Genomic DNA, 72,089 nt, shown 5'->3' on the forward strand with positions numbered 1-72,089 from the left:
ACAGGCTCCACCGCTCATGATTGAGCTGCTGTGCAGCAGACTTCTCCGCCAGAAACAATTTTATGGTGCTTTGCCTCTAATGGAATTACAGAAGCTGAACCCATCATAACTTTCTGTCGTATGAAGTTTACAGCCGTGTTGTGTGCATGTTCTAAATACTCAGTTTGCTTGTTTTTCTAACCCGTGCATAAATGTTGGAGCTTTGTACCAAAATTCCGCTGAGGCTGCATCTGTGAAGCCTTGTCATAAAAATCCTACATTCAGGTTTTAACTTAAAAGTAAACATTTTTAAGGGTTAAGCGGGAAAACATTTTTCAAGTGTGAAATATAAAAAGACTCTTTGAAACTGATTTTTGGGGAGTTTTTAGGTATTAAGATGAGTAAGTCAGACAGACACAACATTTTGTTTTGTTTGTGTTTGTTGCTATTGTAGATGTAAAGTAGCTAGCAGCTTAATCTAAAGGTGAAATAATTTGTCAGTTTGATCGAATTAATTGGCGACTACTTTGATAACTGGTTGAGTCACTTTTCAAGCAAAGTGTTACATTTGCTTCTGATAACTTGTTTTCTGCATTGTTTTATTGTGGGATTAATAACTTGGGGTTTTGAACTGTTCATCAACAATATAACAATTGGATATCATTTGCTGATATGATATGATACAGGCAGTAGCAGTATTATTACCTACTAAGTAGTTTTACAAAGTATCTCGGATGCCATCGTATCTTGATAATCGTCTCTGGCATATACAATTTCAGACGTCACTTCCTTCTTCAAGCTCATGACCAGAAATGGTCCGACGGTGGAGGTGGGTCCGAGCTTGGAGCTCTGCCGCTAGATCACCTTGGATTCTTTGGGCACCCAGGGTTGGAATAACTGCATAGCAAACTTGAAAAAAAACACTGACTCAAAGATATCACTTTATCACTTGGAAACCAAACCTATATCCTTGACAGCACTTTTACTTCACTCATTTTACCTACTTCACAGGTCTAAAATCTATAATCTCCTGACTTCCAGAGTAACACCACTATTATCCCTTTGTCTCTCTTCAGACTGGGTGTTTGGCTCTCGTCGAGTTACTAACTGCAACAATACTGCAATCAACTGCATCTCCAACAACATGAACGAGATGAGTGAGTCGGGCGAGAGGCCCCGGCTGGTGGAAATGAGCTACATATCCCTGAACCACACCAACTGCCTGAGCTCCAACAGACCTGAGGACACAGTAGTCACCATAGATGAGACTTTACAGCAGCAACCTCCGGACACCCACTCTGGGACTTAACCTGTGACCTTCCCACCTATCTTGAGAGAAATAAAGCAGCGTGTTTGCTTGCATTGCTTGTTCAAGTGGATTTTCAAGTCTGTCATGAATTGAAGCTCTATCCAATGTTTTATCAGGTGGGCCGTTAATACCTATGTAATGTTGGGCCAGAGTGGACTTTGAATTGTCAGCCTGTGCTGGAACATTAGAGGAATCGGATGATGATGTTTGTATCTGATCGGACTCTTTTCTGTGGAGATTACTAGATAGGTCGGCTTCAGCTGTTTTTGGACACCAGGCAAAGAAACAAGAGATTTTTGTTTTGTTTTTTCTCATTGTACGGACCCCTTGTGAAAATACCACTCTATTAATGTGACACACGCAGTTCACAGTAACCACAAACAGTAAGTAATCACTCTGAATATACAATACACGCGGGTTAGTGCTTACTGTAATATTGCTGCTAGTATAGTTAAACACTTCACCTTCATAAAAACAATCACATCAACAACTTTTTATTTTCCTGGATGCTGTGAGACTATAAGTGTTTTTTGTAATTATTGTAAAATTTGTATCAAGCTCCTCCAGTTACACAGGAAGGCTACAAATGTTAATACCCGCTCCTTTTTGTGTAATAACCCTGCAATTACTGCGGGCAAAACACTTATTACAAGATGATTAAATGAAAGCATTTTGTAGTCTCATGTTATTAGCTTGATGTGAACAAGTGCTGAATAACCTTTAAGAGCTCTGGTAACACCTGATTGCAAAAAATTAAAACATAAAAGTATCGAAGCCATTTAAAAAAAAAAAAAAAAGGAAAAAGACTAATTTCCGTTGTGAAGATTTATGATGTCTCCACCTTTCTGGTTAAATGTCTGAACATAGCATCACCTTTGAAGCAAAAAGTGTTCATCTTTAATGTTTAATATTTCATGTGAAACGGCGTAATGTCAAAGCCTTTGTTTACCTTTCTTACCTCACTGTTAAGGGCTATGTACTGCTGCTGATGAGTTTGTGACATCACTCAAAGCTACAACAAATGTGTTTTATTAGTCTGTGCATGCTGTGATCATTATACTCTGCACACACTTCTTCTGTAAACTGTGTGTTTGGGAAGATATACTGAACTGCTTTTGAGAGTGGACAGGATAGATAACACTCTTTAGGGCAAATGGAAGCAGAATAGAATCACAACTTTAACAGACATTGGGAGCCTGTTCTATGTTACTAATGAACTAAATTTTTGTCTCGGATTTACACATTCACATATTTGGGGTGAAACCGAGTTAAGTGATACTTGAATAGAGACCTATTTTAAGTGTAATATAATACATTTATGTTTAAATCTGCAGCAGAGCTCATTTCCCAGATGTTTCAAATGGCATTTTTGTTCACTTTGATGCGGTCAATCACTTTTAAGTAATCTAATAAATAGTCCTTGGCAAGGGTGTTTTAAATTGTTTATTTATTATTTTCATTTCAGATAATGACTTTGTCCTCTTGGTTTGTGCACATGCTAGTAATAAATGAGTGTAGACACTGAAGAAAATCAAACTCCACGAGAATTTCAGCTTTCATAGAAAGATCCATCAACTTCACACTTAGGTCTCCATGACGATTGAACATACTTTGTTTAGAAACACAACAAGATACTGGTTGAAAACTTCAGTAAAGCTAAGTAGGCCTTGAGTTGAGTTTTTTTCTGTCAAACCATTAAGAAGTGCTCTACTTTGAGCAAACAATCAGACACATTCATTGATTAAATCACATTTTTACATTTATAAGGTATTCATTTATTTCCCAATATATGCTGTTAGATTATTATTTACCTGTATATTGAGTAACAATTCTGTGTAATAACTACATAAGTTTGCAGATTTAACTTTTTAGTTCCAAAGTAAACACATTTTAAATTGAAATCAGTAAAACTGTTGAACTGAGAAATCTGTATTGATTAATTAGCTATTAGTAATCATTATCAGACTTTGTTTATGCTTTTCTTCACTTGAATCAAAATCACAGTGAAAGGCAGTCTTAAATGTCAATGCAAGGTCAAAGAGACAAAAGTATAAAAATGTTATTTCAGTGGTGGCCTCCAGTAAAGCATTAAATAATACCCTATATTACAGAACAGAGGAGAAAATCACTGATGCACAGCTTGCACCGTTTATTATAAAACCATAAAACCCATAGATGGAACTTGACCTTGAAGATGCATGCTGCAGTATGTTCTTCCTCCCTTCCAGTCTCAGATGTTCTTCAATGCAGCGACCAACTGCTGTGAGGATGCAGTGGAAATACTAATGAGCATGGCACATTGCTCACATGTGTTATACAATATCATAGGCCATGTGTGTCATAGAATTCTACTTAAGGCTCCACACATCTCTGCCCAACCCTGGTGGGATTCCACTAAAGTTTCAGCCTTGCTGGTGGCATAATGTTGGTAATGGTTTCCAGAGTGTCACCTCTCTGGTGTCTGCCGCTGCAGACACACCTGCATCTTCTTCTCAGAGTTAAAGTTATCTTTATGTTATCCAAAGGGTTGGGGATATCTTGTAAAATTTCTTGAAGAATAACAATACTTTTGCTAGAGTAAAGTTTTCTATGACCGTTTCCAACCCTGCATTTAGCTCAGAGCACTGCTGTATAAGTACAGCCTCACAGAGCTGCTAGCATTGCAGTAGACTCTAGTTTTGTTATTATTTTTATCTGAATTATACATATCTGGTAATTATATTACCATCTGAAAGACATGATTTTTCACTTTAGTGCACAGCTTTTGAAACATTTAAAACTGGAATATTAACAATCAGTTTCTGACTGAACCTTTCTGGAAAATCAACGTCTCAGCATGATTTCATTATTCACCTTCACATTATCAAAACAAGCAGAAAAAACTGACTCCAAAGGAAAACATTAGGAAGACGATGTATTCAATTTGACATCACACAACAAACCCTAGTCTAAATTTTTCATCACCTTAAATCACCTCAGTCTGAAGTATTTCTGCATGCCTGCTTCTGAGGACAAACTCCAGCGTGTTACCCATACCTCTGTTGTTACCTGTCGGCTGCCCTTACCGTTAAAGAGGCGGATGACACCGGAGCTAATGAAAGAGCAGCAAGGATTGCCATCAACCCTGCCCACCAGGTAACCATCTGTTCCAAAAAACCTTCCCCTCGCTCTCTTAGTGGGACCTCCTGTCACCTCAGCAGCTTGGTCCCAAGAGCTGTCACCTTGCTTGACTAGTCCTGCTACTCACTGCAGCCTCTACAATTACCAGAAATGAACTCAGCATCCAGCAGGCTCATTCTTTACATGCCTACAGTTTTATCATACCCAAGCAGCACTTTGTGTAAAGTTGCACTTTTTTTTAACAAAAAGGCCAGGGTTGATTTCAAGCTTATTCACCAGGCATATTTTATTAGATTGTGAAGATTGGTGGTTTTAGGGGGCTCAATATTTATTAATTATACAGTTTGGAGGACATTGGTTTTAAAAGCCCTTTACTGAACTTTGATTCAAATGATCCCCAAATGATGCAGAAAATCTATTATTTTCTATTGTATTATAATCCTTTATAGCCTCATGAAATCCTCATTGTTCTCACTTGACTTTGAGGAGAGCTTTAATTAAACAGACATTTGTATCTGTGACAGCAGATCCTCCTTATTGTTTGTGCTGAAAGAAAGCAAAGCACACTAAATTATTGATTGTTTGAAAATGTCACAAAGGCTTGAATACTAGCGGGGCATGAGTGTTACTGCGAGTGGAAAAGTTTGATTCTACTAACTCTCTGAAATTCAAATGAAGTAAATGTCATAACTTTCAATTTTCATTATAGGACCAAGATATACATGAGCGAGCTTCACTCCAGTAGTTGGTGTGAAGCATTTTGAGTCACACCCAATAAATCTGTCTTTTACTCTGCTGTAGCTTTATTTTGTGACCTCCAGAGTGAACATATCCAAACTGAGTTTTAATTATACTGCTGAGGGTAAAATCACAAGTTAAGGTATCTTTATTAATGTTGCAGTTTAGTATAGCTGATAATTTCTCAACTAGTCCTCATGAATTGTCATTTTAATTAATGTATTGAACCCCAAAATATTCCCGACATTTCCCAAACTTTTATAGCAATTGTGAAATTTCAAATATGTTCAGAGTATGTATAAACAACTCTTAGTGTTTAGAGGAGCACAATGTGATATTTACTTGAAAGGGTAAAAGTGCCCCCAAGTGGCCAAACAACATTAAAACTTGCAGAGAGCACCTTGATGTGTAGGAAACGAAATGTGTGATATACTCAAAAGCAGTGATCATTTGTTTTATTAAATTTGAGTTAATTGAAGTGCCATCATTAGGAAATTGATTTGGTAAATTTGTAGCTTCTCATGTGTAACCATGTGTAAATCTATTTGTCACCAACATACTCTTGCATACAACATATACGATTTCATTGCCATCTTCACATTTCTTTGGCATTAGTGAGTTTTCCAAGGCAAATGTCTGAGGCAATTTTGAACGTAGGACTTTTTTCTTGTAATGTTAAATTCTAAAATTGTGTTATTTCTATATTTGAATCACTGCTATTGACCAGAAGAAGAAATACATATACATAATGATGGGTAAGGTACATTTAGAAATATAAAAGATAAAATTCTACTTTAAAAAATCGAAATATACTTGATATAAAGTAGATTTAATAATAATAAAGGTTCAACACTGTATACAAACGGACATTGTTTTGTTTTGCAATGGCAACTTGAAACATGTGGAGCAGTAACCTCTGTCCGACAGCAACACTGTACAGAAAGACAGAATGACATCAGATCATTTCATTGTGTCCATACCATCCTTAAGCAATGTAGTTGTGTCCGATCGCATGGAACTAAAATAAATGTAATCAGGATGAATTAGTAGACAATAATGCTTTGTAAGTTTGGAAAAGATTTCTGAGAAAATGGTGTCATTGTGAGGAAGGAAACAGGCAAGAATGATGTGATAATCATCCAGCCAGACACTGAGGACTAAAATTAAAAAGGCATGTGAGATTCTGGGCTGTCCAGGACTTTAGGAAGGCCAGACCTCAGTAATATTAAGGGGCTCTCCTATTATTAAGGTACATTGTGAGGGTTTTTTCAACTAGTAAATTCTTGAACAAGCACAAAACAAATTCAAGCAGTAATCATCCAGCAAATTATCTGGGAGTGTGTGCTGTGTACGGACAGATTTGTAAGCAAGTAACATGTTTTAGTACAAAAATGTAATTAAAAGGCAGTTGTATCTGTAGACAACTGAGAAAGTCATACAACTTGACGATTCTCTGTGACCTGGATCCAGCCTGCATTGTTCCCAGATGGAAATAAGATAAGTACTTGCTTGGACTGGATGTTTTGGGACCATGCATTTACATAGAGTATATTCAACTTTTATTTCAGACACATGGGTCCATACAAAACAGATAAAACAACAACAATGTGTAGCCTACATATACAACGATTTTTACTTAAATGTCTTTTCATTTATTCAATGTGGCAAACTTGTTAACATAAATAGACTTATGGCTCACAACAAGAACAACAAAGCTGAACATATATTAATAATTATTTAAATCTACACTATATACAGTATACATACTGTGTGGATAAAACAACATGAAATTTGTAAACAGTAAGACAATAGCGCATAAATATAGAATGATTAATGTAACAGCTTGCTTTATATACATGTGGTACAGTAGTAGGATATGACAGTATACATCGTGCTTGGATTTGACAGTGATGAAATGTACATCTTAAAGAGACTGTACTATAAAGATACTGTACATTGGATGTTTAGTGTTCCAAGGTTATTGCACAGGTTCCTGTCACTATGTGACTGATGTCAAATGTGAGAGTCTGTCGGGGGAAAAAAAGATATACAAGGTTGGAAGGTTGTATGGTTAATGTATTGGCCCCAACACATGGCTGCACAGTGTGTAAACTGTAGCCCATTCACTGTGTTCTTCGTGATTTTAATATATACATATATAATTATAACCATATATATGGAAAACTCTCTGCCTTTTAAAGGGAATACTGAGCAATAAATACATTATGTAGAGTGTCCCATCATCTCTCCTTTTTGGAGTATCTGCAGAGCATTTTTCCTTTAGGTGGCGTTTTATGACTGAACTGGACAAACACACTAACTCTTCCTTTGTATTGGGGAAACGAAAAACAAATTGCGAGGGGACTCAAAGTCATTATAAAGCAGCGCCTAAATATATAACAAAATGAAGTTATAATCTTTTATAGTCATGTTTTCCGTTTTTAGGAGGTGGAGCTTCTAATCTTTTCGGAGCCCCACACACCAGCCACAGCCCGGTCGGTGCCATAGCAACCAGCCGCGGAGTAAGGGGACGCCTGGGGCCACTTGTTATTGGTCAGATTAGGCTGTCATTCATCCCTGATCCTCCACTTGATTTGTCACATCTACTGTCACTCTCACAAGCTGCAACGTGATTGGCTATATGTTTCATTTGCGGCCCGCCTCGGCGAATAAGCTCTTGCAGCTGCACACAAGAAAAAAAGAGAGCGGAGGAGGTGCTAGCATAATGCAATGAGTTGAAGCTGGGTTGTTTTGAGGACTTAAAAGTTGTTCATTTAACTCTTTTGTTGGCTGTCCATTGAGGATTTATGTTCACTTGAAATTGTACAAAGTTGGAAGAAATGTAGGGACTTTTTGACCGCCTATGTCGTTGCCTCACGATGGAGGAACCTGCTGCAAGGCAAGTGGGAAAACCGCGACCCGCTAGCTAACTTAACTTACTGTTTAAGTGAAACATGTTTGGCCTGGTACTGATTATTCTTCATCGTTAAAAGTTGATAGTTTTGTTCAACATACGGGGAAATATGAATCAAGTAAGTTAAGTCTAACTAGGGACACGTTTGCGTTACATGGTATTGACATCAACGTTACTTTGCACAGAGCGCTGGAGATGTCCCTGTCAGACGGTACCGTCCCCTCGGACGACGATATGCCCTTAACGTTACCCACAGAGGGCAGCCTCAGTGGAAGCATCCGAAAGGTGAGGCACCTTGACACACACACACACACACACACACACACACACACACACACACACACACACACACACACACACACACACACACACACACACACTCAGGCACGTAACGTTATGCAAATACACACACAGTTTGGGTTTGTGGTAAACACGAGTAAAGGGTCTGATAGGGTCTTTGAGATCCCCATAGGTCCTGGGTGGATCCATAAAATCAATAGCAACGTTAAGGTTACTGTAAACTGTGGACATTTGAACTCCTGTTAACATTTTGTAGTATCATCATCTTTTGTTATCTTCATTGATAATAAGTTTAAATTAAATAAACAATAAAACAATCTGTCACATGGATCCTAAGGGCGTCTATAAAAATCCTGTCACCTCTTTATTAAAAGCAAAACAAAACAAAACAAAACATGTTCTGTCACTTACTAATGGTGTCTCAATATGCTCTTATTATCAGCTGTATTTAAGTGTTGAGACACCAGCCCCTGAAACCACTACCACCATCTCAGTACAGTGGAGTTAAATGCAATTTAATTGCTGAGATAAAAAAAAAATTGCAAAACATAACAGGGAAGTGTCTTTCAAGAAACGATCGTGTGCTTCCTCTGGATAATAAAAAAGCACAAACCACACTGTTAACTGTTTTTCATTGAGACTATTTGATCAGGAAATATTTCCATTGAAAAATGTTGACAGTGAAGTCTGTAGAGTACATAAGTTACAGGGAAAGTGTATTGGAAGTGTACATTATAGCTGAAATGTTAAATGTCATTTAACAATGTTTTTAACGCCAGGAATATAATTTTGATCACCTCCTTTGTATTAAGGTGGCATCAAAAATTGCAGAGATGGAGATATCGCAACTTGTGCAGTTACATCTTAAATGATACTGTTGGTGTGTTTTACAGTGAAACCTGTGTTGCACCTAATTTGTTCTAAACCTGATATATTGAATCTCTGGTTTGAATGGGGAAAACATTGTTGAGTAAAATCAATGATTACATACAAGGTGCCCTTAAACAAACCACTCCCCCTTCTGCCGCGTGAGTGTGTAGAAGACTATGCTTCAAGTAGCTACTTACACATTTACATATCTGTGTAGCTGAAAAACAATATGTGCCTAGAGAAAGTCACCTGGATATAGAAGGTTTTTTGACACTGTTTTTTAGACTTTGTCTGCACTGATGTTGAGCAGCCTCCATCCTGCTGCCCTCCTGGATGGTTGAGCAGAGGTGGGAGCTCGGCCAGGATCTTAATCCACACGGGAACTCTGAGGATTACTTAACTTGCGCATGGTAAACAAACACCTTAACTGGGTGAGAGGGAACGAGAAAGATAAAGGGGGAAAGAGTGTGAGAAAATGAGAAATGTCCGTATACTGTACAAGTTGTCTGAAAAAGGGTGATGGAAGAAGGCACAAGGATAAAGAAAGGGAGTATTCAGTATGCTGACAGTACAGCTGCTCCATCTGTCATATTGCTGTACATCTGTTTACCTTTTAAGTTTGAAACAGTGGTGCATTGTCTGATAGATTGCTATTTTAGTGCGCAGACATGTAACAATCAGCTGTTCTGGTGTTGTTGGCAAAATGCCTGTTGAAGTGAGACTTAAGAGGCCTTTAAATCTTCAGACAGATACACAGCTCTGATATATTACCAGATCCTTTTTCTGTTGAACATATTATCCTTCTGGGAAGAAGGTTCTACTCCTGCCTTACCATGCCAAGTTATTACCATGTATAGCATCCACAAGGCTCTCCCCTGCTGAGCTCCCTCCTCTCTGACACGCCCTTTGACACACCCATCATCTCTGGCACACTGTGCTATCCAGCCTCTCAGTCAGCTTTCTCTCCATTAGGTGTACTGTATTGCCACCATATAAGCTTTACAAATAAAATGCTATAGTTTACTTATGGTTAAAGTGAGTGTTAAGACCACGTTGTTGCCTTTTCATTTATTCCTGTTTATGTTCAGAGTGTGTGCTGAAACATGTCGACATAAAAAAGCAGAAGACTTCCCCATTGCCAGTGATGAATGTATACGTTGCCAGTAGACGAGTATGCTTTTCTGTGTTTTTTGAAGTGTCATGTTTTAAGTAACAAACGTGCCATGAAAATGAAAGAGTGGTTACTTCTTTCATCTGTTACTCACTTAGTAACTCACTTCAAACTCTCAAACCTGACTTGGTGAATGGAACAGTGGAAAGAGTCACATAAATGGTTTTGATGAGTTTGATTTTATTTCTGTTCAGTTTTAATGAAGTGTGTTTTACAATGACAAGTGAGGTAAAATTACTGTTTCTGTCAATGGAGTGCTGTAGCTTTGAGGAGTGCTTATAACTCTGGGAATTAAGGGTTTATTTCTAACAAACCAGAATTTGTGATTGTTGGTACAGTGAAAAGACTACTAAAGATGTTTTTTATGATTTTTATTTTGTTTCTGTCTGGTATGAATGAAGCATGTCTCGATGATAAGAAAGGTAAAACTACTGTTGCCTTACTGGAACCTGCTAACTTTGAGGAGAGCATATCCATTGGGTGTTTTATATGTTAATAAATTATAGTAATTGTCCAAATCCCTGTTGAATTTATTTAATATATTTTCACCACAACACACACAAGATTATTGAGCATTGTGCCGGAAAAGTGGCGAAAATGACTGTGTCCACCTGTGAGTTCTGTTTCCATCACTGCAATTTGGACCTGGAGCTGATAAATACTCGTGCCTGCTGCAGAGTCATTTGTCCCAGGAATTAATGCTGATTGTACCGTTTCTCAAAAAAGACAAAAGCCAGGTGTTAGAGGGTATTAGTTATGTTTTTGTCCGGTGGGAAAAGGGTTTGTCAGGTAATGAATGGTGGGTTTATTTAACAGACTAACTGGTTATTTGAAACTGTGAACTTGTGCTGAATGCAATCCCTAAAAGATATATTAGAAACAGACATCACCTCTTTAAGGCCTAAAATATTCAGACCTGTTGCTGTTATTCATCATTCGTCAATTTATCAGTACATCACTTCTCTTGACTGCTATACTTATTTTCCCTGCAGGGATGTGATCCTTTTGCCCAGACTCAGCGCAGTAAACTGCAGCACCGGCGAGCTCGCATCAACCAGCAGATCAACAAGGAGATGCGAATGAGAGCTGGAGCAGAGAACTTATTCAGGTGAGGTCCTCTTTTTTCTTAAAATATTCTGTGAAGTCAAAGTTAGTTTCATAGTAGTTTCATCTATTGAGGGACTTTTCCTGCATGGAAGATTTTGAAAATAAGGTCCTTCAAGTTAGTGTCAAGACAATGTCATCTAATTAATTCAAGTAAGTTAAATGATGTTGGAAAGATTAGTGATGGTGTTGGTATGTGTTTCTCACTTGTTTAGTTTGCCTGCTTCATTAGTTGTTTCAAAGTATTTATTGTTGGACACATTGTACATGGCATTTGTTTTTATTTGAAAGGGCAAACTTTCTCCTACATCAGCTTTTCCTCTCTAAGATGTGATGATAAATGTTATTCTTAGTTAGTCTCCTCTGTGTTGGGGGCTCTTTTGTTAGCTTGTTGGCTCTGTCACATTTGTGGTGGTGTCCTGTGATGGGAAAAGGTCAGAGATCACTCCCCTCCCGAACACACACACACACACACACACACACACACACACACACACACACACACACACACACACACACACACACACACACACACACACACACACACACACACACACACACACAAGCAACACCCAGTTTTATGACTGTTTGTGTTCACTGTGTCTGTCTGCTTGTGTGTCCTCTCTAACCACGTTGCATATGTTTGTGTCTCCTCTCCCCTTTTTTTCCTACAAATATTTCATTTTACAATACTTTTCAGCTCAAACACCAACGAGGCTTATCACCCAACTGAACTGTGCTGTGTATCTTTCACACAGCGCACAAGAATTTTATTGGTGAAGAAATGAGGGAAATGAAAAAAAAAACGGTGGCGGAACATCAAAGTATTCTATCCAAGAACATTAGCGTCATTTTTATCCCCTCCAGCTTCTGTCAGTGTCTCGCTGCCTTTGCTTTCTCCTTCTGACTATTTCTCAGGCTCTGCATTTTTGTCATCCACTTGGAGGTAGATTACTACAGAGGCTTAGAGTAAACATTACATTTATGTGCATACATTTGGTCTGCACTTTTGTTGTGGTGGTTTTAAAAACATTTACTGCATGATTAGTCCACTGTGCAAAACTCTCTGAAAACACACTCCTTTACTTATTAAGATTCATTTTGGGAGGAGGAGGAGGAGGGGAGGAGGAGGAGGAGGAGGAGGAGGAGGAGGAGGAGCCACTTAATTAAAGCAAGGAGCTACTTTCTTCCTCCTTAGTGGTGCCATGTCAGAATCTAATAAGATCAACACAGAAAACAACAGTGTCTTTGATTAAAAGACAACCAAGGTTACCTCTTAATATTATCCCAGGACTTGTTCGGCTAAAACTAATTAAGTTTCACGAAATATCTTTTTCAGGGATAGATTGGATGTTAGTTAGCAGGGCTACCACTTATAATTATTTTCATTACTGTTTAATCTACATACTTTTCCAAGGTAGCGTCTTCATATCGGTTCTTTTACCTGACTAACTATGATTAGTTGATTCATTGATCAGTCTAGCAATGGCAAATTAGTTTTCTATAATCGGGTAAGGCACCACTTTTCTTGGTCTTATGTGATAGTAAATTTAATATATTCAGATATGAACTACTGCTTAGACAGACTTAATGTACAAGGCCAGGTTACCCATGTACAAATGTATAAGTAAAATACCTATAACCTTAGGTCCAATAACAAAAAATGAGGTCTATTTTTTATGGCCCTTGTTCCTAGAATAATGTTCACGCTAAACTTATATTAGAGTCCCTCTTCTTGTTAGCCAAAACAAAAGTCATCACAAGTTTTAGCCACAAACAGTTCTTGCAACAATGCATGACTGTGTATGTATGTATGAAATGGACGTGCATTTGATGTTTCACTTTGCTGCACTTCTCAGTGGATCTTATCTGGTTTGATAAAGGTTAAATAAATAAAAAGGATTACTCAGTTATCAAAGTTATTTAATTTCAATTATTCAGCACTAACAGGCAGATTGCAGTTATTGTGTAATGGGTAGTGATCTCTTTTTCTTTGGAATTTTTCTCCCCAACTTTTTGACTGGAATCAGGCTGTTATCCTAAAAGGTGATGACTCAGTTTAGGGGAAATAAAACAAGCTCTCCTGCCCTTTCTATTAGGACGATGGGTCACAGAGACAAAGAGGACCCCCCCACACAGCCTGCCAGCCTGTAATCAGCCGGCTTTGTGTCCGCCTCCCGTCCTGTGCTCATGCAGAGCTTCCCAACGGAGCCCCGGCAAGCTCATCCCCCACTTATTTGTCTGGCACTGTCAGACCTTTTTTTTCCATCCTCCCCCTTTCCGGTCAACTGGAATAGTTGACACACACACAAAACGTCTCTCTTTCACTTCACACACTCTGAAACTGTTGTGGAACTGGTTTGTGGCACGAGTGCTTGTGGGTGGGAGGTGATTGGGAGTGGGGGTGCTAATTACAGATGAGAGAGGGGTACTAACTCTTCAGGGTTTTTGATTGGCTGATGAAGATGTCCTGTAGTGCTGCAGGCTGTGTTTCTCTGGGAATTCAGAAGAGGGACAGTTACTAGTTTAATCCTGGTCTTCTTATCAGTTAGTTTGGGTTTTAGAAAAATACCACGAGTTACTGAAAACACTTTGTGTCTTTCAGTTCATACACTCAAAGAAAGAGTTATTTTTTTCACCTTAAAAGCTGCAGTATGTTGTGCGTGCAAGTAGGTGTGTGTGTGAATGGGATATTTGGCAGCCCATTTAAAGCTGACTAATCAGATTGCCTTTGGCTTCATCCTAGTTATAGGTGTGTGTGTGTGTGTGTGTGTGTGTGTGTGTGTGTGTGTGTGTGTGTGTGTGTGTGTGTGTGTGTGTGTGTGTGTGTGTGTGTGTGTGTGTGTGTGTGTGTGTGTGTGTGTGTGTGTGTGTGTGTGTGTGTGTGTGTGTGTGTGACTGAGCGAGGGAGTGACAGGTGAAGATAGATGAGGGTAGAGTGGTCTTACTGGACAGATACAATTATTTACAGAAACTCAAAAGAGAACGCCAGCTGTGGATTTGAACCGAGTTTAATCATGTGTTAAAGATTCACAGCTCTCTCCACCAGTCACTGACTGTCATGACAAAAGCAAACAATAACAAAAATGTTATCCAGAAAATCTAAAATACTGTTTTGGAACATCTGCCTCATAAGATAAGATGCTGTGATGAATTATAAATAAAGGTGCAAGTATAAAAAAAAAAATTAAAAAAGCAGAAAATCCCCAAACTCAGAAATATACAACTTGCCAAAAATATAGATAAGCTAAACTTTAAGTACATTAGGTTGCTCAAATCTCAGGTTGCTATGAAGTCTGTACAATTTGTCATGTCTGATTCTATTTACTGTACAAACATATGTACCCTTTTCTCTTAAATCAATGCAATTAAAATGTCTAAATTTGATAATGTTAACACATTGGTTACATCCTGGAAAGGCCTGATTCAGTAAAAAGATGTGTTTAATCTTTTTACTTCAATGAACCAGTCATGTCAAAAAATGCAGCACTATCCATTTTGTTGTTTTTGGAAAGGTCTTACTTTGGCTTCCATTTTTTTGTAGAAGTAGTTAAAGGTTTAAATTAAAAATCAATTAAGTGATGACACTAATTTAATGGAATAGTTGGCCACAAGTTATATTTTGTCTGCTCATCTTCAGGTCAGTTGAGACACACGTGAATTTTGAGTGAAAAGAATGCAGGAGGTTATGATGCAAATATGTGCCCAAAGATTTTGAGGAAAAAAAAGAGAGAATTGGAATTAACAGGAAGGGGTTTTTATGTGAAAAGCAAAGACTTTGTAATCAAGAAGTTGGATAAGTGTACAAATTCATCCTTAGCCCTTAAGTGTATTATTTGTCTATGACCTAAAACATAACCACACTTTGCAATTTATTCTGCCTTTGACAGCTTAATCTTCTACCTGATGATGCATCTATTGACTCATTCAGCACAGAGACTTCAAATCTTTCTTTTACCAGATAAAACTAAGAGACTGAAATGAGGAAAACTTTTTTTTTTGGGCTGCCCTTCCTAAAACATTGATTTGTGTCTCTTCTCTTTATTTATTGTTTCCACCCTCTTGAAACTGTAAATTTTGTGAAAAGTCATTTTGTTAGTCTGTTAATGCTTGGTATCAGTTAGCACGGCAACCTAGTAATGCCTCAGACTTCTAGGAACATTGTGTGTTGTTGACCTCAGAGCCAGGATTAATGCTAAATAGGTTTTCACATACAAGACATTTGTCTTAGTCTTTGGTGCATAACAATAATCATTTTAGGTCTAAGATAAGATAAGATAATCCTTTATTAGTCCCGCAGCGGGGAAATTTGCAGGTCTGCAACTACTACTGATTGTATTATCCATTAATTTGTTGAATTGACCTCCTCAAATCTTTTGTTGGACCAACAGTCGATGATTATGGAACGTATATATTTGAGGTTAAAGTGTCCGTGATGTTGGTGGCTGAACCTTCACCTGCTCTATGGCAAGGACTAAGATTTGCCCGTTGTAGTATTTTGCATGTTGACATGAAGTGAAGTCAAAATAACTCAAAATCTCTCATCTCTCAAATGCAAGTCTTTTATAGTTTGTTTTATGTTGGTGTTAATAAAGGATGTGAACTGATGTGTGTGTTCATTTATTCAGGGCAACAACCAACAACAAGGTGAAGGAGACAGTGGCTCTGGAGCTCAGCTTTGTCAACTCCAACCTACAGCTTCTCAAAGAGGAGCTGGAGGAGCTCAACAGCAACATGGAGGTCTACCAGACAGACAGGTAGAAAACTCTGACACACACAAACACACACACACACCATAGTTTCCCACAGGATTTTGTAAGACATTGGACCTAGGGGGTCCGGGGGACATGCTCCCCTGGAAGAAAATGTTATCATTTTAAAGGTAAATGCATTGATCTGGTGCACTTAAACGGCAAAATATAGCCCTTATCTCACTGGATTAAGTATTAACTAATAATAAAATAATATAAGATATTAAATAATAAAATAATAGTATAATATTTGTAATATTAACAAATGTTATGAAGAACCTTAACATCATACCCGTGGGATAATGTCAGTAAATTCGAGTAAAACATGTAAAAAATTGTAAAACAATGTGTTCTAAATTACATGAAGTCCCTGGTAATATTAGTTCAGAACAGTCTGGCTTAAGAGATGGAATCTAACAAAGTACATTAGGCTACTCAAGTGCTGTACTATACAATTTTGAGGTATTTGTACATTTACTTTATACCTCTACTCCACTACATACTAGAGGGAAATATTGTTCTCTTTACTTCACTAGATTTATTTAAGAATATTAGATACAATTTAGGCTACTTTTTACATTCAGATTCTCAATAATATTGTATTTTTACACTGTGGTATTACTTTACTTTCCACCACTGTGCTCTAGTAAACATTTTAATCATAAACACATTGGTTGTATAGGTATAAATGGTGTTGGTACATCAAAAAGTCACACCCGCAAAGCATGGCAACCAACAAAGGGTCTGTTTTTCAAGACGGGTGTGCTGCCGACATCTCTGCAGACCCCTGACACCCTGAAAACAATTTGCCCTGGTTGACTGTCACACCGGGGACAGGGGGACCTGTCACTGCCCACAGGGAGAAAGAGGGGACAATGAGCACAGGCCCGGGAAGCCTCGAGGGGGGGCTCTAAAGCTGACACGATGGAGCCGCGAGACACTTTCAGCCTGGGCCTTTTTAAGCCAAGCTGTGTGTATAGATACTTTGGTTCATTGTGAAATTGTGGCGGGATGAAATAGACTATGGTGGGCTGCCACAGTCTTGGTAATTAATGGGAAACACTGCACGCACATTCACACACACACAAAATCATGGCCTATTTAAAATCCATGTCCCAATTATTATTTGCCCCATAAATTCCAGGTCACTCTCATTAGTCTAATGAGAATTATAATTGGTGAAAACAAACATTCATTACTTGTTTGTATTCACTCTGTGCATTGTGTGTATCTGGTCTATGTCTATGTCTGTCTTTGTGGGGACCAATTTATGTTAAGCTTTTAGAGGAAGGATGTTTTTGTTGATTTAGGATATTTGTTGTGGTTTTCAATTCCTCAAAAGGGCAGTTTATAGGATAAGATTTAGTTTAGGATAGAATAAGTTTCAGTCAAGCTTAAGTTAAGGGGCTAGGGAATTACAAGTTTATAAGTACAAATGTGTGTGTGTGCGCAGGCCTTCACAGCCAGGAGATTTTTCCCTCTGCAGTCCAGGGTCACGGGAAGGATAAATCCCCTGATTAGTGTGTCATTAATGGCCCCGTGGCGTGTGTGCGTGTTTCCGTTCAATGTGAATGGGAGGGGGTGACTTTGGGGGGTGTTAGGGCCATAAGGGTTAATACTTGGCTTTAGCTTTGTCTATTAGCAGGATGAAGCACTGAGCAGTGAGCCTGCTGTGTTTGAAGACTAGCAGATGGCAGTACTGACATAACTGTGCCCATAACCTGCCCTGTGTATAATGTTGGTGTTTACACAATGATGTTCACATGTTAGTGTTTACATGGTTTAACCTGTGAAAGATTACACACATACAATACACATGCTCTAATTACTTTTCACAGTGAGGCTATCAACGTTCCCATGATCCCACTCGGATTAAAAGAAACCAAAGAGGTTGACTTCACAGTTTCTATCCAGGTGAAGATGACCTTTCATATTTCACCCACTTGATTTATTATCAAATTTCCTTTTCACTGAGAGAAAAAAAAAAATCTGAGTAGAACATCGAAGGTTGTATTTAGAATATAAAAACAAGATAGAGGATGAACATTGTTATCCTTATTTTACAAGCTGTGTTTCAGCTTTGACGTTTTAAACGGAAAACAACATACATGAAGTAGTCTGTTTTCTTTATTGTGACAAATACTGAATTGCCCCCACACCACATGTAAAAAAAGATTTAAACTAGTGTGAATATTCTACAATAAATACACAGGCAATGATTTCTAGTGAAACATTTTTTCTAATTTCTTTTGTTTTATATATTTTTTTGAAAGGCTGCAGATGGGCACCGAGAGCTCAGTCAAATCCTCTGCAATTTGTCTGAATATTAGAGAATACCTCAGCTGTGAAATTGATTTGTTTTTATGTAACGGTCTGTCTCCCCTCACAGGACTTCATCTGTGAGCACTATGGAGAGGACAGCTCTCTCTACGACAAGGAGATCAAAGAGCTTATGGAGCTCAGACAGGTTAATAAATTCACTCATACAACTAAGTACAAAACAAATTTTGATCTTGTTCAATATTAAATCTGTTTTTTCCTAAGGATGGTTGAAAATCAGTGCAAAACTGTGGGAAAAGAAATAAAAAATGAAAGATCTTGAAAGGTCTGACATGCACATGTGGGAAACTTGTCCTTGAATGTATGTGCCTATGACAATAGATGTATGTCTATGTGTGTTGTTGTTTGAATCAGGCCATGCGTACACCCAGTCGTAACCAGGCCGGTCTGGAGCTACTGATGGAGTACTACAACCAGCTGTACTACCTGGATCAGCGCTTCTTTCCCCTACATAGGAACCTGGGCGTGCACTTCCACTGGTAGGACATGAGCACTTTTTAATGTAAAAGCCTAGAGGTTATTGAGTCCTGCATTACAAGTACTGAGGCCATGTTGTTTAGAGAGAAGATAACCAGTGGATGTTTATTCCTCAGTTTTATTTCTTAGAAAAAGTCATAGATTAGTATGTTGAAAAAGTGATAAAAAAAAATCATGGAATTGTATTTTGAAAAAAATCATTAGTCATATTATAGTAGGTTGAAAAAAGTCATAAAGAAGTCATATTATAGTAAATCAAAAAATGTCATTGTATAGTTATTAAAAAAGACACTATAAAGTCATATTATAGTATGTAAACGAAAGTCTTAAAAAAGTCATGGTATAGTATGTAGGAAAACAGTCAGGGTATAGTATGCCGGAAAATAAGTAATTAAAAAAATTGTAATATAGTATGTTGAAATAAGTCTGTCAAAGAAGTAATAAAGACATTATTATATTAAATGGAAAAAGGTCATATTATAGTACGTCAAAGAAAATCATAAAAAGTGATTGTATAGCATGTCGTAAATAGTATAGTATGGTATAGTATGATAAAAAAAATCATAAAAAAGTCATAGTATAGTATGTCTAAAAATGACATAATAAAGTCATAGTATAGTATGTCTAAAAATGTCGGAAAATGTCATAATAAAGTCATAGTATAGTATTTCAGAAAAGTTATTAAAAAGTCTTGTATGTTGAAAAACATGATAAGAAAATCATAGTATTGTATGTTGAAAAAAATAATTAAAAAGTCATATTATAGTAGGTTGAAAAAAGTCATAAAGTAATAATATAATAGTAAAATAATATTATAGTAAATCAAAAAATGTCATTGTATTGTTATCGAAAAAGACACTATAACGTCATTATAGTACGTAAAAAAAGTCATGGTATAGTATGTAGAAAAAAGTCATAAAATAGTTATGGTATTGTATGATTAAAAAACTCATACTATAGTATGTCGTAAAAGTACATAGTAGAGTCATAGTATAGTATGTCAAAAAAGTCATAGTATAGTTTATTGCAAAAAAGTCCAAAAAAGTCATAGTATAGTATATAAAACATTTCATAAAGACATTATTTAATTTGAAAAATGTCATTGTATAGTATATTGTAAAAGACATAATAAAGTCATATTATAGTACGTCAAAATAAAATCAGAAAAAAGTCATAGTATAGTATGTCGAATATAGTTATAGAATGCTATGTCGAATATAGTTATAGAATAGTCTTTCGAAAAAAGTAATAAAAAAGGTCATAGTATAGTATGTCGAAAAAATCATAAAAAAGTGATATTGTCGTATGTCATTTTTTTTTATATAAAAGTCATAGTAATGTATGTCAAAAAAGTCATAGTGTATTGTGTTGAAAAAAAATCTTAAAAAAATTCATAGTATAGTATGTCGAAAAAATCATTCAAAAGTCATAGTATAGTATGTAGAAAAAAAGTCATAAAGAAGTCGTATTATAGTAAATCAAAAAATGTCATAATATAGTATGTTGAAAAAGTCATTATAAACTCATATTAAAGTACATCCAAAAAAGTCATAGTATGTCGGAAAAAGTCATATGTAGCATCTTGGAAACAAAAAAAAGTCTAAAATAAGTTATACTATAGTATCTCGAAAAATTTCCATTGTATAGTATGTTGAAAAATAAGTCATAGTATAGTATGCCGAAAAAATGTCGTAGTATAGTATTTCGAAAAAAGTCATGGTGAAGTATGACAAAAAAATCATTAAAAAGTCATACTATATAGTATGTCATAAAAAAGTTCTGGTATAGTATGTCGAAAAAACCCCGGGAAAAAGTCATAGATTAGTATGTTGAAAAAGTGATTAAAAAAATCATGGAATTGTATTTTGAAAAAAATCATTAGTCATATTATAGTAGGTTGAAAAAAGTCATAAAGAAGTCATATTATAGTAAATCAAAAAATGTCATTGTATAGTTATTGAAAAAGACACTATAAAGTCATATTATAGTACGTAAACCAAAGTCTTAAAAAAGTCATGGTATAGTATGTAGGAAAACAGTCAAGGTATAGTATGCCGGGAAAAAAGTAATAAAATAAATTGTAATATAGTATGTTGAAATAAGTCATAGTATAGTATATCCAAAAATGTCATAATAAAATAATGGTATAGTATGTTGAAAAAAATCAGAAAAAAGTCATAGTATAGTGTGTCAAAAAAGTCATAGCATGCTATGTCGAATATAGTTATAGAATAGTCTTTCGAAAAAAGTTTAAAAAAAGTCATAGTATAGTATGTCGAAAAAAGTCATAATAATGTCATGGTATAGTATGTCGAAAAAAGTCATGAAAAAAGTCATAGTAATGTATGCCGAAAAAAATCATATTATAGTAAATTGAAAAATGGCATTGTATTGTATGTAGTAAAGTCATAAAGAAGTCGTATTATAGTACATTGAAAAAAGTCATAAAAAAAAATCATAGAAAATTCATAATAAAGTATTTCTTAAAAAAATCTTTAAAAGTTATAGAATAGTATGTTAAAAAACGCATAGTACAGTATATTGGAAAAAGTTTTACAAAAGTCATGATATAATACATTCAAAAATGTCATATTTTAGTAAGTTAAAAAATGTACAAATAAGTCTATATATTATGTTAAAGAAATATCTTTAAGAAATATTGTTCATTGTCTCATTTAAAGCCATATTATAGTAAGCATTTAAAATGGCATAAAATGTTTTATTAAAGAGAAAAGGCCAGATTGAAGTTTATTTATTCAGCACATTTAACCAACAAGGTAATATAAAGCTCTTTACATGAAACAACACAAGCATGAAAACAAAGTGCAAAAGAAACACATCGTGCAAGGACATTTGAAATCATTAAGTCATTAAAGCTAATAAAATAATAAAAATAAAACAAGCTTAAATAAGACAGGTATAAAATGCAAGAATAATAGTTACAATGCATTATGTGCTGTGCATAGTATAGTCATGGCAAAAGCCAATACAGTTTGTAAAAAACTCCCATCATTTATAAGTCAAAAACATCATAAAAAAACATTGTGCAGTATTGCAATTAAGGTCATAGTATATAATGTCAAAAAAGTAAATAAAAGCGTAGTTAAATTTGTTTGAAAAGTCAGAGTATAGTTCAACGTAAAAAAAGGTTAAAAAGTCATGGTGAGTCTTGTCGACAAAAACATAGTCATTGTAAAGTATGTTGAAAAAAGTAATTGTATATCATGTCAAAAAAAGTCAGTATGTTATGTCGAAAAGGTCGAAGTAGAGTATGGGGAAAAAATCATAGTACAGAATATCATAGTTTTTTATGTTGAAATAAAACTGAATTTAATTAGTAAGAAGTTAAGTCAAACTGTAGTATGTCTTCAAAACTCATGAAAAGGTCATATTATAGTATGTTAAAAAATGTCATAAAAAGTCGTATTATAGTAGTTCAAAAATAGTCATAATAAAGTGAGTCAAGGTATAGTATGTCAAAAAACTCATGAAAAATTCTTAGTATAGTATTTCGAAATTAGTTGTGAAAAAGTCATAGTATAGGATGCTGTAAAGTCATATTATAGTATGTTGAAAAATGTCATAAAACATCATAGTATAGTATTTCTTAACGTAATGAAAAAGTCATAATAAAGTATGTCGTCAAAAAAAGTGAAAAAGTCATAGAATAGTATGTTGAAAAAAGTGATAAAAGTCCCAAAACATCTTGAAAAAGTCATAGTATACTTTGTCGAAGAAAGCCAAAAATAGTAGTATATAGTATAGTATGACGAAAAAATCATAGTATAGTATGTTGCAAAAAAGTCATGAAAAAGTCATAGTATATAACATTGAAAAAATCTTAGTACAGTATGTCAAAAAAATGTCATGAGAACTACATAGTATAGTATGTTGTTAAGTCATTAAAAAGTAATATTATATTGTCGTGAAAAAGTCATAAAAACTCATAGTGTGGTAAAAAGTAAATAAAGTCATAGTGAAGTAAGTTAAAAAGAAATTACAGTATGTATAATATGTCGAAAAAAGTCTTAAAAATAGTAATCGTAAAGTCGAAAAAAACTATAGTGAAAAAAGTTGGTTGTAAAATTATCAGTATATCTAAATTCATACTATAGCTTTTTTTCCCCACAAAATCTTATAAAAAAGTCAGCACATTATGTCCCAAAAGTTATAGTCTTGGCTTTCAATATCATCCAAGAGTCCAAGGTTATAATGTCAAAAAAGTTATAACAAAATCACAACAAAAAAAGTTGTAGTATTTAAAAAAGTCATAACAAAGTAATTGGATAGTATGTCAGAAAATACTCCTAACATGATCATGATCTAACATTACAAACATTTTTAGAAGTATATAAACCCTAAAAATGTAAATAAAAAATCAAAATAAATGCAAAATAAAGTTACAATCAAGGTCATTGCAATGCAGTAAGTACATTTACTCCTCCCTCTCTGTCTATAGGTACGACTCCCTGACAGGTGTCCCGTCGTCTCAGCGTACGTTGGCCTTTGAAAAAGGAAGTGTGTTGTTCAACATCGGTGCCCTGTACACACAGATTGGAGCACGGCAAGACCGCTCTGCAACAGCTGGCATAGACCGAGCAATAGATGCCTTTCAGAGAGCTGCAGGTAATGAAAAAGCATATACTTTGGGTTTATTCGGGACTCTAAAGTTAGGTTGTCCGAAAACACAAGAATCATTGCATTTGCATAAAAACAGATAAGTCTGTTCAAGTTATCTGCTGAAATATTTAAATTGTTTTACTCAGCAAGGGCAGTAACTATTTGTTTTCCTCACCATTTAATATATCCATTATCTTTTTCAATTAATAGATTATATGTTCTATTCAATGTTAAAAAAACTAATAATAATTAGTTCCGGCTATTGTTAGAGCCCATGTGACATCTTCAAACTGCATTTTTTGCCTGACCAAAAGATCAAAACATAAAGATGTTCAATATCTAATGATATAGCACTGAGAAATGCATCAAATCCTCAAATATCAGGAGCAGAGATCAGCGAAGGTTTGACATGTTTTCTTGATAAATGCCTGTCAATTGAGAAATTGATGACTATACTAACAAGATATGTGTTTTTCTTTCTTTTTGTGTTCTTTTTAGGGGCATTTAATTACCTTAAAGAGAATTTCTCCAACGCTCCCAGTTTGGACATGAGTGGTCCGTCGCTCTGCATGCTGGTGCGTCTGATGGTTTCCCAGGTGCAGGAGTGTGTGTTTGAGCGAGTCACACTCACCACTCAGGACACACGCTTCACTTCGCAACTCCGCCTGGCACAAGAGGCTGCACGGGTGAGTCAACACGTCTCTGGTTGTGTTGTAACTGCTTGTGTTGTTACTGATTCTCACCCTGTGTGTACACTTGTGTGTCCTGTAGGTGTCAGATGTCTATTTGTTAGTGCAGCAGACCATGACTCAGCCTCTGATGAAGGACTACGTGCCGTTTTCTTGGGCCTCCATGGTTCAAGTCAAATCAGAACACTTCCGTGCCCTCTCACACTACTACGCTGCTGTTGCACTCTGTGATCACACGTGTAAGCCACACCAAACTACGCAGAACATTTAATTTGATATTTTTAGTGGGTGTTCACATTATTGATAACTGTGCAGGCACATTCAATTGTTTTAATTTGAGTGGTCCTTACTTGCAAAATCACAAGAATGAAGGGGTGGCAAACTGAGGCCGTATGCAAAGAGTCATCCTTAAAACTGAAAGCAAGATGAACAAATTACATTAAATATAAATAAAGATGGACAGAAAGATAATATGGATCAGCTGTTGTAGTGCAGACATTGCCCAGTTCAGTAGGTGATCATTTACAAAGACTGATGTGGCTAATGGCGCAAGTATTAGCTGCCTCTGCAGTGTTAATGAGACAAAGTAACTTTAGAAATTGTAGGGTAGGTTTAGATTTATATTTATTTATTTTCATTTAGGATTCCTTTTGTTATCCTTACCCAAAAACAAACATTTGTGTACTCTATCTACACATGTTAACATGAAATGTCTTGTTCTGTAGTGTCTGCTGAGGAGGAGTGTGATGAGGAGTCAGAGAAGGCTTTCCTCCAGTTCTATATCAGCAGTCCTGCAGGGCCACCACTCAGCCAGGTTTTACAAGACCCTGAAAAAAGAAGAAAGCTTGGTGAGTTCATGGAATACGTTTATATTTAGTCCAGATGTACAGCAGAGTAAAGCTAATATGTGAAACAGAAAGAGAGACAGACGGACATAGATGCAGTGGCTTTCAGAAAGTTTACAGCAGAGGAGTCTTTCTGTCATTATAAAGAAAAAAAGTTCAAATTTGTAAAAACGTCAGGGTTCTTTTTCAAAGATTTGGTTAATTTTATCTAGCTCGTATGCCAATAGGTAAAAGTAGTATCCACACGTATTAAAAGACAATGTCTGCCTACATGTACATGGATGCAGGTAAAGCTCACCTGCGACGGGCAGTAATCAGACATGAGGAAGCCATGCGTGTCCACAGTCTGTGTAAGATCTTGAGGAAGATGGACATCCTGCAGGACGTGCTGTCGCTCACACACAAACGCTCTCTGGACAAGTACTCTGAGCTGGACAGAGAAGACGATTTTGATGAAACTGCAGAGGCCCCAGAGATACAGTGTAAGCATCAGTTTTACGTCACATCAATAATATGATTCACTACTTAAACAACAGTAAGTGATTGTGATTTGTTCTGTTTTTCTACAGCTCAAACCCATCAGAAACCAGACATCACTCCAACCAACTTCTCTACAGTCCAAGTTACTGATATCTTCCAAAGACTGGTAAGACGTATTCATTGGAGTAACAGTCGGCTATTAGGAAAGCCATTGAAAAAGCTTCAGCACCAGCTGGTACCTGAGTTGAAGATGACTCTTTTCTGTGCTGCAGGGGCCTCTATCGGTGTTTTGTGCACGGGCTCGCTGGGGTCCAGTACGTGTGATCTGTCTGCAGAGGGGAGAGGGTGGGCTGGGTCTCACGCTCAGAGGAGACTCACCCGTCCTGGTGGCTGGAGTGGTGCCTGGAGGCTGTGCAGCGGTAAGAGGGACTCCACTATTATGTTCATCAGTTACAGCAGAACTGCTAATGTCTTCCACATTCTGTTAAATACGAGATGGTTAGAACCAGTTACAGAAGGTAAGATTCTCATTCACAACTACTATATGACTGTAATGTAGTTAGTATACATCAGATTTTTAAGGGAAAAAAGCAATGCGTCTACGCCGTCTCTCAAGCTTCAAATGTCTTTTTTTGTGATTAATCCATAATTTGCAACTCATTTGAAAGTTCTTACTATTTGTTATTGCTAGAAAAATAATTTTAAACTGAATTAAATAAAAAAATATATATTTGTTGTTTTCCTAAAAAAAATTGAAACAATGATCCTTATGTTGAATCTATCTTATAACCAGCATCTTAACAATTTCAGTTATTAATGCTCATTAAAAGGTACAACAAATTAATTTCTGACCACTAAAGGATATAAAGGAGACACAAATAAATGTCAATAAAAACTCATGTAAGGCTTTTAACAGTGCACCCTGAGTGAAGAGGAGGTGCCAGTCTAGTAGGAGCTTCACCATACATTTTAACAGTAGTTGGTGTGCATGTGTGGATGGTTATTGGTTGCAGAATTTGAAATTGAAAGTGTATTGCTCATTTCTCAAACCTGTTTGCGGTTCATTAAAGACTTTTACTCGTCTCGTAATGTTCCTGTATCTCACAGGAGGCCGGACTAAGGGAAGGAGACTACATAGTAGCCGTGGACGGAGAGGACTGTAAATGGGCCAAACATGGCGAGGTGGTTCAGATGCTAAAGAGCTGTAGCGACAGAGGCGTGGAGCTCAGTGTGGTCACATTACACTCACATGATACACAGGTAAGTACGTGGGAGTGCATGTGTGTGTTTGGAATGTCCGTATCTGCTGTTTCAATGTATGCATGCTTACTAGTGCAGTGAACAAGACATTATGTGTGTGTGTGTTAACAGCTGGAGAGGAGAGCCATCTTGCTGTCCCACAGCAGCGGTAAGGAAAACACTCGGCAGCGCTTGCTGGCTGGAGCTAAGGGGCAGAGCTCCGCCTCCTTGTTGAACTGGAACAGGAAGAAGACGAGGGAAGGTGGCGGGGTCACTAAGAGACTAGGAAGCACCTTCAGTTTGTCGTTTGGAAGCATCCGAGACACTGAGGCCATGTACTGAGACATGATTGCAGAGGAACCACTCAGGGAATCACAGCAGTGGAGGACAAGGTACGATCAGAACCGCATTCAGAGTGACCGTAGTGCTGCACCGCGAAACATCAGCAGGAGACAAAACCTAAAAAAAGAACACGGTTTGACCAGTAAAATTGTTCCTGATGTCTTTTTTTTGTTCCCGCACAGTCCAATGTCTCTCTTTGTTGGCTAAGCAAATATGTGGAAGCAAACATACCAGGTAATACCTTCTAACATGAACATTTTTAAGAGTTGAACAATCCTACGTCCGAGGAGTAAGCTGTACTCCTCACTGCAGTGCTATGTGCTGCCTTGGAGACAAAAGGTGCATTGAGACAGAACACAAGGAAGATTTTATATGTAGGACATTATGAAATCAAAAAAAAAATATATAGTGCAGTTATTTTACTGACAAAATGTAAAAATGCACATTTGATTTTTGATGCACATCTATCACCACTTGGAGTTCTCTGTGAGACAGGAAGCCACAGACATACAAAGAATAATTTTGAGTATTACTGAACTTCATTGAAGTTTTTTCAGCAAACTACTGAGACAAACATTAAAAAAGAATTGCAAACAGCTGGTGGCTAGTAAATATGTCAATCAACCCAGGGCTAACAGCAAATTAGGATTCACACTTGAAAGCAAACCTAAGGTTTAGGTCTTGACAATGCAACCAGCATGTGAGTGTTGTAAACTGACGGAACAGCCGGCAAAATCGTACTGAAAACTCCTTTACTTAATTATTTTAACATCCTCTCCAGAAAAACAAAACAAAAGCAAGTTTCATATTTTTTGTGTCTTATATTTTTCTTAAGTGGTCTCTGAGGTTACAGAATACTGTAACACTCCTGTTTAACCACTGAAGTGCTCCAGATTTGGATCAGTCATCCACTGATACTTTACATTGTACGCCTACTATAATGATTATGATAATGGGTGTTCTTGGAGAAATGTTTTTGTTGTTTTAGTTATTTTTAGATGATTATACGCACTTCAGAGGTTTTGATCCATTGTTTTGTAGTTTTGGTACTTTCATGCACTGTGAATATTTAAAAGGACAAATCTGTTGATAATAATGTAGTTCTGACTTGATGTCTCAATAATGAACATGTGAGAGGTTGTTAGTTTTTTTTAATGAAATGTGATATGTGAGACCCTGCAGGAAAAGCATGTGGTGTCTAAACGTTGTGTTTTTCTAAGGAGTTTTGAATTGTCTTGTATCTATTGTGTCCTTAATGGTTTCCGAGAACGGTCCAGCCACTGTACTGTATGTTACAGTAAGCCAATATTAGAAAACACTAGATGAAGATGTTTGTTTTTCTTTTTAGAATTAACATTGATTGAACTGTTTGTAAAATTCAGATTAAACTAGAAATGTGAGAATACTAGGACAATACTGTTGTATTGTAAAATGAATGCTGTGGTTTTTTTCCCTGTACAATGTGTGTGCCATGGTGATCCATTGTGGCGAGTACCAAAAGCCAGAGGGGACAAACACAATTTTCTGATGTTTTGTTTTCACACAATCACAACATAATTGTTCTGTGATGTAATTTGTTTTTTCTGCATTCATGAAAAGTTTAGCAATTCCAAACAGATTGCAAAGGAGTGGGATCTTTTTATTCTCATAATCATAAAATTCATTTTTGATTTCAAGGAAACAAGTTTGTCATGTTGTGATCACAAAGTAACTTTCTGGTAGTCAAGGAAAAAATGGTTCAATCTTTCCTCCTCAGCTTTTAGGTTCATGTATTTGTGTGAGTGAGTAAATGTTTGTCAAGACTGTTGTAAAGAGGAATAATTTTTCTTTCTATTTGTGTTTTTGACTGAATAACTGACCATTCCTTAATGACTGCATTTGAGGATTTGCACAGTATTTTTTTCCAAGTATAAATACAATAAAAATAAATAATGAGCTACTATCAGCTGCATCAGTTTGACTCTGTCCTCTCAATAGGAACTACCTCAACATTATAGTATACATAGTTAATGTCTCTATTACACACATAAATATAATTTATTAGAATTTTTTTTTTTTCTTCATAATACCACGTTACTAGCAGTAATGGTTAGCTGCTATTCATTTTTTTTAAGCTGACCATTAAGATATTACTGTGTTTGCATATAAAAATATTTCTCAGGTTTTCATAATAGCAGTCCTGTTCTGTGAATGTATTACTGAAACGCAGCACAGCTTTTCACCACCTGTATACGTCTAGCACTACATGAGGAGGTTCCCACATTCATTTAGTCTCCACCAGCAAGCTATGTTGATCCATCTGTTGTACCATATGAACTCTCTGCTGTAGAATCACATTTACCAGAAGCTAATCCGAGAACTGTGTAGGGGTGGTGCACTATGATTTATGACCACTAGAGGGCATTAAAACATCAGCGCAAGCAGACAGATACACAGGTCCAACTGTCACCTTATCCAGAAAAAACATCTCTAGTGTTCAGTCGGATTTACTGTAATGCACTTTCTGAGAATCTGGGTAATACTTATGTGTATTTGAATGCATTCTTACCTTTTGAGTGAAGCTTGTGGACCGTATTTGTTATGAAGTAATGTTACTGGTTTCCTTGGATAAGACCCACCTCACTGTCTGCAGCCCCCCACATCCTCAGCTGGGCACTGAGGATGCTTTTACACTTACGAGACACTGCTGCAGGCTGAACACTACAGGGCTCTCCTACTATTGCCACTATTGTGTAGAATGTGCAGATAATCAACTTTGATGCCCCCACTGGTAGCATCAATAAGACACCTTGGGTTATAGTGGAGATCTGTACAGCAGCATCGCTACTAAACAATATCGGTGGAGCAAGAAACAAGATGAGCAGACAGGTTCCCACATTTTAGCAATTGATTGGCTAAAGAGTCAAATTAGCTGTATAACTGAGTTGTAATAAACAGGGAATTATACTTGATAGAGATGTCTAGATTACAGAATAAACCCACAGGACACAGGCACCGGAGCTGTGCTTTTACCAAAAGGCCACCTGCAAAAATATCTATTTTTAACTGACAATTTTACAAAAGATAACACAGTCCATCACCTGTCCTATTTTTCAAAAGGCAGGTGACAAACAGTAAATGTTGATTGGGACTAAATTGATTTTCATTCAGTTTTGCGCGGTATCTCTCTCTCACTTTGGGAATTACGTGCAGGGTCGGTTACAATTATTTGCTTTAATTATGCATGAAAAGAAACTGGTCTGCTTATGCCCCCCTACAATTACGTACTTCATAACAACCAAAACTGGAGTACTTAACACCGTCTTGTGTTGGCTTGAGATCTTTGTATAAAAGACACACCAAAGGCTTTTTTCAAGCACAAGACGTAAAGTGTGGCAATATTTCAGCATGAAAGCGGTCAGATACAAAGATTTTGGGTTTGGAATATGATTTATTAAACGTCTAATGGGTTTTCAGGGATAGGTACTGGGGCAATGAAGTCCTTCTGGTCCAGTCTAACATGAGGGTAGGACACAGTGGGATATATATTTATCATAGAACTGATGAATACCACATCATTATCCTATGGTTAGGGATAATGTATGTACAATGAAGGTGTGTATCTGATGTCAGATGATCCCAGACAGAGTTCAAAAGACACTGATGATCTTCCTTTAAATAATTTTTTTGCCTGAATCATAGCCGCTGCTATCCAGTATGAAGAATACGTGTATCCTTATGGCAAGTGCTGAGCAAAGAAGCACATTTCACTCTGTCACTTTAAATTAAGTGACAATCCGACTGTAGGAGAGATGGTTGGACTCATCTACGATCCCCCGGAGGCCTCCGCCGACCCCAAGCCGCTCTGTTCCAGCTCCGCTATCACCAACATGTGTTTGAAGTCTGCCGGTTGGCGGTTAAATGTCTCGACCAATCGGTATGTCTCCTCCCTCTGCGTGCCGTAGAACAGCTGCACCTGATTGGCCAAGCACTGAGCCTGGTGGACGGTCTGGGAAGAAGAGGTCTAAACAGGTTAACATGTGCCCAATATTTGAGTCTTGCATAATGGTCAATAGTATGTAGACACTTTAACATTACATAACATTAATCCTGTATCTGATTGTTAAACAAGTTATTCAAAAACCATGAATATCAAACTGCTGCTACAGCTGCCCTCACAAGGCTTTCCACAAAATGATGGCATCATGTGGGCAGACCATTTAGTGTATGTTGACTGTAAATTATGGGAAAAGACTTGCAAAAATACCATTAAGGTCCAATAATTAGTACGTAGCCTTAAGCCACGCGAGTCCAAACAGTTAAAGGACTTACTATGAACTTGGGGTCGAGCTCGGCAGTCATGAGGACCACACCCTTTTCATCCTTCAGGTCCGGGTAGTGGTAGAGGATCAGCTGACTGGGAGCGTGTTCGCCTATCGTCTAGACACCAACAGGGAGAGAAAAACTGCAATTAACACCTCCAGTTATCATGAGCTAGGAGTCTTCATAATAAATACAGTTATTTTACACGTCTATTTATAAATCGACAATTTTGGTGTTTAATTAAGGGGATCTTTATGAGTTTTTCCAGTGGTTTTGTTTGACATTCTAGTCCATAGTCAGTGTATTACCTACAGTACATGACAGTCGGCACACTCCCAGTTTGAGGGAAGCACACACACATAGGAGAACCAGCACAGAAGCTGGCAATGAACTGCTGTGGCCGTGCCAGAAGCAAAACATATTTTAGCCAATAGTAGTGAATACATTAACTATGGACCTCATAAACACCACTTAAAAAAATCCAAACTATAATGTTTATCTCTGAATAATTAGAGTTGATTGCCTCTGCATCTACACTTGTCCTTCATTTTTCAAGGTTTTGTGCCGTTTTCAAACTCATCAAGACCTGGTCATTACCCTTTCGTTTTTATATTTTAAAAAAAAGTCTTTCAAGAAATGTGTTTGATATGTTAGTCACTGTCTGATCTCTCTTCACTGTATTCCAGACTTTAAAATACATAAACAGACACATGTACTTCCAAACCTAAAGTGCAGTGTCTGCAAAAGAAAAAAAAATCCTGGAGTTGTCAGATTGATACTTAATACAGCATATCAGGGCATTAAAAACAAATTAGTTTTATTTTGTAGAATTTAAATATTTTGTATTGTAAATTTGTCATAGATTCGTGTATGACAAATACATTGTTTTTGGAATATTATCACCCTATCTGGGCTCTGTAATTATTATTTTTTAAACCTTCAATGACCCCAAAAAAGCTTTTGCGGATAAGAATTAAGGAGAAAAGACTTCGTTAACCAGGTAACACTGCAGTTATCATGCATCTATCAGGTACATAAAATATATGATTTGTGTTCATAACTTTGCACATTCAAGCTATAGCAAAGATGAAAAAGCATCTTTTGTTGCATTTGTGAAGTTGTTTCAACTCATTGTTGCTGGTGTAAAGTGAAAATGTTGTCAACTGGGATAAAGTTAGCATATGAGAGCAGAGCTGCTAGAAGCCCAAATGGTGTCAGACTTTCCCAGCAGCATGTGAAGGTGCAGTTTGAAGTGGTTCACCTGGACGTTGATGAGGGAGGTGAAGTGGAGCTCGTGTCCGGACCACTGACCCAAGAAGAACTCATAACCCTCCCGCTGAGGCAAAGCGTAGAGGAACTGAGGACACGGAAACCACAGAAAGAGAAATTGTGTCTTGTGCCGCAGAAAAGGTGAGAGCTCACAAAATAACCCTTGTTTGTGGTTAGAATGAGAAACTAATAATCCCATTTCTCCAGTTAAGTTTTTGCTGCTTTTCATCATGTTTCAGTGTGAGCAGCAGTGATCTTACCATCTTGCACGACTCTGATCTGCTCAAAATCACCTCGTACAACCGTGTCTGCAATACAGAGAAGACAGGATATTAGCTCCATAGTTCAACATGTGACAGAGTGTGTTCATGGATCGATCTAAAAAACTGTCTATCACAGTTCAGGAGAAACAGCATAAAGACAATTCTATTTAGGGGTGTGCTATTGGATCTGGTTTAGCACCAGATACTAATCACTTGTTTCATACTTGTTAACAATAATATTGTCCACCATAACTAACAAGCTAACAAGTAGAAACAAATTTTACCAGAGTAAAAAACTAAACTACTCTTCTGAAACAAGAGGTACATGTCAGAAGAAATAAACAAAATGAAATTACTTATTGTTCAAGAAAATAACCTAATTTTGTGAATCCAAGCCAAGCATGGGAAAGGTACATATTAGATGACATCGTTAAATGTCAAATGTTGAGAGACTCTGTGCTGTGTCAGCATGTTCTCTGGTGTTACACTCACCGGGATGACGGCGCTGATTGTGTCTTTGGTTGAATAATATTTCATCCAAAGCTGAGAGAAGAAAACAAAAAGGTCAAAACAAAGAACAGTTCTAAATGGCTTTGACTGGTTTTAACTACCACAGAAAACAATGTGACTGAAGTGCACTGCTAGAGACTGAGGCTGACCTCCACTGACTCACCTCAGCAATCTCCTCGGCTTTCATGTCCCTGATCTTCTCCAGGTCGAGGATGGAGCCCAGTGTCTGAAGAACAACACATTACAAAGTATGTTACCAAAACAAACTTCATCATCAATAATGAAAACATTTCATTTGACATTTTGTTTATTCTGTAAAAGCCTCATGGAAAACAGTTCAAACGCTGAGCTAAATAAAAACTAAACTGTTTCACAAGGGAAAGTTTGGTTTGCGGACAAGATTCCATGGAACGGGATGAAAGAATTACAAAAAAATCTACGAAAGTCGTGACAAAACAATCAATTGGTCAATTAGTCAATTTAAATGTGCCAGTTCTGATATCGAATTAATTATTTGAGTAAAAAAAGTTTGCTGGTTTCAGCTTTGCAAAATATGAAAATGTTGTCCATCATCATCAATTAAATACTTAAGTGGTGTTTTTTTTAAAACCATTAGTCAGAAAATTTGCTTTTAAAGGACATCATTTCTGACTTGATGAACTGTGCCAAGGCTTTTGTGATTACTTTGAGATATAATTGGTATCATTTATAATAAAAAAAATGGATGAGTCCTGAATATAGCCATAAAACACAAGAAATGTAAAATATAATGTAAAATTAAGGCTGATTAATCTGCTCACCTTGTTCTTTGTGAAACCTCCTGATGCTCCATCACTGGCAGCCATCTTTTCCTTTTTCTCCAACTGCAAAGATTCCCACAACAGAAGTGCCATCACATTCATAACTCTGTGCTCAAGAGCCGTCACACGTATATGAAGAAATTAGTATTGTTTTGTCCAAAAGTATAACGACTTTCATTGGTTCAGTGATCTCACAATCTATCCGAAAATGCACAAAAAACAACCGAAGTGCTTAAAAACTTGTTTTAATTTGTTAGATACTTCTGGACTTTTAGAATATTGTCATGGTGTTCTCTGCTCTGTATTGAGCCTGGTTCGTACCGCACCTCCTGCTCCATGAGCCTGACGAACTCCGCCTGCTTTGAGTGTCCCAGCACATCCTTCTTGGCCTCATGCCGGTTCTCGATTTTGGCTTTGTACTCCTGTGGTTTGGCGCTGAGAACAAGTCAGAAATCAGATCAGTGAAACACCAGCATCTTTCAAAAGGATAAATCCCTTTTCATTTTCATGAGGTGAAATGCAGCAATAACTTACAGTTTTAGAAAAACCTGCCTATAATACTTCTACTTCAGTAAATTACTCCCAACATTCCTCATAATGCTTTAAAACCTTCTCAGAGAAGAGTCCTCAGCTTGGTGAAGCATCATTCTACTGGTTTGTCATGTTTTACCGACCATTATTTTAAGAAAACTCATTACCTTGCAAAATGATTTTCAATCAGGTTTAAATAGATATAATTAATCTTGTATAAATGTCGTACATTCAACTTGTGATTTTTTTCATTGCTTATTTCTAACTTTGCATCAAGTTTAAGGGTTTCCTAAAAAGGCAGGAAAAATGTGGTTTTTCAACAGCTAAAGGGGCAAAACCTGGTCTATGTTTAAACGAAGGAAACATTGAGGTGCATCAGTTTTTAATTTAGAAATGCCAAACTATTATTACCTCTGCCAAGGAGTTTATGTTGTTTTCAGTATGGTTTGTTTGTCTGTTTGTAAGCGGGACCATGAAAAATGAATGGTCCGACTTTAATCAAACTTGTTTGAAGGGTGAAGCAAGGGCCAAGGTAGAACCAATTCAATTTTGGAAATGATTGGCTTTGCCGGAGGTCTGCGCTCTCCGAGTATCCTGCTAGCTGTTGAACAATAGTTCAGTGGTGAACAGGGGCCATTTTGAAAATTCTAATTCTCAGCTGCTTAAAAGCATTCATATCTATATATACAAAAACCACGGTGCTGAAATATTCAGGCCAAAGGGGAAATCGATTAAAAAAACCTAGATAGCAGGAAAGTGATCATGTAATTATTGCTGTTGGTGTTCAGAAGCTGACTCTCAAATCTCAGTTACACACAACCAGGTGAGTTCTTAAAAAGTTCCTGCCTTTAAATAATTTAATTGTTTAAGTCGTTTATTGGGCAAAAATCTATACCTTTTCTGTTCCAATCTTCTCAAATGTGATGATTTAGTCACTCTCTCTGCTTTGAATCACTGGGAATACAATATTTTTGGGTTGGGTTGAGTTTTGTTTGGTCAGAAACAAGGTACTTGACCTACATTTTTCCACTTATTACTGGTATTTTTGAGCAACTAATGAATAATCAAGGCAATAATCCAAAGATTTAGTTATAGCAAAAAGCCTAATTGGCAAAGTAGTTTAACCCTATCACTTGTCTGTTTAAAAAGGGAAACACCAACTAAACTAAGTATTATTTTTATGGCCTTTAAGTTTAATTGATATTCGGGAAAGTGAGCAACTTACTCGCAATGCCAAAAACCAAAGAGTCTCCACCTTGTGATCTCATCTAGTATTAAGTCTGGAGCCGCTCAATAGTCAATGAGTGGGAGACTGATTTTGTTGAACCACAGAATGATTTTGGGTTTTTTTATATCCAAATGAGTAGTTGTAGAAGTAGTTTTCTCAGTTCTGAAACAAAAAAAATGTACCCATACTTTAACATTCCTCTGGATGCTCTGTGTAAACTATAACACATTTCCCAATTAATTGTCTATGGAGTTGCTTCACATTTAAAACTCGATGACATAACAAATGTGAGTTTTAGCACTCTAGTTTCTGGATTTGGCAGAAAGAGTTCATGTTTAATAACATGAACATATTTAGACCGTCTTTGACCACAGATATCATTTTGAAAAGTAATTCACCAACTCACAGATTAGGTGGACATGTCAAGGGGAGGGGCCTAATCAAATAGTCAAAATAGATACTTCAAAAATAACCCCTCCATCCTCTCATAGACCTGTGAATCAAAGGGGTCTAGTGTTAAATACGGGGTACAATTGACGTTCCAATTAATCCATAAACTTCCACAGAAGGTGCAATGTTTGTGAAACCTTACAAATAAAACTAATGAGAGAATACAGGCGAGTCAGATGTTAATGTTATTATTTAATGAGCATACACACTGCTTGATGGTTTAAATGTTAGCCGGAAATGTCATAATCTCATTGGAATTTCTATGAAATCATTTCGGATAGCCTTACTAGTATTTACACCTGTCAATAATCGAATTACTTTTAAATGTAAGATTTGTCTAAAGGAGATTGGGATAGAGCAGGGGTTATGCTGTGTGGCTAGTAGCTAGCTACTGACCTGCGAAGCTTCTGGATCTTGTCCTGGTACTTGCTGAAGTACGGGTTCTCCTCCAGTTCCGGCTCCTTCCGCAGCGAGAAGGCTCGGAATTGCGACGGGACCAGCCCGGGGATCATCGTTCTAATGCCAGTGGCCCTGACCGCTAACATCCCCCGGTACAAACATGCCATTTGCACCACGGCCGCCGCCATCTTTCCATCGCCTCCGTCCTGCATCTATAGTGCTCCGGCGGGTAACGGCTTTCAAACATTGGTTCCGACGAAGGCGACACAGCATTTAATTATGCTTTTACTGTTACGCCACGTTTGAAATGGGTTTTTTTTCTCGTTAAAACAAAACATAATGAGCCTACAATGGACTGAAGGATTCTGATGAGCAAAGATAAGATAGAAGGTACACCGTCTTTATTTACCCATAGGGAACCAGGAAAAACAGACCAAGAACAAAAGCACACAAAACACACATGTACACATTCTTAATGACACTTTCGGTGATTTCAGAATATATTTCACAAAAAACAAGATATAAAAGTGAATAATTAACAACTTAAAATATGCCACAGCTGTTTCAATGTTGTCTTGATATGTTGAGACCACTGGAGGTCACTATGACTCTTCATTGAGAACTGTCTGAATATTTACACATGCATGAAAGCTGCTCCTCACTGATATCTGAACACTGTGAATCACTGCAGCAATCTACCTCCACAAACACAGCTCCGATTGACAAATAAATAAATGAGCAGATAAGTAGGCTACAGTAAACAATCTGCTCCAACTCTCCAGAGTCACTTACTGATGCACTCATCTTTTCAGCCGTCTGTATGCATATGTGTGTGTGTGTGTGTGTGTGTGTGTGTGTGTGTGTGTGTGTGTGTGTGTGTGTGCTCTAACAGATACCACACTGGCTATACATTTTATGACATGTGTTTCCCTGATGACCGTCTGAGTGCTTCTGTGTTTACTTTCCACAGCCAATCATTATCAATAACCAAAGCAGCTGGGAGCTGTTCACCCTACATCTGGTTCCCAGCAGATGATGATGGTGGCTGATGTGCATGTGTTTATGTGTGCATACATGGCAGCTGTTCTACAACTCAGCACAGATAATATAATTGAATGTGTTACACAAAGATACAATTTGAACAGCAATATTTTTTCCCGCTGTCTTTTTTATTGTTTTGTTATTCAATGTATGCTCAATGTAAGTTTCTAATTCCAATGATGTAGCTCCATGTTAGATTTTTCTGTAATTATGGAACTGCAGAATCCCCACATTATGATGGTTGGTTTTTATACCAAAAGTAATTCAAAAACGTGTGGATCAGGACAAAAATATCTAAATGTAGGCCTAGATCGTAACTGGGATTCTTTACTAAAGTCCAGATGACAAGCACATCACATTGACATGATGGTCAGCACAGAATGACTGTGAGTGCGTGTGTATGGACTTAACTTAAGGTTCACATGATGACAGGAGACGACCGCCCTGCCTTTTTAATCATCATCCCATGTATCGGGTGAGTTTCTGTCCCTGATACACGTTGACCTGCTGGTGAAAACAGTGTACCAACAGTATTTTGCAAGAGGTGGTTGTTTTAGGAAAGTGTTACCACATTTAAGTTGGTGTACCAGTTAAATGACCACAATCTTTGTTTTAAGGAAGCGTTTTTTATTTTTTTGCTTCCATCCAACAATCTCCACCAGGGATTATGCGTTCGATTGTGTACAAGTGTGTATATCTGTTTGTCCGCAGCTAATTTTGGCGCACTACTGGACCCATCAGCTTTTCCTTTCTTGTGCTCATATATGGATGTGTGCTCAAATACCTCAAATGGTGTTGGTGATTCACAACTTTTGAAAAAACAATTTTATTGACTGTTTTATACCCTCATTGACTGCTGACTTCTCTTAACCGGCTGGTATGGGCCCACAAGTGATCAACATAATGATTTGCAAATGACAAATATAACTGATTGCTGACTGCAACGGGCGCCTATTCTCATGCTGTGACTATTATCACTGAAAAGAGAGCTACCAAGCTGTTAGCAGCCGTGTCCTGTGGTAGTGTAACCTATATATTCTCTCCCTTTTATTCCACGACTGTCATGCATACACGCTGCACACACAGCCTGTCCTGCATTCCCTGTTCCCGCCCATATGTCCCCAGACTGACCTGGCAGAGATCTGCACTCTGCTGAGTTCATGTTTATGGTTTGTTTCTGTAAACACTTAAATAGTTATACTGTAAGAATAACTGGTTACCTTTCTATTGTATCCATAAAAGCAACATTCAGGTGTCAGGACTTGAGTATTTAAAAAAATCTTGACTGAATTTTTGTCTGAATGAGACGCTCTCACTGTCCTCAGGATGTCAGCTGTACCTGTACAGGAGTGCATACAAACACAAAGGGAGTAACAAATGGTAGGTCAGTTTTAGGGCGGCTGTGGCTCAGTGGAGAGCAGGGTCGTCCCCCAATCAGAGGATCGGCGGTTCGATCCCTGGCTCCGGCAGTCCATGTCGATGTGTCCTTCGGCAAGACACTTAACCCCAAATTGCTCCCGCAGGCTGTTCCTGCGGTGTATGAATGTGTATGAATGTTAGTTAGGGTCCTGATGGTCAGGTGGCATGGTAGCTCCTGTCATCAGTGTATGAATGGGTGTGAATGGGTGAATGATTAGTAATGTAAAAGCGCTTTGAGTGGTCGGAAGACTAGAAAAGCGCTATACAAGTACAGTCCATTTACCATTACCATTTATGTTAGACTCCATAGCAAACAGATGTCACTCCTTAAAATGATCCAGTGGCCTTTCCTTGATTTAACATATTTTAGACCTGAGCTCTGATGCTGTAATCTTTTCATTTCAATTAAAATTCTCAGAGTGACTTTTATGTTGGTAACACAGTCATTTCTCCACTGTTATTGATCTGTCAATCTGAACTACAGATGTCTCCTAAACTAAGAACAATATTCTTAATTTTTATTTTGGTAAACTTAACATGATAAAATAATTGTTTTGTAAGAATTTGACTTTAGATTTGACTTTAATAACTGCATAAAACAAAGCAGAATCTACACATTTATACCCAGAATAATAATGGTTGATTTAAGAAATAAAATCAAGATAAATTCTTACCAAACAAACAACTACTATGGGAGAATGTCACTAGAATTAATTCACGTTGTTGTTGTTTTGTGTATTGTATATATTGAACTATAAACACATCTCCAGACACTGACAGCTTTCTTAAATCTACTCTCTGCTTCTGTTTTTTTCATTTCCTCTCACTGACCAGCTGCCCTCCTCCTCCTCCTTCTCCTCCTCGTCCACCCTATCTCTCTCTCTCTCTCTCTCTCTCTCTCTCTCTCTCTCTCTCTCTTTGTCATGGGGGTCCTGCATGGAGGATGTATATTTTATGTGCGGCTCTGGAGGCTTTTACCATTAATTATAGAAAAACACTAAGCTCTCCATTTGCCGGACAGATGTTATTTTTTACTTAAGGAGAGAAAGGGGACTGTTCCATAATTCAGAGGTAATCCCGCTCACCAGAGAACAAATAAATAAATGAATAAATAAATAAAGCAAAAGCAAAAACCACAAACATTTGGTACACTGCCCCTACGTTCTCAGACATGTAACACAACAGCCGACACACACGCACAGATTTCCTGTGTTCAGCCTTTAAGTGCCTTCCATGTAATAAATATGGAACAGCTGCTTTATCATTTCATTTTTTATTTAATCTGCTTCCCCCAAAGTATTTTAAAAAATCACACACACACACACACACACACACACACACACACACACACACACACACACACACACACACACACACACACACACACACACACACAGACACACAATGCAACCTTGTTTTGCTTCAGAACAATAGATGTGAAAATCTGATTTTCAAAGCTGAAATATTTGGTGCAAATCTTGATAATAATAATTAAAGGAAGTTAACCAAATACAGATCAGAAATGAACACACTGGACCTTTTAAGGTATGAGTATATCATCACAAACTGAGCTGAAATGATGGAAAATTAATAAACAACATTTTTGAGAATTTTTTTAAATTGAATTGATTAATTGAACATTATCTGGTTCCAGGTAATACCACGGAAACTGCACAAAGGTTGGTTGGTAGCTTGTCAAAAATGTATTAAGGGTGTTTTAGTTGGGAAAAGTTGGACTCATAACCTCAATATTTCAATTTTACTACTGTTATTTTTATTATGTTGGCAATTTTATGTATATGAAATGATTGACTGATTATTCAAGAAAAAATTGATAACTTGATAAAGAGCATGGCCCCTACAGCTTTTGTTTCTTTAGATCTACAAAGAAAGTCTCCAACTATTAAAAAACAACTAAGTCATGTTGAGCAGTAAAACTTCAAATCCTCAAACTTTATTTCAAGTTCCAGTACAGATTCCACAAAGACACCAAATATGTCAAGCTCAATTATAAAGAAAAGGAAACAAAACAAATAAGCTATTCATCAAAAAGGTGTTTCATGCGCATTGTTGACTTTCAGTTAGTACGTAGAAGCAGTTACAGAATATAGGTAGTGTTGCCTGTGTAGAAACAAGAAGATTTTTCGGATCTTAAAGAAAGCTACATGGGGTTATCAGGAGTTTAGGAGGTAAAAAAGTAAATTATATCAGAATAGCAAGGATGTATTGTGCAGCCTAGGAAGCAGATATTAATATCCAGATTAAATACATGACTTCTGACATTTTTTGGTTAACCTCCTAAATCTTCATATTCACCTTAGAATCTGTCAACGTTGTGCAAACTGAAAAATGTTAAACTCAAAAAGCTTGCAGCAACTGTGAATTTATTCCCTTTTTATACTGAGAAAAAATAAAATTTACATCACATCCACATCAACATGACAGCTTGGCAAACTCCATCTGCCGATGAAGCTCATATGTAATGATAGGAAGTGCTAAAATGTGCATTATTGTATAAAATAATTCCCCAAAATTTAGCCTGACATATTTGGGATTTTTACTGGGATTTAAAATAAAGTTATTTGGGTTTTGACAATGTTTATAGCTGCAGAAGCATCTGTAATGACAGAACCTCCAGCTGATCAGTGGGGTTTAACCGAGGCTGTATTAATGTGAAACGGCTCAAAATGCATGTTTTTTTCACCAAGTTTAAAAAACTATTCTGCTGTGTGTAATAGCAGCTCAGTGATATTTTCATGTGCAGTCTCAGTCTTGCATGTTGGCATCGGTTTGAGTGTGGAACGTGTGTTATGAGGTTTGATTTCAAGCCTTGGGGTCTTTCGGGGTCTTGGGACCACTCACTTACCCTCCCTCCGGCAAGCTGAAATCGCACCCCTGGGCCAGTGGATGACCCTTTTCCACACCTCCTGCACACACACAAACACACACACACATTCATACACACGGATAAGCACTCACTCACATACACACTCAGTGAAAAAGGGTTGAGCTTGGCAGAGGAATCCCATCGTTTTAGAGAGGGATCCCATTAAAAGTGCATGAGTGTGTCTGTCTAGGAATCAAGACACCCACTCTGCTGCTCAGCCGATAGCTCTGTATGTATGTGTGTGTATATGTATGTGTGTGTTATTTATTCATGCACAGAGTTATTAAGGCATCCTGTGACGGGCATCACTCACTTTATGCTGAACACTTTGACGAGCTTAGAAGGTTGAATGAAATCTGAACATTTTGCAGTTTTATCTCCAGGTTTCAGGTCTTCATGTTGATAATTAACTCAACCTCTGACCCTGCATTACACAATGATCATGCAAACACACAATCTCTACATCTTTAAATCATTATGAGATCCCCAAAACATAAATGACACACCCAGGATATAAGGAGTATTTGAGGTGAGGGGCTTATGCGCTTGATTTTTATGGCACTTATCAATCTTCTCTATCTGGCATGACTACAGAAGCTTCTTTTCTGGCTCAGAACAAATTCATCTTTTTGCGTTTACGTTAAAAAAAGATTCAAACACTGAACCAGCAGCACACAGAGAACCATAGAGAACAGTACAGATGCTGGATGATTCTAAGCAGAAAGCAAGATTATGGAAAAAGAGAAGAAGTCTGCTGCACACTGAATTTGCGAGACTCAAATTATTTATTTTATTTTTTTCAAGTGGTGAAACATTTCCTCTATGAAGGTCTTTGTCAGTTCAAAACATTATTTTTCTTTGTGTGATATTTTGGTCCTGCACCTGGTCTTTACCAAACCTAGGTTGGACGTGGACGCTATCCACCTATTTGCTTTAAAATGAGATTAAACATCAAGTCTTATTTTAGCCCCCCCAAAATCTGAAAAAACTAAATACTCAGACTGAGGTTGTAAATTAAGTTGCCTACAGCTTCAGTTGGATCTCAATTCACTCGTCAGATTTAAAGTTTTCAAAATTCAAATTAAATGACATCTTTAAAAACTATTATTATTGAAATACATAAACACTGTAATAACGTACTAATGGACCATATTTCTAAGTTTTTATGTGTTTTTAAATTTAGCAACAGGTCAAGTTAAATCCTAATCAATTACTAGAGTTAATATTATTAAAATATGACAAAAATAATTTACAAAATGTAGTCTTTAGGATTTACTGATCTTACATACACGTGAATCAGAATCAGAATCACACACTAGAATATCTAACTATATGACACGCAAATTAAAAATGTTATAGATGAGAACGTAATGTCCCATCAGCTGCATAAACAGCAGTTATGCGTGTGTTTCTTAAACCACAAAGACCAAACAAGTTTGATTTATGTTTTCTTCGATTTATTTTTTTCAAACTCACGCACACTTTTTTTTTTTTTCAAGCTCACGAAGATAGAAAATAAACAAATAAAAAAAATATTCAAACCCAAAGATAAAGCTGACGTTCACAGTAAATAAGCAGTCACAGTTCGTTTGTTTGTCTCACCTAAACAGTTTTGCTTTTCTCCTCGTTCCTCCGCGCTCGGTGGAAACGGACCGGTGTGATGTCCACTGGTGAGCCCCGACCAGAGACACAGAGCACTGCGGCAGACTGCCGGTGCTGCCGCTGGGCTGCAGCTCTTCCTCCGACCAGAAGGCGACGCTGCTCGCATACAAACCCCGGCGGGGCTCTGAGGGGCCACGGAGGGGCCATGGCAGACCAGCAGGTTCACATAACAACAGCCTGACACCACAGAGAGGTCACAACTGTCCTGAAAAACAGAACAAACACATCTTACGGTTATTTTTGCTTAACAAAGTATTGATAAGTGGTAACTTGCTTCTACGCCCCTAATCCTTAATATTTTCCCAAAATGTGGATAAAAAAAGGTTCAGTGTCACTGTGTTGTCACTTTTTAATTTCACTCTTGTTTCATCTTGCTTTAAGTCTTTCCTTTCTCGCCTTTCCTTGTTTCCTCCACTCTTTCATATCTTCTCCTTTATTTCTTCTTTTTCTTTGCCTACTTTTCTCCTCTTTTATCTCCTTGCTCTCTCTCCTTGCTTCCTCCACTAATGTATGTATCTGTCCTTGTCCTTTCCTGCTTCCTCCTCCTCGCTTGCATCTTACTTTTCTCTCCTCATCTCTCGTTTTTCTTTTCTCTTCTCTCTTTCTTCTCTTTTTTTCTCAACTCCCCTTTCCCTCTGTATTCTCCTCTAAATTTCTTCTTTCTCTTTCTTCTTTTAATCCTATCCCTGTTTCCTTTCCTCACACCTCCTTTTTGTCTCCTTTCCTCACTTCCATTCTTTCTTTTATTTTCTCTTCACCTCTTCTTCCTTTACTTTCCTCTTCCTTAAAATCGAATTTTCTCCAGTGTGTTCTCTTGCCTTTCTTCCCTACTTTCCTATGTTTTCTTTCTTTCTTATCATTATTTTATTTTCTTGTTTCCTCCTTCCTTCTCTTTTCGCCTTTTCTGATTTCCTTTCCTTAGATCTTGTTTTCTCTTCTTTTGTTTCCACTTCTCTCCTTTTATTACAAATCCTTGTCTTTTTCTGCTCATCGTTCTTCTAGTCTACTCAATCTTGTTTCCTAACATCTCTTTGTTTTTTCCTCCCCTCTCCTCTCACCTCTCCTCTCCTTCGTCCTGGCCACGTTCCAAGGACGGATGGAGGGGGAGCATCTGGAGCGCGCTCAGTGGCGCTGACAGCTGTCACTTTGGCTGGTGCTAATGCAGACGGGCTAACCTGAAATGAGCAGGGACAGGCCTGAAGCTCAGCGCGTCACTAACCGCCTCCCTCCTCCTCCTCCTCCTCCTCTTCCTCCATGGGGAGAGGTAGCAGCGTAGTATGTGGTGAGGGCTGAGGTGCAGGGTGCTGTGGTGGGTTGGTGGAGATAAGGCAGCGGATATAAGAGGGGTCAGCAGGGTCACAGTGTGGTTAGCACTGACAGCAGGGTTCTGAAAGCGATACAGCAGGAGCGCTAACAGAGAGGCAGAAAACAAGACTGGGCGAGAAGGAGGAAAATGATGGAGGAAGGAGAGAGGATGAGGAGCAGTGATGGAGTAAGAGAGTTTATATGGAGGATGGGAACCATTAGAACACAGGCTCACAACATTTAAGTGGTATAGACAGCCATTTTAATGTTTAGTTTTTTAGATGTCAATAAGTACAAATGCACACCTACTCTACAAGAAAAATACATAAAGCTTTTTTATGAAGGTATAAGTAAAAAAAAACACCACAATTTCTTATCTCAAACTTCAAGCTAACATCAACAAAAAGTCCTTAAAGTGCCAGAAAAAAAGCAAACATTTTACTAGTGGTTCAAAAATAATTTACAGGTTCAACACACTAATTCAATTTGATTTTAAAGGCTAAATGTATTCTATTTCTATTTTAAATAGACGGCATGTTGATGTACACGTATACCCTATGATGATGAAATTTATGTCAATCGGACCCCAGCCAACCTTTGTATACTTTTTGACGTGGATAGTTTGGTCTCATGGATACACACAATGTGTTTTGGTGAGAAACATTGAATGTGAACTTACCTTTGTTTGGTTTCTAAGAAAAAGTGACATTTTTACACATTTAATCATCTTATGACCCTCTCACAATTATTGTGTGTAGGCCCCCCAATCCAATGTTGGGCCCCCCTGCATTAGAGAGAGGAGATAGGATGAGAGCGAGACATAACAGAGGAGAGTGAAGTGGAAAAAAACAATGGAGGGATGAGGATGAAGTGACAGTTGTGTCTGTAAAGGGACTCCTGCTCATTATAACGCCTGGTGTCAGTCCTCGCCTTCCTCCTGTATCTCTAAGAATGTCAGATGTATGCTCACTTTAACTCTCTCTGTGTGTGTTAAAATGTGTGTGTGTGTGTGTGTGTGTGTGTGTGTGTGTGTGTGCGTGTGTGTGTGTTTGTGTGTGCGTGTGTGTGTGTGAGTGTCCCACTCTGTGCATATCCTCAGTGCATGCTGATTCAGCTCGTTATCTGATGGAGCCGTAGACAGAATGAGTTTAAATCTCAGCATTGCCGCAAGCTCTCAGACTGCTTCATCTACTGTTTGCACTCTCTCTTATTCACACACACACACACACACACACACACACACACACACACACACACACACACACACACACACACACACACACACACACACACACACACACACACACACACACACACACACACACAAACACACTGTGCACTGCACACATTAGGGCTTCAGCGGTTACACAAGAAAGAAAGACAAGATATTTTACAGAAGTTTTTTATGAGTTTAGAAAGGGAATATACTGGACACCAATTACTCCCATCTGAACATCCAAATTCAACACCATGGGCATTAATGTGCCGCTGTAACATCCTTCTCACAACTAATTTAAGAACCTGGCTGCAGGGATTTGCACCCATTCAGACAAAAGAACAGTTGGACGTGGTTGAAGTCTGGTTCTGGTAAAGTTCTTCCACACCAGACTGAGAAAACCATTTCTTAATGGAGCTTGCTTTGTGAACAGGGACATTGTTGTGTTAAAGGGATTAACATAAACTGTTGACATATAGCTGGAAGCACACTATTGTCTTAGATGTAATTGCATGCTGTAGCTTTAAGGTTCCCCTTCATTGCCATTAAAAGGTGTTTGTGGATGGGGATGTCTGCATGTGTTGACACAGAGTGAATATAACTGTAGCCAAAAGTAAACCACAGTAACAGCAATGTATTAAAAGCCCATAGGGACTGGCTTTGCAAGCCTGCTTAGGATAAATAGGGATAATAATGATAATATCTTGTCATGCAGTAATTTATAGGTATTAAATCTTTAAAATTAGCCCTATGAAAATAAAAGAATATTAAAGCTTTATATTAGTAAAATGAAATAAGTAAAAATTGACCATCACCATAAAATTTTCCTGAATAAAAGAGAATCTATGACAAGCATCATTTTAATTTTACAAGTTAACTCTTAGGCTATATTGATTTAACAGCAAAAACACACAATGATCAGCAAAGCTATCCAAATGGTGGCCACAGATATTAAACAAAGATGGTAACTAGTTATCTTAAGTATGGAAAGGATGCAAAATTTACTTGGTGTTGGAGTCTCCAAGACTGGCATGAATGTTGGCAAAGACCCAGGACAGCTTCAGAATAAGCACTAAGAACGGTGGCTGTGAAAATAACAACCTCCCAGTGTCCAATGTGACGTCTTGAATTGATTTTCAACTACTCATCTCAGATCAATTCAAATGACTAAAAAATAAAAGTGTGGCACAGCAGACAGTGAACAAATCCAGTGCAGGTTGTACTGGATAATGACTCTCATTTAGGGATTATCCCAAAGTAAAAACTGACAAATTTTTAAACCAACCCTTCTTTGTAATTGAAGCTCAGGGCCTTTTGAGCCTGTACTGGTGTTATAATCAGGATAATCTGCCTGTAATAGCTGGATTACAGCAGGTTAAGGACACTGTACTCTTAGTCAGAGACCTCCTCTGGATCTAAACTCTAATTCATTAATCTAATACATTAATACTAATGCCCATTCAAGGCTTACTTAGAGACACAGAGGGACTCAGCTGAGCTCTGAGAGAAGGAGCTTCTACCCAACGCTGCGTCATTACACAGACAAGCATTGGGCATTAGGGGCGGCTGTGGCTCAGTGGAGAGCAGGGTCATCCTCCAATCAGAGGATCGGCGGTTCGATCCCTGGCTCCGGCAGTCCATGTCGATGTGTCCTTGGGCAAGACACTTAACCCTGAGTTGCTCCCAAAGGCTGTGCCATCGGTGTATGAATGGGTGTGAATGATTAGAGAGACCCTGATGGGCAGGTGGCACCTTGCATGGTAGCCCCTGTCATCAGTGTATGAATGGGTATGAAAGGGTGAATGATTAGTAATGTAAAAGCGCTTTGAGTGGTCGGAAGACTAGAAAAGCGCTATACAAGTACAGTCCATTTACCATTTACCATTTTACCATTGTTCAAACACACAAAATGTTATCTTAAAGGGTAAAGCTGTATTTATTCTTTATTTTACAATTGTCAACAAATCCAAGAAAAGGCCAAAATCAAGTAAGTCTGTGTCTTGCTTCCTGTCTCTGGCCACTGTAGCTCTCAGCTCCAACGTCCCAAAAAAACGTAAAAAAAAATACTGCCGTTATGTTCGTAGATACGTTACGTATCAAGCTTATTTATTCCAAGCCAAACCATGAAGTGTTTTCTAATCCTAACTAAGTGTTTTTTTTTGCCCAAACCTATCCTTCACCATTTCACAACGCTAACCATGTGCTCCAACGTTGACCGCCACCGTTTTAACATCGTTAACGTTGTGCCAACCTTCTGCATCAAGACACTATACAAACGGCTGGAGGCCCAAGTGGTGAGATGACGTTGATCTGCATGTCTTGCAGTCACACTTGATTAATATTTAATATTAGGATTGTGTTATGTTTGTGTATATTCTTCAACAAGTGAAACCAGATATAAACAAATAGTGTATGGCTCCTTTTGTTAAATTGATTCTATTACAGTTAAAATTGCAAATGCTGTTAGCTGTTTGTTGATGCTCCTGTAGGTCTTTTCAACCATTGGGAGAAACATCTGATATCAGATTTACAAGTCAAAGGCTGACAACAATGTGTTGTTTGCCGCTCAGCTGCTTTACGGTCTTGACAATATTGAGTGGATGCGGCATAAACATCACATAGTCCAGCTGAGGAGTTGAACCAAGCTAGAATAGACGAATGCCGCCATATTGCAAAACAATGCTGAACAAATGTGTAACCTTTAAACGACACAAGGAGAAAGTGAAGAGGAAAATCAAGATTTAACAAGTTCAAGAAACATTGTTATCTGTAGCTGCATAAATCAGGATGACTGCTTGTGGTCATGACTATGAATCTCACAATACCAAACATGAATCTGAACATGAACATGAACTCAATCTTTGACTCTCCTCCTCCCCCTCACGTATAGCCGCTCGGCCCCTCCGTGGGGCCACAGGTCTGGTGTGAAGCGCACGCAAACATTTAAATATTTCAGACAGTACTCTTGCTCACCAACCAACCTCCAACCAGCCAACACAAAGAGAGAGAGAGAGAGAGAGAGAGAGAGAGAGAGAGAGAGAGAGGAGAGAGAGAGAGGGAGGGAGACGGCGGCGACAGCTTCATAAATAGTCCATGAGGAACCAACGGCCCCTCCTCACCACAACCTGTCAAAGGCCCTACAATGATTTATTGATTTCTTTATTTGTCACATAAAAAGGGAAACTCGCTCCTCATGTCTCCCTCTTTTTTCTCTCTTTCTCACTCGACTTCTTCTTCCTGTCCTCTCTGAAAAAAAACAAGGGAGGACAAATCGCCACTTGACAGGTTGAACAAGAGGGAATTCCCTGTGAGTGAGTGTGTGTGTGTGTGTGTGTGTATGTTTGTGGAGGACCTGTGACTGCATCTGTTTAACGGTCTTTGACATTTCATTTCATTTCTGTCTTTCTTGTCAATAACTGTGTGCCTTATTATTATATTACTTATCGGAGAAAATATATTATTACAGTGATAAAAAAACAGCAGGGTTTAAATATGATACCCTTACCCTTTCTTCTTCTTTTCCCTTCTACTATTTCCATTCCTTTTGTCCCCTTTCCTTTTCTTACATTATGCCTCTCCCCTAATTCTTTTATCTTTATTTCCTTTTCTTTAATTTCCTTCTTCCTTGTGTCCTTAAATGTTCTCCCTGTTTCCTTCCTTTATTCTGCTCTGTCTTATATTCTTATTAATTTCTTTCCTTTCAATCTGTTTTCTTAATTTTTTCAATTACTTTATTTTTCTTCCTTGTTTTGTTTCCTTTCCTTCCCTGTCCTTATGCTACTCTTTCCCTTCATTTCTGTCTTCCTTCATTCCTCCCTGTTATTTGCTTTTTCTTTCATCTTAAAAAACAAAACACACACATTCATTTAGATCTTATATGAGGCTTTGCAGGCTGTCATTTAGTCCCAAAGCAGTAGAGGTTGACAGGGACAGTCATGTGCTGCTGAGGACACGAGGTTGACAGAACAATGAAACATCTTCAGGTTGTTTTATTCCCTCCAGACACTCTCTTCTCTTTTAGTCACCTTCAGTCCGTCCTCTCCCTCGAAAACAAACCCCACTCTCTCTCATTTAAACATATAAACGGCCTTCTTTTTACTCACCCCTTACTCTCCGTCTGTCTGTTCCCTTCTCTCTGTCCCTGTCCATCCATCCCTCTCTGTCCCCCCTCTGTCTATCTGTCCCCAGCTTTCAGTGCCTCTCTGAGCGCTGGCAGTCTGTCGATGAGAAGCATTGGTTGGCGGCCGGCGGAGTCGATGACCCTGACAGTGTGCAGTTATCGTTCTAATTAAGATGCCACACTTGAGTTAAACCGCAGCATTAGGATTTGATGGGGAATTGATCAGGGTGTCAGAGGCGGAGTGAGACAGAGAGAGAGAGATGAGGAGGGGGAGATATGGTGGGAGAGGACGAGGGTGTGGGAGGGGTTGACATAATGTAAGGGTATTTGGAGCGAGGGAGGAGTAATAAGCAGGGTTACAGAAAAAGACAAGGAAAGAATCAAGTAGACCAATTCATGCCATGTTTACATGAGGTTATGTATATAGTAATGAATATGTTCTGTATAAGAATACAGTAAGTATGTGGTGAGAGGTAAGAGTACGGAGGCCATGAGTTGCCAAAATGATCATTTCAATCATTACAGATTGCAATGAAGATAACTTGCAATATATATGTATGTATGCATGTTTGTTTGTATGCATGTATGTAAAATATATACATTTTAAATCTGCAAATTGCAAATCTTATCTGTGCTCAGCAACTCGTTAAGTTTAGACAAAAATGCAAGTCAGTGACAGGACATGTACTCTGGCCTCCTGTTTCGAAGTCCGATATGCTCAGACAACACATTTCTTCTCCCAACTTGTGAAATACTACGCTCTGAGTACGCTCTAGGGTCAGTTTTGATCTCAGGGACGGTGTGTTAAGTTTCCACTCATAACATGCATAGTATCATTTCAAAGTAAGTGCTCGTGTTCACAGGAGACACACAGTTTCAGCTTGTTACATGCACAAAGTTTGTTTTACAAATAAACTTCCAACGTAGGTTTACTATGGTTCAAAGTTCACCTGCCCAACAAAACTCTGTGGTTAGGTATGGCCAACAAAACTACCGTGTTGGTCTGCTTTGCTTGCTCACCACAACCAAACCACAAGAAAGTCCAATTACAACTGTACCACAACTACTTGAAAAGATGGGTCTTAATCTATTTGGTTGACACCTTCAACACTGATATAAATGTACTAGAGCTCATATGGACCACATCTCCCCAAAAAATCAACAATACTGAAAACACAAAACTTGATAAAACAGATGTTTCTGCTCAGTAACTTTGTTCTATGAAATAGCAATGTATTTCCTATTTACATTTCTCTTGCAATTATTTTTTTTCTTGAACCTGAAGGTCATTGTTTACATCCCCATGTGAATCATAGTAATACAACAAAACTTCACAATGTGTACAAACGGTGTACAGCAAAACCTGATTCTACATTCACTTCTTTCTTTATTCACTTGTATTTTTCCAACCTGACAGAAAGGCAAGTTGACAAAGACAGTGTTGTCAATGAGAGTTGATTTTTAGAAGAAAAAAAAATGTTTCTAGTACTGCAAGAGCTAAATATTCTATATTGTTTTCTTTTGCTGTCATCAAAACATACATTTCCCTTTCGTTGGACTTTGTCACATTTAGTCTTTTATGGAAATAAAGTCTTAATTTTATGATTGTTACAATCAAAATTGGATGTGGACTTTATTTATCACTCATTTGTAAAGTTAAATTTGAATAACCTGATTTCTTTGACCTATGTTTCAATTTGTTCATTAATGTTTATAGTTATTAATAAGTCAGATTTGATCCTCCATAATCCTTACTGTGATGGAGCCTCCTGTATGTTTGTGGAGTCTGGGGAGCAGCAGGGCGAAGGTTAAGATAATCCTTGATTCCACTTGATCACCATGTCAATATCCTCAATGACAGGAGCTAAGTGTGTGTGTGTGTGTGTGTGTGTGTGTGTGTGTGTGTGTGTGTGTGTGTGTGTGTGTGTGTGTGTGTGTGTGTGTGTGTGTGTGTGTGTGTGTGTGTGTGTGTGTGTGTGTGTGTGTGTGTGTGTGTGTGTACACATTCTCTGCCCAATAGCCTGAACTAAAAGCTTTGACAGCTTCTTACTGCTACTGTCCGTTTTCACACTTAAATGGCAGAGCTGCTGCTTCATACCGAACATCAACCATAAGTACATTCACTCAAACTGTTTGCAAACACTTGAAACAACACAACACGCTGCTGCATGTTAAAAATCTGTGAGTGTTTGATTACACACACTAGAACAGCTGTGTGTCCGGATGCACACATATGTGCTGCAGATAAATATAAATGAGCAGCAGATCGGCCTCATGCATTAAAGTGTGTGCGGCGATGCATACTCACTCAGCTCACTGCACACACATTCACATGCATTTTAGACACATTCTCTACTAACAACTCTGCACGCACAACACAGTGGGCTCTCTGGCCTTCGGAGGTGGGACTGGTCGAAGGTGGAATTATATCTCGGCTGAGAAGTTTTGTTCACGTGTGTTAGCAGCGATTCTGTGTGTCAACAACATTAGCAGTATAAGAATTGTCATCAGGTCTTTTATTTTATTAAAATAATAAACATCACAATATAAAGAAGAGTAAGCCTTATTAAAAGGCAAGAATACAAAATTGTACTTAAGTATAGAGAACATTAGTATCAGCAAAACATAATTAAAGGTGCAGTGTTGATGTCTAGCCACTGCTGAGACGGGCCCCCAGTGAGGGCCGCAGCAATTACAATTGAGCCAGCACAAAGCCCAGCACTGGGTCTAACCTTTGCTTCAGCAGGCAAAAGTTTGCTCACCCGATGGGGAGTCAGGGTATTCCCCCAGGATCAGACACCCGGTGCTGCAATTTGCACTGGCTAAATTTAAGCTAACGGCTAACTGGAGAGATGTTACCACAGCTGCCGCACACTCTACTCCCAGTGAAGCAGAGTCCCAGCAACGAGGAATAGGAGGGGGGCGAATGTACGAGTCTTTTCCTCATTTCTGCCATTTAGATTTAATCCAATAAACCAACCATCAAACATGGATTCATCGCTGCAACACAATACATAGACTGTAGGTAACAACACTGTACCATCACCAAATTCAGTTGATATTGTATTGAGTTAATGTTTTAAACAAAAATGATGGCCACATCTTACACATTGCACCATTAATGCTGGACTGCTTCCTGAATCAACTCCCAAACTTCCAATTTATTCAGCGGCACAAATTAGACTGGTGTTCTGTGACAGTTATTTCCAGTTGTTGGAGTAACCATCATCCAATCGTAGCTTTGAAGACATCATTAAGAATGCAGCCATCATCTTCCCAGCTATTTAGCTTTGTAGAAACAAAAATGTAGCAACAAAAGTTACATTCTTGGGTGAGATTGAGCTTGAAACAGCAGTGCAATTAAGCCACATGTACCCTCTGCTCTTGGCTGTGTCATCATGCTTGCACGTGTGTGGGTGTGGGTATGTGTGTGTTCACTTGTGTTTGTGTCAGGTTTGCTCAATCAGAGTCCTCTCAGGCAGCTGTTAGCAGCAGACAGCACTCTTGAGTTCAGCCGTGTGTCAGGTGTCATTCATGCTTCCTGTCAGTGTTGATGACGAGCTTGTCCCTTGTGTGTTCTATGTCAATATGTCCTTCTTCTACTCAGAAATCAGGCGAATCAGGAGAGACATAAACATGAAGGTACAGTGCAGAAGTGGACTGAAAGCTCACAAGAATCCTTCATCTCTCAAGCTGCAGCTTTTGAAATGAAGCTGTTGCAAAGCAGATGTGTTCAGTATCAATATGTTTTCAACATGTGAAACATGTGTTCATCAGGCTGAATAAATTCTTCATTGTTCATCCATTATTGTTGGTATCTAGAGAAATGTTCTCATGTTTGTCCACTGCCTCCAACAATGACGCTCAGGCACATTTCCTTCTTGTTGCTAGTACAACTTTGTCTTACACCTTTACATGATGTTGATCAAGTCCATTGTGAGTTTGACTCTCAAGACACTCGTGTTGCACATTGCATTTTGCCTTTTAGTAACCAAATAATTGCACAAAGAATCCTGTGTTTCAGCGTGAACTATTGTAAATCCAGACTGCAGCACACCTAGAACTGAGTTTGCAATTTATAATCTGTGTCAAAGGTTTGTGCCAAGATTCACAAGAGATTGATGACTTCAAGTTGAGTTAGATTGACAGCTTTCACATCAGCCTTTACGAACCAAACCACATGGGCAAACGCATCAGTCCATTTGAAGTATACAAAAAAGGTTAGCTGTGAAAGTATCTGCAGCAATACGACAAAGAACCATTCTACTCTCCAATCCTGATAGACTGCAGGATAATGAGTAACAGTACTAGAATAAAACACACAGGACACATATTCAATTGAACAAACCCTTTTTGAATGATCATTATGAAAGAAAAAAAAAGGGTTGGAGGCAATATGACCCCTCATCTTGTCGTACAAGGCCGTTATAACCGACTTGACAACCAAATGTCGTTTAAATCGAAAATGTTCTCTGTAACATTTAAGATCCTCAAGGCTATTCCATCCATTGATTACCACTGATGGAGATCATTTACATAAGTATGGGAATGTTCAAGGTTAGTTCATGCTAAAATGATTTTCTGAGACCGTTTCAGGTAATCTTCAAAAAATAATGCATTTCCTATATAATATCAAGGTCCATGCATGCCCATCTCCATGCTCTCCTCCTCTCTCTGACGAAAGAGAAGAGCTATCGACTAACCATCAAATCTCCTATCCGCACGGCGGGCCATTTCTCCTTGTCTCAGCACTCCACACCTCCTCCATTATAGCTCACAATCTCATCTTGAACAGGCAAATGACCCTATGAGACGTACGGAGCAAGGGAGAGACAGAAGGGAAGGAAGGACTAGAGAGAGTGAGCAAAATGAGCATATCATGGTTTTAATAACATCCACCTGCCAGGCACAAGAAATGTCTGCAGGAACAATGAGATGGATAACTAATAGGAGGTGTGTATTTGTCCCTCTGGATGACAACATCATGGTCTTATGTAAAAACAACACACAACCAGTTATAACACACTAATCCAAAGCTTGCTCATTACGATTCAGCTGTGATTTAAAGGATAACTCTGGTGTCATTCTATACATTTCTTAATATCAACAAATCCCAGAAAAGACCTAAAACAACTGTTTACAGTGAGAAGATGAGAACCAGGAGGTCCTGTTTGAGTACACACAATAAAAGAGAAATATGACACTTTCTATGTGGAAATCCAATCAGTGTTGGTGTTAAATGTATTTTGACTGCAGAAATCAGTGCCTGATATATTGAAATCAGTGCCTGATATATTGACAGAGAAAGCTGGGTTATTTTACTGGTCAATCTGCTGTACAGCCTGCATCAAGTGATGAAGTTGGTGGTAAGGAAGAACTACAAACTATTCAGCTTGTATGTTTATGATGGATGCTGTCGCCAACGGGGAGCCTGTGTGTGTATTACTACGAATGAAAGTTTGACTCCTTACTCAGACAGAGGTGCTGGAGACTTTCTTTAGGATCCCAAAGATAAACTGGAGTTAAAAGACAGCCAAGAACAACCGGGCCAAAAGGGCAGATGACCATTGAGTGAGTATTTGGTCTTCTAACGCTATTGCAAAGTGTTTTGTTGAGTTGCCTATTAACGAAATGCTGAGTGAATTTAAGATTTATTGTGAAAGGTAAAAAGCAGAAGGAGTGAAGCTGAAATGAGCTGCCGTCGACAATGTGGAAAATGAAAAAAAGTTTTTGCCATCTTGGTTCATGCTGGTTTGGACTACGCAGCCTCAGTTTTTTTTTTTTATTCGATTACCTGCATAAGTATAGGCGTAACAGGCCAAACTGTGTTTTGGCTGGGCGTCAGTAGTTTGTGTGCAATGCATCCTGGTACATGTGGGCACTGTCGGCACAGCCCTGAAGGCAAACTTTTCCCATGTGCGATTGGACATCCACATCATAGGTGGCGAATTGTTCCTTTAATTACTTTTTCATCAGTTACAAAAATACTGCACACCTGTTTATAATACAATGAGTTATCACAGCTGGACTCATTTTATTCTCCGTATTGATGATGGTTAGGTAATGAAGTAATGTACCAATATATGTTTTAATGTATTTGTCTTCAAATTGTTTTAGATGACACATTGAATTGTGTTGTGGAAAAGGTCAGTCAGGTTCAACTTTTTAGCCGCATGTTCTCTGTTTTCCTCTGCATCACAATCCTCGCTCTACTAGCGCAGTGGGCTCATTGAATTAAATGAGGGGGCTACTTTTTGTTGGAGAAAAATCAATCTGACCACCGCCAAAATCTTGACCACTCTAATATCTAAGAAGCCTAAATTGGCAAGGCTCCTCTTCTTCCCATGTACCTCCTTTGGTTTTTGTCATCATTCCTTCCTCAGTAGAGAAAAAGAAAATATCTACCTGTCACTCTCCCTGCTGCTCTTGGTGGGTGGCTAATCCCCCCACCCTTTTCTCTCTCTGCTGACCATTGATCACCAGTGACAGTGATGTCTCTACTGCTCTCTAAGACAGCACTGCGAAGTCCACTCAGGATCTCTCTTGACCCCGTTGGAATCAGTACCTGCCGGCAACCGTGACAACTACATCCTAACCTGTTATTGGTCCGGCTTGCCTGCCTGCCTTCCTTCTCCGACTCGCCTTCTGTTGGCAGCCATAACTCCTGGCAAATGAGGCTTATGATCCCTCGCCTCCTACGCCCTTTATGGGTGCTTGGGGAGACAATGGGGCGATGCAGACCCTTCTCCCCCGTCTTTCTCCCAACTGTATTTCTCTTCATCCCCCTCTGTCTTTTCTCTCTCTCTCTCTCACACACACACACACACACACACACACACACACACACACACACACACACACACACACACACACACACACACACACACACACACACACACACACACACACACATATATATATGTATGACTCAAAGTGGTCCATCACCCCCTCACCCCCCCCTCTCTCAGCTGCTCAGTGATGGATGGAGAGGCAGAGGAATTAACCTTGGCTTTATGGGGACTCCTCTGCCACTCTCCACTGCTGTCTGAGATCCCTGTTTGCCTCCATGACTCTTTTCTGTTGATTGTACTCTCTGTGTTCCTCTTAGCGAACGCCCCATGAACAGGGCAAATGATGCGTTTCGAGAATTGCTTCCAAATGAGGAGCGATTTGTCTCTCCTCAACTGGAGGCCGTTAGTCAAACACAGAGGACAGTAGCCATGGCGACACGTCTCAAATATGTGTTTGACATGAGATGACAGCGAACAAATGTGATAGATACTGCTGTATAAACATATAGCTTTGATCATTTGTCTCAAGAATTATAAGGCTATGTTTAAAATCATACTATCCTGTACACACAGACAAGCTACATACTAAAAGGAAAAAACCTAAATAAATGGATGGGGAACCATGAAAAAAAAACCTTGTCGCTCTATAATAACGTCACCAGACTTTGGCTGCTTGAGGGCTTTGTCACTTGAAGCCATATTGTTTTGGGGAACTTCCTATTTCCAAGGCCGTGTCATTTCTACATTTCCGTAACTATTTCTGAGGCCCAATTGCATTGTCAAATATGAAACTTGGTAAAATAAATCTTAGAACTCTTTGCAACATTAGGGACGATAAATACATGTAATTATCAGTAAAATTCAGGATGACTTGCTGTCAGTAACAATAAGTAATAGTTTGGTTCATTTGGATATGGTTAGAGGTTGCATATACATTAAAGGCATGCAGAGGAGCTGGTGCTATATGATAAAGGTTTTTTTGTGCAGGCGTAGCGTATTTCCATACTAATTTAAAGAAATTATTATTACACGCCTGGTCATAAGTTTCACACATAAAATGACAACAGTCCAAACATTTTTCGAAACTAATTAATGCACACGAGGCTGTAAAAACAGAAGGAATTTAGATACATTGAAAACCCTGTAACAGTCCAGGTGTTTTTTTGTGTTTTCCTCATCCAGCATTACTACCATTTCACACATGTCCAAAACAATATATTGTGAGCTTATGGTTTTCATCACTGAAGGCGCCGGGTACCACCAGCTACAACATGATTACACTCCTGTATCAGTGGCTGTATCAATCCAATAACTGAGTACTTGGAGGGCAAAGCAATCATTACTGCTGTACATGACTATAAAACCACCAGGGTGACATGTCACATAAAGCCACCGACCCTGCTCTTAACCCCTCTCTGTCGCCCGAGCCGACCCTCCCGCCACCCCATCGCCCTCTGCTAATTCCAGGTAGTGATGGTGGAGTGGAAGGGGGGGACAGAGAGGAGAGTGACAGGGGTGCAAGGGTGAGGGGGGAGGAGGTGATGGGGGTTAATAGTCCGTCTCCCTTTACTGGCCGTATAAAGGGCCCAGACAGTCTGTTAGTGCTTTAGTGCCAGGTCAATCGTACATGTCCCTTTGTATTCAAGCTCAGAGGTGACAGACAGCAAGAGGAGCAGGGCCAGGGAGGAGTTGAGGGAGGAGACAGGGCAAGAGGTATTATAGTTTTCAGCCACAGGCAGGTATAGCAAAAACTGCTGCTTTAACATCAGCTGAGGTGACTAGATGACCAGGCTCTGAGGATATGTACATGTAAGTATACTCAGTCATTAACAGCAGTGAGATACTTACTTCTGTGAGTTTATGTAAGTAGATGTGTTATATATTACTAATCATTTGCAATTTTCAAATATTTGGAGTTTTACAGGTATTCACAAAGAACTATCCAATCACATATAACATGCGCATGTGTTTTAAAGGAAAAATTAGCTTTCAACTGTTTTCATGCTGATTTTGTCCCCATGAACCCAAAAGTAGTGTTTACCCCTGCAGAAAGATACATTTTAACCAAGGTTGAATAAAAAATACTTTTGGTATGGACGTGGACTGAAAAATAACTAAACATGCAAATAAACTGCTACTCATAAGTAATCTCACTTCTTCTTGCTGCAGATTAATTTTATTAACATCAGCTTTTCATTTGGGCTCACCTGCAAAGGTCGACTTGTGATGCATTTGTGTGCTGGTGAGAGGCGCCAAAATCTTATATATCATAGTTGACTGCATAACATTGCTGCATTTTCGAGTTCTGTTGTGGGCAAAATACACAATAAGTGATGTTCTGGATGTTTAAACAATTTGTAAAAAACTAAACTGTCACATTCTCCCCTCCCTGAATTAAAAATAGTGCTGATCAGCAGCCAGCTGTTGTTATATTATTTCATAGATATAAAAGCTAATTATACAAACAATAAAGTGCCTCGATATCCCAATAATTAGAGTGTCAATGACAAAAAAAGCCAAAACAAAACACCTTTGTTAGCAACTGCAAACAGCTACATATATAAACATTAATCTGACTCAACAACTACAAATAGACATGTCTGTGAAGTCTACATTCTCTGGTTACAGTTACCGTCTGAATGCAGTTTTTATCATACGCGGATGCATTAAATGACATACTGTATCTGGATGCAAAAAAATTGGATTTTGCTCACATTGCTCTCAGATCATAAAAAACAGGCATGTCAGCGTTCAGGCTTGCCTGGTGATGGGAACTGTGCAAAACCTGGGAGCACAGAGAGGGAGAGCTGGAAAAACTACTGCACAAACAAAATGAGATAAATGCATAACAGCCACTTTCAGGCTGCGATAAAGGTTATCATCATACCTCAACAAAACACGTTAATATGAACACAGCGCCAGCCATGAGCTCTGAGTCATATATGTTCTCTTTGGTCACGCACAGAAGCATTTACATACATACAGACTGCACGGATCCCAAACGTTGAGAATTGCCCAAAAAATGTGCAGGTCATTATGATACTTTGTTGGGCAAGGTGTCCGGCAGACTGTCAGATAACTTTGTTTTCAACTGAATTAGGCTGCACAATGGTTTATTATGATTCGATAAAGGTCCAACATGTTAGACGTCATAGACTTAGACATTCGACCAAGAGATCATCTTTACACCCTCCTTATCTGCCTCCATTTAAGTATGTGTGCGCTTTTTTGTGTGCCAGACTTCCTGATTTTTTGCAACATTTTATTCAACCTCAGAAATGGCTGAATATGGCCGTCAGATGTCACTGGAAACACACACACACACACACACACACACACACACACACACACACACACACACACACACACACACACACACACACACACACACACACACACACACACACACACACACACACACACACACAAAAACAAAGACACATGTTGACCCATCAGGCTGAATGCATGTCAGTTGGTGTGTATGACAATGAGAGAAGGTGAATGCTCGGTGCGCAGCTCCTGATGGTTTCAGAGAAACTCCAGTCCTGCTACATGATCAGGTGTGGCGGTTGGAGCTTGTCTCTCTCCCCATCAGCCTGTTACCGTGACGATAGGAGCTGAGCTCTGTCCCCTTTTAGTGTCAGCCTTGGCGACGTCCATGTCATGTCAGTCCAAACGAATGGCATGAGAGTGTGTGTGTGTGTATTTGTGTTTTTGGGTAGCAGCTGAGTGGCCCTGGCAGTCTGTCCTTTAGGATCAGTCTTTCCTGCATGACCTGCTGACCCCTACAGACACATACACACACACACACACACACACAAACCCACACACAGTGGAGGTTTTTTACAATACCCAACTGTACAGTAGATGCACAGAAATAAGAGGTGAAATTGATTTTCTTTAATTGAAGAATCTTTATCTCACTAGTAGTTAATATTAACGCTCAACGAATTAGATTTTTTTTATGATAGTTGTTAGATAGATAGCTAGCTTAACTCTGAGTGATAACTGAACTACTTAAGTGCATTAGTTATTCTTCTTCTGGTGTTTTTGACAGCTACCAAACAGCTTCAGCCACATCACCACCTGTGCTGGAGTAGAAACAAACCAAATGTAGGCCAGGAAAACCAAGACAGATTGCAATCAGATTGAAAATATGGCCAATTAAGACGCATATATTTGGCTATGTGTAAATGAAAGGTCTCTCTATCTAATCTGGATAGGAGACATTTGAAAGACTACTCCTTCAAAATGTTGAGCACACACCCATCTCCATAGCGCTGTGTCAGGTCTAAAGGAAGATCTGTACCCACACATTATCATTCTGGTATTAGAGAGAAAAAAAGTTATGGCTTGTATGTATTTCTTTAATCCAATCACAATCGTCTTTGACGGTGCAAAGAACAGGATGCAGCAAAGGTGTCCTTGCAAAATAAATAGTGGAGATAGCAGTAGGGGTGGAGGAAATAGGCGGCTAATGACTTATTTCTACAGTGTACATCCTTCAGATTTTCAACTGTATTAAGCTAGTAGCGGCTAATGTTGCCTCCTTTGCAGCAAAGATATGCAGCAGGCTACCGATGTCTGGTAGGATTACTACTTACTAATTGCACTCCTTCAGACTTCTTTCATTTTCAAAAACTTGTAGTTTTCAGCCCAAGCAATGCTGACTCACATGATGTCAATTGAGGTAATTTAAAATACTTCATGCAGCTCCTTGTGGAGCAGAAAGAGGGTTAATACAACTTTTTTCACAAAAAGTACTACCCAATAGCTGTAAACAGACTCATGTCCAAGTGAGACCAAATTTGTTAACATTTGCAAATCAGCAAGGCAACTGACCAGTGTAGAGTGAGTTGCAGTGAGAATGGATTTAGTGGATATGTAGATCTGGATATCATCGGCGTAGAAGTGGAGGCAGTGACAAGGTATGGTATAACAAAGGTGAAAAGTGGAGAGGATAAAAAAGTAGAGGAACATTTTTAACCATGTGTGTGAGATATTGTGAGACAGATCTTGCTCTATAACACCGGCCAAGGGAGGACTCGCACATTTTGTACACCCACACTCACACAGATTCACACACAAACACACACGTAGCAGGAAAGCGGTGTGGCAGACAGGAAGAAGAGACAGTTTCCAAGACGTGGGGGGAGGGAGGAGCTGCTCCGCTGTTTCCTGCGTCTGAGGAGGAGCATTAGACCCAAGACAATGTCACAGCCAATCACCTTCAACACTGTCACATGACTCCTCGTAGTTGGCCGTCTTGTCATGTTTCCGCCCTCCTAAGCCTTTCTGACAAGCCCCCATCTGAAGGACTCCACTTGTCCAAACACACCTTCCTCTCCTCTCTCCTCCTTTTTTCTTCCAATTTTTCCTCTCTTCCTAACTTGCCTACTCCCTCCTCTCTTCATCTCTCCTCTTCGTGTCCACGCCAGCTCATTGATCTCTGTCAGTATTGAATGTCAGAGACACGTTCAAAGATGCTTTTCGTTCCCCATTAATAATTCACACTGCCTGAATCATCAATAATAATTCTCACAGAGCAATCATTCAGCTTTACCACCTCTCCCTCTCTCTGTCCCTCATCCTTCTCTTTATCCACTTCCTGCCCTAGGCCATTCTTTCCTTCCACACCTTATTCCCTACTAAAACTCCTCTCGCTCTGTGATATCTCTTTTTGCTTATTCGGCCCACTTTTCCAGCCCTTTTATGTGTATCATATCTTCGTCTTTTTTCCCTTGGCAAGGCATTTTTTCATGAGGTCGGCCGGTGCTTTATGGATTAACTAAACATGACTGATTCCTACCTTATACAACAGGAACAACCAGTCAGGGTTGTTTTTTCACGATTTCCCTCCTGAAATAAAACATTAACTTTATTATAAGACTGCCAGGGAAATCCTATTCTCTGGCTATTTCCTTTAAGCGATAACTCAAGTTCTGTCAATCACCTGCTCAAAAATGAATGAGGATGGACTATGTGTCACTGGCCAGCCAGTGTATATTTACTTTAATAGATATAGTGGAGTGGAGGAAGAGGCGGAGGAGGACAAATAGAGGCAGAAAGCCTCTCTTAATGTACATGTAAAACTCTCCAGTGGGCCCATGCCAAGTGTAAGTGGTTGAGTGATATTGGCAAAGGGAGTGAAGAGGCGATGGAGGGAGAGAAAGTGTCAGATTTAGGCATTTTCCTTAATGCTATAAGAGCTTATTGATATTTTGATTTTCACTGGGGGCCGGCAATTGCTGAGGCAGCTGCTTTTTGCTCTGTCTCTTTACGGGTGAGAGATGTGGAGTTTATCCCATCCTGCTCGCGGAAAACTGTCCGGAAAACTGTCTCCTGGGAATGCCACCACAACCAGGGAGAGAGAGAAATACATGGAGATTGGAAAGAGGGAGATTTTGCATGCTGGGGAAGCAGAGAATGGGTCATCTAAGGTCTGTCAGTTTGATGACTTTTTTGACTTTTGTTTTCAGGACTAGTGGCCCCTGTTAGAGGAAGAGATACAAATCTGAACTTCATACTGGGATTACTTTAGTCGGGAGGGCACAGTCTGAGAGAATCTTTGCTCTGCAGAGATATGCAGGATCATATAAATAGAATAGGTATAGAATGGATAGTGAACCGTTTTCCGTAAAATGGCATTTGTTGTTTGTTGTTATGGTGAAAACACACGTCAGTTGGGCAGCTGGGACAAGTGTTGTCCCAGCTCGCTGGGAAGAACGCAGATTAATCTCATTAACCCTTGGGGCAGTCTGGACTAGAAAACTGGGAACCAATATCAAATAGAACGAATGTTTGAGATGGAAAAGTTTCCCATGGTTCATCCTGAATAATTTCTACAATGGACAGAAAAAATAATAGTAGGATGGTGACTAATAGATTATTAGACACTAATGGCTGCATTCAGTTGTGTCCCTGATATTTGGGAAATTTAGTGATACAGTATGTTTGGGTACATCATAGAATTATCTGATTACTGATTGAGTGACTGATAAGTAAAGCCTCTGGATTACATATCGGCTATAACATTTTTCAATTAATAACTACAAAACAAAAAACTACAAAAGCAAATTAAATGTGAAGTAAAAATAAAATAAACAAATCAAGAAAAATTTATAAAATGTATTGACATTAACACAATTCATCTGCAAATATTCCATGCAGTATACACTCTGTCTGCTAAAAAATATTTCACATTGTCCTTTTGTCGCTCCCTCTCAGCCCTTACTACTGTCTGACCTCTACTGTAAATAAATACAAGGACTCCTGCGTCTCATTAAGAAGAGGAAGTTCGTAATCACTTAGACTCCTCACCCATTCCGAGTCTCTCCAGCCCTCTCTTTAATTGAACCTGCTCACTAACAACCCTCTCAGGGATCCGGCCCTGTTTTCACAGTGTCCGCTCCCTCAGGAGGGGCTGCAGCCACAGTGGAATATCACACAGTACAAAAATCCATCTTGTCTGATTTGAACTTAACATGGATCGACTGTCACACACACACACACACATTCACACACACACACATTTTCCCTGTCAGAGTGTTGGGCAGGTCAAGGAGAAACGGGGAGTCGGTGTCCAATCGACTGTTAAGAATGAAACCATCCTGCTCTGACTGCTGCTGGGCGACAGTCAAAGTCAAGACACTGTGTCTGAGCTCAATGTTACTGTCAAGGAGCCGTGACTACTGTAGACTACAAAACATCTCTCTATCTTGCAAGTGTGTGTGTCTACGTCGGCAGAGCATAAGAAACACACACCTCATGTAGACTGGAAAAATGGCTGTAAAAAGTAGCGGTTTCATAGTGAACTTGGATTTTTGTCTTGTAACATCGGCTCCAACAGTGACAAGATTCATTGATGAGGAAAAAAAAAAACATGCATGGTGAGCTTCTCACAACAATGAAGCATAATTCACTTGTCTATCAGTCGATAAGCTTAGATTGTTCCAAACACACATATTTTCACCAAAAGAAAGGCTAAATACACAGCTTTAGTCACAATCACTGAACACAATCAGTGAACACAATCAGTGAATGAACAGGTGGCTTTGTTTGTGCACGTCCCCTCTCTGTAATTGGTCAGAACGGCTCTCTCCTAACTCTCTTTTACTAGCTGACCTGACACTACACTCCCTTCAAACAAAGGGGGGCATGGTTGACTATACCTGTATCTCTTCATCACACAGTTAGTGAAGTTAAAGAGAAAGATTTATAGTTTTTTTCTCTTAATTGAACTCAAGTTCAAACCATCAGAAAGCAGAGTTAAATTGAAAGTCAAAGGCCACAATATGAGCAGCAGAACAAAACTGTCAAAATTGAGGTTATCACAGATATAAATTACATGAAGTGCTCAGAAGCCAATCAGTAAACTGCAATAGGAATTCATACCTAGTTGGAGTGCAGTTTTATTTTTATTTGTAGACCCATCTTTACACCTTTCATTGCAACTTTAATTTAAATTCAAAACAGGTCAAATTAAAAAGTAAGCAGAAGAATTAAACAGAATCTCATACTGATTCATTGTTTAGTGATATCAAAATTAGCATCATACGAAAACTGAACTATTAAAACCAACAGTGACAGAGTAAAAGGAGCAGTATGTGTGCAGTGGTTTCTCTGGCTGTGGTCACTGAGTGCTGCTGTCTGAAACACTTCTGATTTGCACATTAACAAATCAGTTATGATACCATGCAAGGGAGGCAAATGGACTGGGGCTGACTTGTTTAATCACAGTGCCACTGTGTAAACTGTAAAATGATAAATCTCATCTTTTTCTGTGAGTCTCCTTTTTCGTACACATTCGGTCACCAAAGAAGGGATGTAAATGTGTTCAATGCAGACGACAATAATAATATTGATTTAATACTGCTTTTATGCACATTGTAACATCTAACCTGATAGAATCATATATGATTAGATAAATATAGACAACAAATCTGTTCCGAACACCATCAAATGATATATCAAAATAATTGATTTCTGATCACTGATAAAAGCAGCATTGTTATGGGTTGTTGTTAACCACACAGGAGATATAGTCTGCAATAGTTAATTATGTGGCAGAAAAAAAAAGAAAACAGCTATGCCCATTATTTTACGTTCAGCTACCTTTTGTAAAAGTGGTTTTCAGGTTGCTGTTAATATTTAAGGTTGATTTGCTAAATGTTATTAATGTTTTAATGTTTAATCTCATATGCACACCCAGACTCAACCTGCCCTATAGGTGACCATCACTATATAGTATGTTTTAGTGGACAAAAATATTTATATAAAATATGTAGTTAGTCTTACTTGCTCTTCAGTCTCCTTGATTCACAGTTTGCCCATGACACTCGGGGTTAAGAGAGACCTCTTCCACCTGTTAAAAGAAACAATTGATTTGTGTACTGCAGCCCCGGTGAAGCCCACAGGTAAGGGATATTTAACACCGCGGAGGACACTTTCACCTGTGTGTCACTGCAGGCCTCCTCTGCTGCCCGCATTGTGTCTCTGTGAATACATAAAGCATGACATTAGGTTTGCGCATATAAAACATTACTCCAAACTAAAAAAATCTTCTTCTTCTTCTTCTTCTTCTTCTTCTTCTTCTTCTTATTATTATTATTATTATTATTATTATTATTATTATTATTATTATTATTATTATTATATTATTATTATTATTATTATTATATTTATGAAGTTTCATTGGTCTTGATCTTTTTCACAACCACACTATTAAAAATTGCAGGTTTTCATTACAATGGAAAAATGGTCTTATAGCCCAAAAATATTTGACATAAAGTTCTTTATTAAAAGTAGAAGATTTTTCAAGGTTAGGAACAACTATGTTGGGGTTTTGGCTGAAACAAAAGGGAAACAACTTAAGCATTAACTCTAAAAGACATAAGTATAAGTATAGACAGGTAATATATATAATATAATATTATCTATCCCTGAGCAGGATTACATGTACAGCAGTGTTTACATGCAGCGGTGTGTGTGTGTGTGTGTGTGTGTGTGTGTGTGTGTGTGTGTGTGTGTGTGTGTGTGTGTGTGTGTGTGTGTGTGTGTGTGTGTGTGTGTGTGTGTGTGTGTGTCAGGGATAGGTGGTAAGGGATATCTAACACCTAAGAGGACAGACTCACCTGACGCTGGTGCCAGTTTTCACTTCCTGTACTTATCGACACCTGCTTCCTGTTGCAAGAGGAAGTGGCCACGCAGCACGCAGCCCGAGTGAAACTGGAGAGAGTGTTTGCACTGCTACGCTGGGATTGTGTCGGCAAAAAATCAGCCTCCGGATAAATTATGAATGAGAGTGATGGAGGGGATAAGAGGAGGAGGGAGGTAGAGACGGAAGGGGGAGGTATGACGCTATAGTGTTATCTTCTGTTTTACTGAAACAGCTGGAGAGCTGAGAGGGAGATAAGTGACACAACCCCAAGAGAGCAAGAAAACAAAGATGGTTAAAGACAGAGAGGAAGCAATGGAGGAAATTAATTAGGAACAGGACTCAGGGCAGAAGGTAAAAGAAAGGAAGAAAAGAGGAAATGAGAGACAATAAAAGGAAAATAGTGGGAAAATAAGAAAACAAAGATGTAAAGACAGAATGAGAGAAAGAAAAGAATAAATAAAGGAAATAAATAAGGAATTTGTGAGGCAACTGAAGGAAGGATACAGAAAATTAAGAAAAGGAGAAGAAAGTTACAATGAAAATTTGAAGATATAGGGATAAAAAAGAATGAAGGAAGAAAGCAACAAATGAAAGAAAGTTATAAGGAAAATGTGTAAGTTGGTGAGGACAGAGGGAAAAAAGAAAGGAGGAAAGATGACATAAAGAAGTAAAGTGTGCGGAAAACAAGTTAAGTGATGAAAAAATATGGAAGCGATTGAGGAAATTATTGAAAAAAAAATACGTGTAAGGATAGAAATACATAAATAGGGAGGAAAGAAGGAGGGAAAGAAGAAAAGAAGTATGGGAAAAAAGTAAGGAAACAATGAAAGAAAAAAAATATGAATAAAGGAGACAAGTAAAAGTGAGTAAGGACATAATGGAATGCTAGATGTGAAAACAAAAGGTGGATAGAAAAAGAAAAGGAGGAGAAGACAGAAGGGAAAAAAGAAAAGATTTAGGCAAATTTATCTCATTCTAGGTGTAAAATACGTGTCACAGAACGGAAAAAACACAAGTTATTTACTGTTACTTTAAAGCTGTACTTCAGCCCAATACTTTAGTAAATGTACGTAGTTGCTTGTCACCAGTGTTGTAGTGCATCACAGACCCTAAACACTCGAGCTGCTCCTGCATCTGTGCAGGCGAACACTTCCTGTGACCCGGTGGAGGCCCTGCCGGTGGTGTTTTCACACTCTGGAGTGCAGGGGAGGAGGACAGACTGCATGAAGGGAGTTGAATTAAAAAGAAGCCCCTCATTTGATCCATAATTGATCGTCTTTATATGAGATGGCTGGTGAGTAGAAAACAGAGGGAGTCTGATCTAGATAACAAGCGCACCACCCCGCGTCGTGACGGCTGTACGTGACCGCAGGTTGGAGAGAGCTTCCATCTCTTGATGTTTTTTTCCCTCTTTTCTCTTTTAATGAGTGTCAGAATGCAGGTTTTTTTTTTTTTTTTTGTAAAGGCAGAGGGGAGGGAGGGGAGGGGAGATGAGGGGAGGGAGGGGAGGGGAGATGAGGGGAGGGGGAGAAAAACAAAACAACATGAAAGCAGAAAAAAGACCAAAAGAACAAATGTTTCCGGTAAAGTGCTTACAGAGCGTTTATAGCAAGTTCTGCAGACACGCGGTTGAGCGCTGATGTAGGGCACACGCCCACAAGTCGTAGGGGGGTTTATCTCATTGATTAGAGACACACAGCGGGAACAGGGAGAGGGGAACACAGGTGAGCCTGGGCATAATACTCTGACACCATGGAGTTTAAGTATTTTTTCAAATAGTTTTTATCTCATTTGTGTGGGTTTGTTCCTTAAGGCCTGACTTCATTCACCATTTCCTTCAAAATGGTGGCCTGTCGGGGCTGAAAGGATTTAACAGGTGATACTTTGTAAATTTTCATGGAAATTGTGGTCAACAAATTCCATGAAAAGACACAAACCAACAATGAATGTATCTACCAACCAGTATTGTCTGTCTATCAAAGCCTGACATATTCTTCTTTGCCATAGAGCTCCATTGTTGTCCAAATTACACTGAGCACTATCTCTTTTTACAATTTCCTTAGGAACTGTAGTTTAAATATAAATCAGTCCCAAATGCACCATCTTGCCACCAGAACAGCACTGGGCTTGTGAAGCGATATTGGCGTTGTGGCCACATGACCAAATGGCCCAAATACACTTTTCCAATTCACAATTATTACAAAAGCTTTAAAACAGTAAATAAATTTTACTGAGCCTCACAAATAGCCCAAAATGACACATGATCGATATTTAAAGAATTTGTTTTTAGTAGGGAGTCAGAAGGTATTGATCTTCTCATGGGATAATTTGACAAAAAGAAAAATGTACAGTATTGTCAGTGTTCTCACTGATCGAAACAGCTGTCATCTTGACAAACCCTTCCTCTCTCTCCAAAGGGCTCCATTCAGAAGAATTTGTTTACCTCTCCTCTCACAAAGATGGAGTAAAGAAGAAAGAGGTACAAAACAAAAGGCTAATGGCCCATCCTATAGACAGGGTGATTGTGCTTTAAAGCCATGAGTCGTTATTAATAAAACAGCAGAAGCTGTCACAGCGCGCTCTTCTTTCTAGACAGGACAGCAGCGAGAAGGCTAATGTGATCACAGCATCGGGCCCCGTGATGCACAATAGATATACAATCTCTTTTCTACACAAACAAAGTGAATGATGAACACCGGTGTTAACAGATCATAACAAAATGCCAATAAAGAGACAAAGAGAAAATATTTTAATGACTCTTTTCAGTAAACAAGAGGCCCTCCATCTCCTTCATCTCCCAGCTCTGCAACCCCCACCTGTCCTCTCCTCTTTACTCTCATCTTCCTCTTCTTCTCCTCCATCTGTCTGTTCTCGCAGACTGCTGCTGACTGCCGGAGACGCCGCCGTACGATGAGCTCTGACTGCGAGATCTGCTGGTTTGGGACGCTGGGCCGTTGTGACAAGCGCTGTCCCAGCCCCGCATCGCCCCCGTCTCCGCGGTGACGCAAAGTTCGTGGCAACTGGCCCGTCTCCATGGTGACAGGGCTGTCAGAGGCTGTTGGGCAAGTAAGAGAGGAAACACCTGCCGGTTTCCTAACTGGTGCTGGGAAGGGTTGAGGACATATGGTGCAATACAGGTGACTCGGAAAGTTTAAATTGACCAAACCCCCAAAAAGTGCAGAAGAATACTACATGCCAAATCTAAAAAAATAATAATGTTAATAGTGAAATATGGTAGGCAACTTTTGTTCATGTGAATCTACAACTTTGGCAATTTGCAAAGAAGGAAAAAAATAGAAAAAGGGAGTAAAAGAATAAATGAAACAAGAAAAGGAACAGAAAAAAGGGAGTAATATGGACATGGAGTTCAATAATCAGATAACAGAAGGAAGAAGAAGAAGATAAGGAAGGACAAAAAGAAGTCAAGTGGGAATAATAGAAGAAATGAAACCAATGCAAAGAAAAAAGATTTAAAGTGGCCCTATTATGCTTTTCCACTTTTTCCCTCTTCTTTAGTGTGTTATTTATATTTTTGTACATGTAAAAGGTCCGTAGAGTGTAAAACCTGAAGTCCACACCTAAAAGGAGTTACCCTCCCCCTCAGAAACACTGCTCCTGAGCTGCCTGAAACGGCTTGATTGAATTCTCTCCTTTACTTCCGTAACTTTATGAGGTCACAATGTTACGGAAGGGACGTAAAACTCCTTCAGGCTAGTTTGGCCCGCCCTCAAACAACAAAAGAGAGAGACGCAACATGAGCTCCGGAGGAAGAGTTTTTTGAAATGTGAAACGTTGACCAATCACAACAGAGCGGGCTAGCTGACCAATCAGAGCAGACTTTGCTTTCTAGAGGGAGGAGCAAGCGCTACAACGTAAAACGTTGCCACTTCATCTGTCACATATGTTGCAAAAACAAACATTGGACTTCACTGACAAACGGCCACATACACATTGAATTGGAAGCAGCCACCAAGCCTTTATATCATTCATTTAGCCGATATTCAGTGCAGAATAGAACGCTGCAAAGTGACAGTAAATTCAGCCTGATCGAGCACGGAATAAAATAAAAGTGTCACGGCAACGCCAGCAGAGAACCATTAGATAAATGCAAAATAAAGCCATAAGTGCCATAATCACCAGTGTGCAATTAAATATGAAATGAAAATGTCAGAGGAATAGACACCAAATGGCCATAACTGCTGTCCCATATCAGCATCGCCAGGCCGGAGCAGTAAAGCTCATGTTTGTTTGCTCCTCTCCCTTTTACTGGTGTGTTTTTACGGTCAGGGCTCAATCATATACAGTATCTTAATGATGATGGTAATTAGACAGCGGGCTGCAGGGATGATTTAGCCACACCAAAACATATTGAAGGAGAGAGATGGACTGGAGGGGCCCGGAGGAGAAGACGGAGGAGAAAATCAGAGAAAACTGGGCGAGGAGGTCGAT

General features: G+C 38.6%; 2 protein-coding genes across 2 annotated transcripts; one reads left to right on the top strand and one right to left on the bottom strand.

Moving 5' to 3' along the window:
• Nucleotides 1–8,025: 8,025 nt before the first annotated feature.
• Nucleotides 8,026–29,218, top strand: rhpn1 (rhophilin, Rho GTPase binding protein 1). The gene is made up of 16 exons (XM_054603021.1): nucleotides 8,026–8,045; nucleotides 8,246–8,345; nucleotides 11,394–11,509; nucleotides 16,134–16,262; nucleotides 18,095–18,170; nucleotides 18,646–18,723; nucleotides 18,951–19,075; nucleotides 23,533–23,699; nucleotides 24,192–24,379; nucleotides 24,465–24,621; nucleotides 25,108–25,230; nucleotides 25,515–25,709; nucleotides 25,797–25,873; nucleotides 25,980–26,126; nucleotides 26,815–26,967; nucleotides 27,079–29,218. The coding sequence occupies exons 1-16, from the start codon at nucleotides 8,026–8,028 to the stop codon at nucleotides 27,286–27,288; spliced, it is 2,061 nt and encodes a 686-aa protein (XP_054458996.1). The 3' UTR covers nucleotides 27,289–29,218.
• Nucleotides 29,219–30,679: 1,461 nt separating this feature from the next.
• Nucleotides 30,680–37,271, bottom strand: atpaf1 (ATP synthase mitochondrial F1 complex assembly factor 1). Its single transcript, XM_054603056.1, has 9 exons — nucleotides 37,038–37,271; nucleotides 34,759–34,867; nucleotides 34,433–34,495; nucleotides 33,796–33,858; nucleotides 33,615–33,665; nucleotides 33,120–33,167; nucleotides 32,852–32,947; nucleotides 31,600–31,707; nucleotides 30,680–31,276 (listed from the first exon to the last, which is right to left on the bottom strand). Exons 1-9 carry the CDS (start codon nucleotides 37,250–37,252, stop codon nucleotides 31,094–31,096), a joined length of 936 nt encoding a protein of 311 aa, XP_054459031.1. The 5' UTR covers nucleotides 37,253–37,271; the 3' UTR covers nucleotides 30,680–31,093.
• Between the last annotated feature and the right edge of the window lie 34,818 nt (nucleotides 37,272–72,089).

The sequence above is a fragment of the Anoplopoma fimbria genome, chromosome 8, assembly GCF_027596085.1.
Source record: "Anoplopoma fimbria isolate UVic2021 breed Golden Eagle Sablefish chromosome 8, Afim_UVic_2022, whole genome shotgun sequence".
NCBI lineage: Eukaryota > Metazoa > Chordata > Actinopteri > Perciformes > Anoplopomatidae > Anoplopoma > Anoplopoma fimbria.

Bases quoted from the DNA above. Each gene is read 5' to 3' on its own strand.
- atpaf1 (XM_054603056.1), bottom strand. From the start codon at position 37,252: ATGCAGGACGGAGGCGATGGAAAGATGGCGGCGGCCGTGGTGCAAATG. The intron at 33,666-33,795 runs GTGAGTCAGTGG...TTCTTCTCTCAG, and splicing joins AAGCCGAGGAGATTGCTGAG to CTTTGGATGAAATATTATTC. The intron at 33,168-33,614 runs GTGAGTGTAACA...TCTGTATTGCAG, and splicing joins CAATCAGCGCCGTCATCCCG to ACACGGTTGTACGAGGTGAT.
- rhpn1 (XM_054603021.1), top strand. From the start codon at position 8,026: ATGGAGGAACCTGCTGCAAG. The intron at 23,700-24,191 runs GTAATGAAAAAG...TGTTCTTTTTAG, and splicing joins TGCCTTTCAGAGAGCTGCAG to GGGCATTTAATTACCTTAAA. The intron at 25,874-25,979 runs GTAAGACGTATT...TCTGTGCTGCAG, and splicing joins CTGATATCTTCCAAAGACTG to GGGCCTCTATCGGTGTTTTG.